The sequence below is a fragment of the Pagrus pagrus genome (assembly GCF_965226575.1).
Source record: "Pagrus pagrus genome assembly, chromosome: 21".
Taxonomy (NCBI): Eukaryota; Metazoa; Chordata; class Actinopteri; order Spariformes; family Sparidae; genus Pagrus; species Pagrus pagrus.
Window position 1 is genome coordinate 17362104 of NC_140208.1, and position 72089 is coordinate 17434192.

The window sequence follows — 72089 nt, forward strand, 5'->3', positions numbered from 1 at the left end:
ATTCCTGTACAAAGTGTTCTGCTTACTGTCACTGGTCACCATGTTTTGAAATGCTAATTTCAAGGGCGCACTGTGTAGTTTGGGGGAAAGATCTTTATTGACTGTTTTCTTTGTTTTGCCTGAACAAACTAAATAAACAAACTCTTTGTTTTCATGATTGAATAAACTGAACAAACAAACTGACCTTAAAGGACAACACAGTTTCATACTGTTTTACTTTGTTTATATGTGGCGGACCCTGCCACCTGTCTAGCTTCAAGCGCTGTTCCGGTGACCTGATTTTCCTCTGAGAGCAGCTTGTTTATTCAGTTATGGAAAACATGTTTGTATTTTACCTCATTAATATTGTAAATATTAAAAAACTACATAGTGCCCCTTTAAGGAAGAGACAGCTCTCCGTTTGGATACAATGTGGGGATGAGGCTGTCCACTCTCTCAGCTGAAGTAAACCTGGCTCAAGCACGTGTCCGTTGTTTTGGAGGTTAACTCATCTTGTTATTTGCTCGTGTCTTTCAGTTGGAGCACATTTAAAGTAAGGGCATTGTCGTCATGAGCACTCCTGCTTTCTGTTGTCTGGAAAGTTCCCACGGATTGAGCGGGCATTACGTCCCGGGGCCACATCTTTGGTGAAGGGCTCTCTCAAAATCCACCCCCCTGCTTTCAGAAGCGCTGCCAGCCGCTGCCTATTGTAGCACATTAAGCTACTTGTGGTTTCAGGATTTCTAAAACAATGGCAACCTACCACTGGAAATGCATAAAGTGGAAGAAAAAATGGGGGAGAATTCTCCCACGCCTTTCCTCGACGGCAAAACAGAATAGTGATGTGCGTATTCCGGGGCTTTTATCAGAATATTCAACAATAAAGGCTCTCTCTCTCTCTCTCTCTCTCTCTCCCCCTCCCTCGCTCCTCTCAGCCCTCGCACCGTCTCTCTCCCTCCCCATGTTTTTCCTCCTCCTCCTCCTCCTCTCCTTTTCTTGCGCACCAGGCTCTCCCACCCTCGCCTCCTCTCCTCTCCTCGCTCACTGCGCTCTCGTCCTCGGCGCGGCTTGTGTCTCTGCCTACTCCCCGTGCGTAAGAGCGCACCGATGGATGTATGTAAAGCGATGCACGCCCGCAAAACGCCAAACCTGAGCCTGCGGACGCCTCCGTGAGAAGACAGATGCGCAGAGCAGAGAGCGCGTTGGAGAGCAGTTGGTTCGATTAAAGTCGATTTTTTTCTCTCTCTCTCTTTTTTCTGATTCTGCGCGTTTATGTTTTTCTTTTTCATTTTCTTTTTCTGTTTTTTTGGATTATGATATGCCGATAAAGATGTTCATCCGCGCGGATGACGGTGCGTTGCTGTTTGGATGTGCGTTCCTGGACTTTTCAGCGTATCATGACCGCGCGCCTTCCCCCCTCTCTCCAAGTCTTTTCGTTTCTGCGTGAAGTTGCCCGGCGGAGAGGAGAGCACCATGAGAGGGAAATACTTTCTCCTCGGCTTCTTGTTGCTCAAACTTATGGCTCTGGTGTGCAAGGCTGACGGGGAGCCGGGACTGCTCGGAGGCTTCGTCATGATCGCCACCTCCAACGGCTCCCGGGAGGAGGAGAGCGTGTCCGAGGAGACCCCGCACACTGAGGACAAGTGTCGGGGTTACTACGACGTGATGGGCCAGTGGGACCCGCCGTTCATCTGCAAGACGGGCAATTATCTGTACTGCTGCGGCACCTGTGGCTTCCGCTTCTGCTGCTCCTACAAGCACTCGCGGCTGGACCAGAGCACTTGTAAAAATTATGACACCCCGGTGTGGATGAAGACCGGGCAGACACCCTACAAAAAAATGAACAAGCTGCACGACAGCACCAAAGACAAGACGAACTTAATCGTTTACATCATATGTGGAGTAGTGGCCATCATGGCTCTTGTGGGGATTTTCACCAAACTGGGGCTGGAGAAGGCGCACCGGCCTCAGAGGGAGAACATGTCCAGGTAAGTGTCTCTGCGCGCATGTTTACAAAGAGGCTTGCAGTAGTAGCCTGCGCACGCACAGACCTGGAGCGCGTCTCCTTCCCTCCAGCAGTGAAACATTACTTAAACGCACCAGGCGCATTCAATTTCAGCCAGAGCAACTCTTCACTCCGCTCTCCACCGTGGCACAGCGCGACATTACGCGAGCTGTACTCTCCTCTCATCAGGCGGGGGCGGCTGCTTTTCACATTGCGCCCCATTGTGCTCCATTGTGTGTCTGTCTGAGTGCAGACCGGAGAGAACGCTCCCATGCACCTCCACAGTGTAATCTAATGGGCAGGAGTGTGCGGCATAAGAGGACAAATGGAACCAAATCTTTCTCCATTCATCTGGGAGTCCCACTCTCTTCCACTCAGCTGCACCTTCCAGTTTCATGAAAAGATGCTGTGCAGCAGTGCAGCCCAAGTGAATAATCAAATTAACCATGTTGTGCACAGTTCCTCATCCATCCCCGCCTCTTTCTCCCCTCTCCTCTGTGTCTGTCTGACAGGGCCGTCGCCAGCGTGCTGCAGGGCGGGTGTCCGGGTGAGCAGTATCGGGGGGAGGAGGCCCTTGGGATGCATTCCCAACATTTTGTTTCCAGGGCCACGAACCTCCGTGAGTTTAAGTTTCTGTTTTTTTGCTGTTGTTTTGTTGTCACGTTCTGGGAGCTTTTGGACAGCTGCTGTGTATAACTTCGAGCAGCACAAGGAGGCGTGGGTGTGTCAGCGAAAACAAAGATCTCCAAGCGTGCACAGGTTGATGTCGGAGAGGTCCGCGGGAAGTCATCTGGAGCGATGATGTAAGCGCGTGCGAGTTTGGGATCAGCCTCAGCTGGACTGGCTGATGGTGCGTATAGTCAGAAAAATCCTCGGAGATACAGTACAAGCCGAGGGAGAACACACACATCCCTGCAGGCGTGTTCCTATTTTGTCTGAAATGACAGCGCTGGGTTTTTTGTTTTATCTCGCAGCGGCCAGATATCCATCCATTTCATAACACGCTCGAAAGAGAAGATCTGCCTGCCTTTTCAGCTGCTTTTCAAATCCGACCGTTATTCACTGCTTTATTTTGGTTCGTGCCCACATGATATAATGAGAGAGAGAAAAGGGGAAGTGGGAGTGTGTGAGTCGGTGAGGATGTGGTGCTGGTGGTGGTGGTGGTAGTGAGTTTTTGTGTGTGTGTGTGTGTGTGTGTGTGTGTAGGGGGATTGGGGGGGCTGGGAGTTTGAAGGGTGGTGTTGGTGAGCGTATGAATGCCATCTATTTCTGTTGCGTCCCGTGGGCTGCTACAGCACCGAGCTTCTTTGTGTTTTAACAGCGAAGATCAAACAGATGAATCGCACATGAAAACACACACTCAAATATGTGCGGACCAGAGCGTACAGTACACACACATACACACAGAGAGAGACATCGCGAACACATGGAGTACGCAGCATTCAGATTCCTCTCAAAGTTGCATCACCGATTTCTGCATCAACAAAGAGCAGATCCCTGTGAATAATGTGTTTGAGACACACAGTGAAGCACTCACACTCTGCAGTCGAAAACCTCCGTGCATCTCGCCTTTGTTAAGTTTTACACTCCGACTTTTTGAATGAGAGAAAAGATTTGCCAGTTGGATGAGATTTTGATTGTATTTTTATCAATCGTCCAATGCGCACAAAGCGGCATCATGAATTTTCGTTCCTATCGGCGCCTCGCTTTGTGGTTAAAGGCATGTGACGCAGGGTTTATTGGCTGCTGTTTGTATACATCATTCAAAGTTAATTTGTTCTGTCTCGCTCCCTGGTTGTCAAAGTTTGACGATTTCTGGTTGGTGAGCCACCAACCCAAGTCAATGGCCTGGGAATGAGACTCGAAGGGAGATTCTTGTATTTTTAAACCCTGGCCCTGTGTTCACATGGCTCAGCTGGCTGCAGTGTAATCCTTTGGGGCAACTGTGACTGTCAAAGTTACGTCCACTAACTGTGTGTGTTTTTGCCACTGACAGGCTGAGGTTGTTACTGTAAGTGTCTGACAACATTACAAAAATGATTCTTACAGAGAGCTTTTTTTGTTAAATAATAAGATTCTGGACGCAGGAACACAAGTCTCTGCAGAAATACAACAGTAAAAAGAGGTGGAGAGAGGAGTTTGGAGTTTACTTAAAGAAACCAGCAAGAATTTGCTTCCAGTCATGGCTGAATATTAACTGATTTTGACAATCTCTAACAACTGTAACAAGTTCTCGCGAGATTTCAGAGTGAGACTTCTCTTTGAACGAGACTTGTGTCTCTTCTGATTTGACAAAAAGGTTTATCTACATAGGTATTGTGTCCGTAATGTTGTCAATAGCAACCTCAGCATGTCAGCGGCAAAAACAAGCACTTTTAGTGGATGTAACTTTGACAATCGCAGTTGCCCCAAAGGATTACATTGATACTGTCTCACGGCTGCTGGCTGAGGCAACAGCTGGACCGATTCCAAAACTTTTGTTAGGTATGAATCATGTATACACCAAAACATGAAGATACAGAGCCCGGCCTTAAAAATACCATCATTCCCCTTGATCAGTCAACTATCTTTCTCCAGATTTGCACCCAGAAATGTCACAAACACTAAAATAATAAGAAGATCGGAAAATGCAGGCAGAGGGCACGGTCGCTACAGATACAGACACCACCACAATCATTTTATTAAAGCACCAGTAGTGTTCCCAAATCCCCCCTTTCTTTCCTCCAGATCTGTTTGGAAACTTTGCACACAGTGAACAGTCGAGTTCAAACCATCAACCGTGAGCGGGCGGGAAATTCTGGGACAGGAACCGACAGGAAGTGCACATGTAAGGAAGTGCTGGGGGGGTTGAGTAACTACTTGTGTTTGTGAGAATGAGATAAATATGTAATCCCACAACAGCTCCCCTGGCTAACGACCAGGTGACATAACCCTACTCAGCATGAAGCACTACGCCCACAGACACCATCAACATCATGATGAGAGCACAGCTCATGGTGGTGGGGGGGGTGGGAGGAAAGGTTGCATTCATTGAAATGGTTTGGTTTCGGATGAGGAGGGGGGTATCAGTCGCAAAAAAACTGCTACCGTGAAGAGATGAATAACGCTTTTAGTAGGTGTAGGGGTCTGCTCGAGTCTTTTTTTCTCCGCTCACTGAGGGAGAGAGATGAGATAACGGGGTGGCCTATCACCCGAGTGGCCGGGAGGACACTGCTGTGAAATAGCGATTATTATTTGCAATGTGTAACCTCCTCCGCTGAACCCTCTAATCCCGGAGCTTGTGGGTGATCATGTGGAATGTTATTAACCTCTGTGATCTGGCGAGATCCTTCTTCAACGGCCACCTGATTGGCGAGGGAGACGATTCATTGGGGGCATGGGGAGGGTATGGTCGGAGAGGAGAGCCATTAAATATGGATTTGCACAATGTGGACATGTTATTCTTGTTTTAAATGATTAACAGAAGATAAATAGACTGAAAAGGTCAAGATGATTCTTCATCAGGGACGAGGAAGGGAACGAAGATATGTGAAGAGGGTTGCAATCGCAATGTAAAGATAAGTAGTGGAAAATCTATTTTTAGTGCAAACCACATATTGATTATAGCTTATGGCCAGATTGCCCCTAATGCTGGCATCGAATTAATCTGGTCTGGCAGGTCTCAACTGCTTGTATAGGAGGAGGAAATTCCTCCGGGCTGTGTGCTACTGTCAAAGAATGCTATTTGTTCGTAAAGGAATGATGACCACCTCCACTTTGTCATTTATATTCCCCCGCGAGCGTTTTATTTAATGTATTTGTCAATAGAGGCTTAAAGGGGCACCATGTAGTTTTGGAGAAGAAATTCAAACTTCAGCTTTAATACTTACGATATTAATTAGGCAATAAATACAAGCTCAAAAATATTTCATAAGTGAGTAAACAAGCTGTTCTCAGAGGAAAATAAGGTCCCCAAAGCTCTGTTTGAGGCTAGAAAGGTGGCAGGGTCCGCCACATATAAACAAAGTAAATTGTGTTGTCCTTTAAGGTCAGTTTGTTAATTCAGTCAGAAAAAGGAAGAGAGTTTGTTTATTTAGTTTGTTTAGGCATAAAAAATATTAATTAATGATTAAAATGTCTGCCCCAAAACTACATAGTGCACCTTTAAAGGAAACATGCTCACTTTCAGGTTCATCATTTTTTGGGGGGTTACTACTATAATAGGTTTACATACTTTCCTGCTCAAAAAACACATCAGTTTTCTCATACCGCCCAGTGCAGCAGCTCTGTATCCCCCTCTGTCTGAAACGCTCTGTTTTAGCTCCTGTCTCTTTAAGGCCGAACCCTGAATACCCAGTATGCTCTGATTGGTCAGCTCACACACACATGAGCCAGTGCTGCTAACAACAACAGAGCAGGTTGCTAAATCAATTCTTAAATAAATTCAATTATGCAAGTGTGTGACTCTGCGAGGTAGTGTGATGTCACAGAATTAAGGGCGGGACTGCAAACGAGACGTTTCAGGAGCGGTGCCTTCTGTGGGAATGAGGAGCTTCTGTTGGTGCGGACTTTGACCTTTTTAACTTTCAAGACCTTTTACATGCACAAGAACATATCTATATATGTATATATTCATTAATATTTCCTTTACACTGTATATCAAATATATAAAGAAAAAAACACGATAGGCGGAACCCCTATTCCCAATTCTTGCTTTGCTGCGCTTCGATAAGTCGTAATCATTACCACACAAGCGAGAAACACAGCATCAATTAGCAAAACAAAGCCGGAGGTTTGTGTTTGTCATGTCTCGGGCTTCTGTGCGTAATCAGCCAGGGGCCCCCGCAAACCTTCTGCATATTAAAAATGGACACTTTAGTTGCTTTGTGAACCAGAACCAGCCGGCCCGCCGATCCCCAGGTGGGCTGGCTGGCAGACTTTCATGTCATCTCGCAAACCCGGAGACTTTGTTTGAATCCTTAAAAGGCTGAAAATCCCGCGCCTCTTCTTCGCTTGCGGCATCAAAGAGACAAAGAAGGGCGGGATGGAGGAAGAGGGGAGAGCGAGAACAGTAGAATGTGAGGAGGCAAAAGAGCTCAGTGGCAACACCCAGACTGATCCACCACTGCCGCAGCACTGAAGGACGGGGCTTTGTGTCTGTCACATCCTCTGTATTAAGACCACACTCTTGCTCGGATGGCCTTGAACAAGCCTCTCCACTCAGGGTGACTTTCACCACAGCATTTGGCACAAGAAACTGGAAGTCTTGAGACTTCCTTAAGTGTAATTGACGAGCAGCGGCAGCTAATCTCATTGTTGCTACACTCACTATAATCAAATGAGGAAGCAAGACGTGGAATTTAATTGGAAAACAATGTTTGTCCTTGTGAGTTATTACACTGAACACTTCCTCCGGACAAATATTGTACTTCTTAGTCCTGTAAATGTCATTTTGGGTATCACGCTAGAGAGCTTTTAGGTGGGCAGCGCTATTAGTTTTATCAAGACAAAACACACACGGCTACACACACGCGCGCACGTATGCGGCACTCTGTATTCACAACTCAATTCACCATTCGCAGGCTTAATTACCTCCCCAGCAGTTATAATCTTTTCCTAAACATTCCGAGATGGGAAGGATGAAATTTTAATAGGTAATTGCTTCTGAGATTGCACAGGCACGAGAAAAAGGCCCTGTCTGCAAAACACTCCTGCTCCGCCTTGTGACTATGTGTGTACAAGCATGTGTGTGTGTGTGTGAGGGGAAAATGTATGCCTGTGCACGTTGCGTGTTCGTGCACGGTGCAGGCCTGTCAAAAGGAGCTGTGCATATCCTTCGTTAAAAGTAGGTGACTGTGTGACCTTGTCTTCGCAGCTGTCATCTGAGCCTTCAGTGTGTCACATCTGATTGCTGAGTGTCAGAGCGGAAAGAGGAGCTCCAGCTAGTGAACCTACACACCGCAGCGCAGGCCGTAGAAACAAGCGAGGAGGCGCTGTGAAAGGGAAAATGACAGAGCTGGAGGTAGTTATCTGTGAGGCGTCACTCCAGCTCCAGCTCCGTTTGAAGCTCAGCTTCTGTCCTCTTGTTCAAACAGGCAAGAAATCAGGTGAAGCTGAGGTTCCATCCCTGAGTTTGTCTTTCAGGCTCGCAGCTCGTCGGAGCGGCAGTAAAGCTTCTGCTATATCTACAGCTGGTTTTCTTTCATGCAAACCGTTGAGTTTAATGTTTGTTTTGTTCCCTTTGTTTATTGATTTAGTCAACGTTCATGCTGTCTATAAGTCACACAATCTAGTAACAAATCCACTGATCATTTTCATACATATTCTTACAGGAATAGTTTGACATTTTGGGAAATACGCTCTTAGTCTGCAGCGCTCTATTTGTACCCTCAATATGAAGCTACACCCAGGTTAGCTCAGCCTAAAGACTGGAAGCAGGGGGGAAACAGCTAGCCTGGCTCTTTTACAGGCCCGTCTTAAGCCCACTAATTAACATGTTATGCTATCTTGTTACTTTAATCAGTACAAAAATGGAAGCTAACTAGCTAACAGAATATTTGCATAACTAAGAGACTAAACTAATCAGATTACAGTCCACATATTGTGACTTAAGCAACGACTTGTCTGCACAATTAATCTTTTCTGCCAGCCGTCAGACATCAACATCTCCTCCTCCCACTTGGTGCCACACAAGCTCTTGCAGGGGTTTTACCATGAAGGCGTAAATCAGGGCACAGTAAGCAACAAGCCAACAGACAGTAAGTCAAAGGCTCAGATTCTCAGAAAGTGCAAAAGTGTCGCCTCCTCCTCTCCAGGGCCTCATTCCTGCACCCTCTCCCTGCCTAATTATCTTAATGTGAGACCCCTCAGCAGCCCAGGGACGCCATTAGACTCCTGTTTATTGGGGCTCTGGGGCCGCACAGCCTGCGAGCATCGACCAACGGCAGACATCCACTCAATTTAGGCACAGAGGGAGACCAGCCAGCGAGGTGTCGACACAGCCTGGAGAGGGAGGGAGACTTGGACTGGAGACTAGAAGGAGAGAAGAAGCAGAAAAGATTTTGGAAAATGAGATGAGAGAAAAAGAAAAACTCGAGAAGACTGTGTGATATTCTTCTTTGCCTCCTTTCCAAAAATCCTAAAGAAGTAGCAGGCGATCCCCGGCTGCGTCACACTCCTGTTAGGGAGCATTAGCTTCATTGTGAAAGGTAATGTAAATTGGAGCAAGCACTCATTCTGCGGACATTTAAAGGAATCAAACGGTATTTTGATGGGCAGAGAGAGCGGCCTAATGAATGCGGCCCCATCCTTGTCTGTCCTTACTGTTTTGCATCACCCAGTGTGTAATTTCCCATCTTGTCATTGTGGTGTTTTAATAAAAGAAGCAATAGGGACAGTGAATATCTTAACTTCTCATCAGCCAGCCGCCCCCCCCCTCCCCTCCTCGCCCTCCTCACGAATATTAATCAGTTCATTTACTCCCAGGAAGTCACATCTCGCATTTGACAGGTAATTACGTCTGTGACTGCGCGTGTGTTTGCGGGTGCGCACTCGTCCGAGTCTACGTTTCGCCGGCGCTCATCATATGCGCCCGTATGGGCGAGCGCATGCATGTCAAGCACGTGACCTGTGGTGCGCTTCAGTCAAATCCTGAGCACGATGCAATAATACGTCCATCTATCTTCATCTCTTTCAGTCTCATTTACATTCGACTATCTGTATAATACGGCACTCGCAAGCAGTCATGGGATAAGCAGACAGACTTCCCATCTGTATGTTTGAACAGGTGGTTATCACCACTGGTTTCTAATTAACTGCTACACTGACTCTCCTTAATCGACTATTGAAATTAATGAGTCAAGCCTTTTGCAAATATTAGGATTATTTTCTGTCACATGAATTCAGCCAAGAATTTAATTATTAAGGACGATAACTTTAAACACAGTTTTCAAGTCCAGGCTTTTGTTTGCAATCCTGGCTGTGTTGAAATATCGAGAGGCACTTGGCTCGCTGCATACATCCTTATATTTGTCATTGCACAAGGGGAGCTATTGAGAAAACTGCTATGTTCCTTTTAGCAGTAACAAGCTCACTGTCTGTCAGACACAGAGTGAAGCAAGCCGAATCTCATAGTGGCATTATAAGTCTATTTAGGCTGTGTTACGCTGTGTGAAATCCTCTGTAATCTGCAGCTATTGTCACACAGTTTCCCATTTATGCACTTTCTAATAGGAGAATAGAGCGCTAAGCTTCTGCATTGCTGACAACAATAGTATATATTCCTGCCACTTCCCAACAGTGTTCCAGCTGTGTTGTAACAGTGTTCGCAGTGGAGGCTCTCGTGGAGGATGTCAGTGATTCCCAACCAGGGGTACTTGTAGCCCAGTGGGTGTACCTCTGCAGTTGCAAAAGGCTACGTGGAAAGATTGTGGAGCGAGCTCAGCTCGACTAATTTGTGAAAAAAACAAAGAAAAGAAAAATTCTGACATTACACAACAGTTAGTAGGCCAAGCAGGCAGAGGCCTACAACAGTTGGTTTAAAGTAATGGCTAAATGGTTGCACTATTTAGCTACAAGTAATGGATAAACTGTTGAAATAAATGTGAAATATTAATTTAACAAATAATGGATCAATTGTTTAATTGGTTTGCTATGAGTAATAGATAAACAGTTTGGATAGCCTAGTTAGCTGAAAGCAATGGATAAGTAGTTGAAAACGTTAGCTAAAAGTGATATCCTAGACAAACATTTGAAACTGTTAGCGAACATAATGGATACACTGTTGAAATATTAAACATATAAAGTTAACAAATAATGGATAAATGGTTGAAATCGTTTGCTATGAAAAAGCGTAGTTGGCTAACAGCAACGGATGAATAGCTGAAACAGTAAGCTAAAAGTTATATCCTAGATAAACAGTTCAAATGTTTCGCTAAAAGTAATGGATAAACATTTGAAACAGCTAAAAGTGATGGATAGCCTACATAGGCCTAGTTGAAATAGTTGGATAAAGTAGCTAATAGCCTAGATAATGAGTAAACAGTTTTAATACCTAAAAGTAGAAGAAAAACAGTTGGAACACTAAGCTTAATGTGATGGATAATTAGAAAAAATAGTTAACTGAAAGTAATAAGATAAACAGTTAATAATCGTTTAAAAGTAGAGTACTGGGTAAATGGTTTAGCGTCTAGCTTCAGCCTACGCCAATAGCAGTAGACCTAACTTAACCAAAGCCAAACGTAAACATTGACAGTCCAAAATATAGTAAATATTACAATATATATATAACAACAATATTCACCTTCTAAATCAAGCCTCATAGTGTTAAATAGCCCATAAGGGTAGAGTTTAAAATCATCGCAATTTCACAGATATTTGACTGGTTTGAATCATATTAGTGGTTCTTGAGTTCATCTGACTGTGATGTGGTACATCTGAAAAAGGTGGAGAACATTTCATCCTATTACACCTACAGCATTACAGGAGCTAAGCTTGTGCTGTCACTTCTCCATGTGTGTGAAAGTCTTGGCTTCGAAAAGCGAACAGTCTGTTTTGGATGCACTGGCCAAAGCAACAGATCAATTCCCATGTCCCTAAGGTGCTGGAGGCTCTTTTTTTCTTTGCTCTTCCTTATGCACACACGTACATATGGACACCAAAAGGCACCCACACGTGTACAACCAACTCCATATACACACATGTATTCTGTTCCAGGCCCGTGTATCACACGGCCCGGGGGCAGGCAGCAGATTTGCTTGGCTTGCTGACTGATGCCACCAGCGATGTTAAGTCGCAGGCAGCTCATACTGGGCGCACATTTGTGAAAACCCTACCATCCCCGTGCACCATCCGTGCCACCCCTCCCCGCACACCCATCACCAGGCTCAGGTTGGTGGTCTTGGGAGAGCAAGCTCCACCTCTCGCTCTCTCTTTCGCCTGCGGGCGTCAGTATGGTCTGGCTCGCTCATCGCCCTGCCCTGAGGAGGTAGGGACACATTGGCAGCCTTCCCGCCGCTCACCCTCCCATCCTCGTACTTGCATATGGAGACACACAAACACCGAAACACACAAACTTGTGGACAGGCTTACAGCCCCCGCCCGCACCACCCCCCATCCTGCTGGGCGCTGGCCCATGGATAGGGGACATGTGGCTAGGCGAAATGCGTCACGATGCTGGGCTCTCACTCCGACAGATCTTGTGCCTGTCTGCCTGCCTGCAAATTACCAGCCTGGAACGGCTCACAAAAACAGGGAAGGAGTTTTGTTTTCACCCTTCTGATTGCAGCAATCGCCCCGCTCCCAGCTCCTCTCAGCTTCTGGCCACTGTTGCCTTTTCTCTTGGCATTTCTTGTCTCCTATGGCAGGAGTCGGTTACAGAATTTGTTAGTCTTTCTACTCCTGGTGCTGTTTTTGTTGCGGTTTCTAGATGACCTTCTCACCATTTTCTCCTGAGAGAGGAGGAGGTGTTTCTCCATCTGCAGCCCTTTACAGTATTCGTATGCAACAGGCTAAGAAAGCACTGATAAACATGATTAGATTGAGACATTGCATGTATTTTTTACTGTGAGATTTGGAATGAGTAGAATCTACAGATGAACAACAAATCTCTTTCCTCAGAGGAGATCGGACTGTGTCTTTTTTTCCAGGCACTTTTCTTTCAGCAAAGGTCAGATGTTGTCTTTATTTATTTTCCTCACATATAACTTGACACTGTTTGTAAAAGCTCCTCACAGCCAGAACCGCCTCAGTGTCAAAGAAAAAGAGTCAAGGAGAACACGCTGATTGAATATATAAGACATCCACTGAGTGTAAAAGGTGGCCCTGAAAAGTCTGCATCTTTCACCTTGACGAGGCAGGGAGACAGCTGTGCTCAACTTGAATTAACAGCAGTTACAATGGATTGCAATGGTGACCCAGTTTCAAACGGGAGCATTAAAGGAATAGCTTGACATTTTGCAAAATATGCGTATTGCTCTACTGCCGAGAGATATGAAAAAATAAATAAAAAATAAATAAAAACCTTTGATGTCTTCTATTAAATATGAAACTAAGGCCAGCAGCCGGTAAGCTAAGCTCGACAGAAAGACCTTAAAGAGGGGGACAAAAAAAAAATCTGCACTCCCGGCCAATAATTAGTCCCGAGTTAGACAAATGAGATATACTTTGTTAATTAGAGAGCTTTACAAATGCTGGTAGGTGGAGAGTTTACCACCTGTTACCTTCAGACAGAGCTAGGCTAGCTGTTCCCCCTGGATCCAGTCTTTATGCTAAGCTAACCTAACCAGCTGGTGGCTGTAGCCTCATATTTAATGTACTGCGTGAGAATGGCATCAATCTTCTCATCTAACTCTCTGCAACAAAGTAAGTACTGATGATTCCCAAAAGATCTACAAAATGTCAGTCCTGCAGTATAATCGACCTGTCCTCTGTCCCACTGTGTGGGCACTTTTAGTTTCACCATGACATGCATAAATATGAGCATCGGTGATAACGGTTAGGTGAGGTGCTGGCACAGAGCTCAAAGAATGCTTAAAGACACACCTACCCCAGCCAAAGTCTGTGCACCCTACTGCAATTGGGCAAGAGATACAGAAGTATCCACTGGGGAAAGGTAATGCAAAAAACACAATGTGTGTGTTTTGGAGCTCCACTATAAAAAAATCAAGCACAATGTTGTTAAAAAAAAATGCCATCCTTCCTGAATAAATAAACCAAGATTTATGTAAATGGGCATTTTAAAAGCCACAAGTCTACTCTTGTTGGTTTGGTGATGCTGTTGACTCAAATGAAGAAATTTGGATTGTTTTCCTGCCCTTTCATTGGCCGCCGTGTTGAGACTCATGCATTTATGCAAATGCACCATTTCGGTATCTTCTCATCAGATCACAGGCAGCAGCGTGGCACTGTGTCAGCGCACAAAGCAACTTAATGAGCTTCCTGATCCCAACGGGCCTTACCTTATTGGAAAATCAGAGAGCACGTTAATTTAGTTGGATGCCCAGTAATATATAATATGCAGTACTGTGCCTATGATGATGCATTCAACTTTAATTTAGCCCTATTATTATGTGCAGAGCTCCTGCACGCAGTTAATACTTTCCTTGAGTGACTACCCACGGTCTATTATCGTACAACTCTGTACGTCTTTGCACATATGATTACTGTCTCCAACCACACAAGAAAGATGCTTTATCACTATAGAGAGACGCTGCTGCAGTGGGTTGAGGAATACGAATTCTAGAGAAGCATAAGAGACAGGCATCCAGAGGGAGGGGTACCTTTAGATGTCACTGTCAACCCCACCGGCAGGCAGCGATTGAATCAGTCCCCCTCAGGAATCTTGGGAAATGGAAGCAGAGGGGATCTGAAAGTGCCTTTATTTCTCCTCCTTTTCTGATATACGGAGCCTGACGGCGAGTAGTCGTACATGCCAAGTCTGAAAGATAGAGACAGCGAGCGAGAGGAAAGAAGTAAAGTGAGGGAACAAAAAAATGAGACGGGTAGAGTGCAAGCGGAGGGCGAGAGATGAGAAAAGAAAGATTGCGGGAAAGAAAGGAAGGAAGGAGCCGACAGAGGGGAGAGTGTTTGAAGAAAGACTATATGGAGACCATCGATCTCTCAGGCCTTTTCCTGATACGAGAGTGAGAAGATGCAGAGCAGATAGATTCAGACAGAGCTCCCCGTCGAGTTTCGGCTCGGAGCACACAATGGCAACATTCCACTGTTGTGGCAATGTCGCTTCTGCGCTTTCACATTCATTTAGTCCTGAATTGGTGAAAAGCGCCTCTGTGTACAAAGGCCCCATTTGCTGTGGCACTGACGAGACTGTTACATGTCAAGTGTGAACAAACAGTATCGATGTGAGTGTGGCAGGTGCATCACTCTCACATAGTTCACTTGTAGAAGATGAGAGATATTGATCTGTTGCTTTTGTCGGTGGACAATGAGAAGGAAGTACAGTGGTAGTGGAAATAAAGTCAGCAGAGAAAATGGGAAAGTTTGTATAGATGTGTGTACGCACCGGCATTTGGTACAAACATGCTCGTACTGTAAGCAATTTTAAATCCAATTCTCAGCTTGTTTTGGGGATAATTCTGGTTTATTACTTTATAGGTGGTATTTTTAAGCTTCATCCATCACTGTTGATGGCATGAGTAACACTATTCTAACCAAGCTAATTGCCGATATATTGAAATTCTTATCCACATGTGAAAAAAACTCATTCAAATGGAAAAATGTGAGTTAACCATGTGGACATTTTCATTTCTGTGTGGAAAAAAGCAAATCACTTGCAAAAATGCAGTACTTCTTTTTACATGTTAAAAATTTTGTTCACATGAGAAAATAGTAATTACATGAAAATGTGGAATTCACACGTGAAGAAGCAGATGATATCGTTTGCCATGTTTCTGTTTCCAATCCCAATCCACAAAGCCAATCACGTTTGAATGGACAGAATTCAAATGTGGAAATTTTCATTCAAATGCAAAAAAAAGCAAATCGCTCCTGAAAATGTTGAATTCACATGTGACAGTATTTAATTTTCAAATGTTCAGATTTTAGTTCACATGAGAAAATAGCCAATCACGTGAAAATGTGTGAAAAAAGTAAATTTCACATGAGAAAATTTTCACTCACGTGAAAAAAGCCTGTCAGTTGTGAGAATGTCTCATTAATATGTGACATTTTTTGTCAGGGAATTTGGCAACTTTACTATATAATAACAAAGGGGGGAGAATCACAAGCAGTCAGACGATCAGACAGGATTTAAACAAACATTCAGGTTGACTAAACGTATTTAATTCTAGATCCATATTACATAATCTTCTAAGCAGGTCTTGAATATAAGTAAAGTCAGTATGCATCTGTAAAAAAAATAAAGAAAATAATAATAATAGTTTTTGAGGAGCTGCTCATAGCTGAAAAAAAAACTATGAATCGTAGATGGCGATGAAACAGCCTGAGCAACACCTCAGAACAAAAGAAACACTTTGGAAAAACATTTTTGCAGTCATTCTTAAGTTGTCAAGTTTGCTTGACAACTAGATGTCCTATTAGTTTAAAAGGACGATGGTAACTTGTATTCAGTACAATTAGCAAAAAAAAAAAAAAAAAACCTGCAGTACTTCCACGCCTCACATTCAGCTTTACCTTCAAATAAAGTGGTTTACATAATCTAGCTTTACTGGTGGTTTATGACATGTCTGGTGCCACTGGAGTTTAAGATGCAATCTTATTGTACGCATTTGAAAAGTTCAAGTCTCAAGTCTTCACTTCAAGAAGCCAAAGAAAGAAAGAAAGAAAGAAAGAAAGAATCAAGTGTGTCAGATCTCTAAATGCTAACCATTAACAATACACAGAACTACTGAACACATTTTCTTTCAAAGCTTTTATAGTGTTTTATACATTACTGAGACATGAACAGGCCTAATGATGAAATATTCAAGCTTGGTGGCTGTTCAAAGCCTGCCTGACACTGTAATATAAATGTTTTATTGCTGTGGGATTTTGAGAGGTCAAAACTTGACTTAAGTTAAGTCTGCAGGCAGTCGAGTCTCAAGTTTTCAGTCTTGAAACTAAATCCAACTGGAATACAAGTCTTCTTTATTCTGACCGTCCCATTGGTTCAAGTGCATGCTTGTATACACGATATATTTATGGATTATATGTGTGTGCATGGCCTGGTTGTAGCTGCCTTTCTGCTCCTAATGTTATTTCAGCATCATTTTTGAATCGTCTGGATGTACCTGAGTCTGTATTGATTTTTCCCAACCGTCACCCACTTCCCCTTCGCCCATCCCGTACTTCTTCCCCTCCTCCTCTCTGATTGTGTACATTGTTCCACCAGGCTCTGCTTCGCCCTGAGATCAACAGTTAAAAGCCATAAATGATGTATAACTCATTCCACGCAGCACTGCCCGCGCAACAGATTAGATTTATGTATGACTGCCTGCCCTGACCCACAATATCCATCTCCAGGTACCGTGCTAAATCATAATGCATCTCACACCGATCAAGGTTCTTGTGTGAATGTGAAAACAAGGTAGTTTTTTCTCTGTAATTTATGGGAGAAAAATGTACAGTTAGGTCTGTGAGCAGCCCGGTCTGGTTTAGGAATTCATAGTGTGTGCTTAAGGGCGCAGAATGTAAGAATCGGTCTATTGTGGCTACTGTTAGCTAGTTAGCTCAGTTTGCCGTGCAGCTAGCGGTCCGGACTGAGCGTGCGGGGCACCATTTTATGATGGCATAAGCCCAGCACAGGAGTTTTGGACTAAGATGAGCCAGAGCTAGCTGGTTAGCATACTAACTTCAGATTGACGTCGTAATGTCATAACTGTTATTTCGTCACATTCTGTTGATGATTCTGTCACATTCAGTCCGCGTCTATAAAATCTTTTCTTCGGGCAGAAAAGTGCTTTATTTGACATCGGGACATCACAGCGAGGAGGATGTGGGTGCATGACATGATCTGTAGGAGGCAAAAATACGGTGGATATTATCCCCTAGGACAGGAAGAAGAGAAAGAACAATGGTGACGTCACAGGAGCCTTTCTGAAAACTTGACAGACTTTCAGCTCGAAGCGCTCGGAGCAGCCGCACAAGTCAGAACGCTTGGCGCTGCGCCTTTTGTATGGGCGGCCACCTGCTGCAGCAGTCACTCACTCCTCATTGGGAACAATTGAAAACAACTCTATGTGGACACCAGACACATCTTCATGCATTTCTCTTGTAATGCTAAAAGTGAAAATATGGCTTGAACATATATACCACATGTGTAAACTAAGCAGCCAGACAGGATTATGTCTCATCTTACATTTTTGCTTGTCATACTTTGAATATTTTAGCTATCCAGATCTACACTGCAAAACAAGGACTCTTTGCCTAAAACCCTTGAGGCGGTTAGCATCATACATATTTAAGACTGTTTTACAATATTCCTATTTTATTCCACTTGAAACATTAAAAAGTCAGGGAGTGGGGGGTGTTTTCAAACAACTTATGGAGCTAACTCAATTAGCTGGCAACACCTGATTAAATCTGCCAGCAACAGCCTGCCACATGAATGGTTTCAGACCAGTGAAACCATTCAAGGAACCATTTTTTTTAAAATTTACTAGGAACGCTGGGTGCACTGTAAAACATAATGTGGAATCAACCTTTTCTCATTAAACTTAAAAGTTGTAGTTTTTATTTTCAGACTACTTCAGAACTTATCAACGTGCATTCTTCTAACTTCTTCAAGCATAATTTTGACTTAAATGAGTTGGATGAATGTATTTTACAGAGTTCAAACAACTCATTGAAATAATTCTCTAAAGAAACACGAGTTCAGCATACTAGCAGGCTTCCCAGCATGCATTGTATGAGAGTTCAAACTCTCCTGAGATCCTTCTTTTTTACAGTTTGAAGAAAACATATGTGATGGAAAATATCCAGGGAAACTAGATCTTTTATTTAGACTGAATTGTAGGTTAAGATTGTAGCTTAGGAACTGAATTATTAAATTACACAGAGCAAAGATTTAAGTACATCTGGTTTGATATCATGTTTATGACTAGACACGTTTGTTTTGGATCTTTTTCTTTTTTTACAGTGTGGTAAATCTGCCTTATTGTAAACTGCATATGAGCCATGCTGGAATGGAAAGATTGACAGTCATAGCAACACTTAAGGGAACAGGTCCTAGCATTTTAGTTGAGGTCATGTCAAAGACACTGTTAATGTTTCTAAATACAACCATGTTTTCTAAAAATCTTGACTTTGACTTGACTTGACTTGAAAAAAAATGTAATTTCCTGTTGGACTTCCACTCCTTCTACATTTTCAGCGTTGCTATAAAAGCCACTGTGTTGTAAAGGAATCTTCCGCTGCCATAAATTGCTACCGCTAAATCCATAGCAGCAGCAAATGAAGCACCACGCAGAGTGCCTCCATACAGAGGCTGCTAATCTTCTAAATAATAATCTGTTTGTTTATGTCGTGGTGCTTTAATGGTTTATTGATGCCAAAATGCAACACCTGTAATAGCTTAATCCATTTGCCTGATAATGAACAATTTGCCGATTTCATACAAGCCAGTGTTCGAAAAGAAGATTATCATCATTATCTTCAGATACACCTGTGTTTACAGTGCACAACATGTTTAAATATCACTTCTGAGGAGAAAACCAAGCACGGGCTGAAGTACTCTCTATTGGTCTCTACCCTACAGCTGCTGCAACCCCGGTGCGAAGGTTTTAATATCAAGTGGTCGACTTGATTAAAATTGCAACACATGCCTTAAAAAATTTATAGAATACTATTATTTTGAATATCAAAACACCGTCACGAAACTGTAGCACAAGCTTGCTTTGTCCGCCGCCACTCTTGCCAGAACCACCATCCCAGCATCCACTCAGTCCTACATTATTTATTGTTTTCCGATCGGGTTTGCTTACTGACATCTCAGGTTTTCTCCATCGCCACGTCCACACTCCTACACTGTCTACCCATCTGTGATGGAGGGAAGTCCAAGACTGCTTTCTTCCACGAACACGGCCATCGCTGCAACATTTGTTTATAGCAGTAGCGCTTTATTTATTTTCTGGGATGATTTGCTAACAGCAGGCGCAGGGCACGCAGGTTGATAAGCAGGGGAGAGAGAACGGAAGGAGGAAACGAGAGACAGACAGAGAGTGATGCTAGCTAAACTGTGTTTTTGTGGAGGATAATTTTCCTCCCCAGAAGGCAGTGATTGGCATTAATTACCTAACAGGTGCTAACAGCGATGAATCTCATAATTAACCAGTTTAGATTTAGTTCATTTGGGAAGACATGAGTATGAGACAGTGGGTGCACAAGCGTGTGTGACCATGTTTGTGTGTGTGCATGTAAAAGGGAACAGAGGTGAGAGCCAAAGTAAAAGATAATGTCAGCGAGAGGCTCTATACAGCGTGTACAGTAAGTAGAGTATGCATGCAAATGTGTTTCTGTGTTGCACTTGCATCCTATTAGAAACAGTTTCAGGCATCAATCTCCAGACTCAGATCATTTTCTTAACAATGAGCCCTCTATCTGTCTCACAGGCTGTGCAAAGTTATTAGAGCTCAGAGTTTGTACATGACTAGAATGTGTGTGAAGAAGAGTTGGACTTATTAAAGCAGGTTTGCCATCAGATGTGATCATTTCAAAGCAGATATCTGTGCCGTACTTCTCCTCTAGTACTTCGCGGTTAAGTGGATCATCCATCTGACGCTCGAAGAATTTGATTTCAGTGTTAGGGTGTTTTTAGATTAGGTAGGATGGTTTCTTACCATGCCAGAGTACGATGGTAAAATGATGACAAAAATATAACAAAAACTACATGCAATTTCCAGCTAGACTTTCAAAATAAAGCCTGCTATTTTACATATTAGGACTTATTGTGACTTTTTCACTGTTAGTGGTTAGTTTTAGGCACCAAGCTACTTGGTTAGGTTTAGGAAAACATCCCGCTGTGTGTTAAAATAATATTCAGCAAGTGTCAAGCCAATTTCTCTGTGTAAACATATCTGTGGGGAGTGATGAGGTTGGTGCCTCGACGTCAAACTAACAATGTTTTGTTACTATAATGAACATTCCAAACGTGAGTTGTTTGACTGAACTTAGGTAACGTGATTTACGTAAGTTAACCTCCTTATGCAACGTAGCTTAAAAACAAATCAGTTGTCACTTGGAGGTAAACACCCGAGGGGAAAGTCTTCTGACTCTAACTTTTCTTGCTCTTACCACTACTCTCCAGGGGTAAACTTAGAAGCGTAGGGGAAAGTACCAAGCTGCTATATTTGACATGTTAAGATTGAGAACTTGCTTCTGAGGGAAAATCTGTTGTCAGCTGAAGCCCTAATGGGAGGACAGGTGTGCTGCATCTGATCTACACTGAGTTTATGAAGTGCAACTAACTACTGATGTGTTGCACCTCATTACACCATCAGAATTCATCATCGCAAAATCCCTAAAAACCCCGTTTGTATGAATGTTATTCTGTGTATAAATGGACCTCTCTACATCATCCTCAAAATGCTGCAGCGGGTTGATACCTGGGCTCTGTGGGGGCCAGTGAAGCAGCAGGAAAGCCCTCCTGGAGCCATTTGGTGACAATACAAGTTCTATTCCATGGTCTATTATCATACCTGAGGAGTCCATCCAAGTGTGTGTCGCGAAGGACGAATACAATTGTATAGAGTATTCTGTTCAGACCTTTGTTCATCCGATTCAGGTTCTCTTCTCCACCAGTTTGAGGATTTTCTTTGGCCGAGAAACTTTTTTCCACTCCTCCATGGTCCACATTTGAAGCTTCTGTGCGCCCTGGAGATACATGTTCTCCCTCTTTTCGCAAATTTTGAGTGTGGATGTGATTTTTCAGGATTCTTGACAGTCTCTTTTGATCCCTCTGATCCACAGAACTGTGATCTGTAGTTTTCGCTCTCACCAGTCTTGCTAGATTATTTGAAACATCCCAAAACATCAATCATTCCAGTGATGGCAGAATCAGCAGATCTGTCGAGAAATTCTTGCCATATTTATGACAAATTCAATATTTAGTTGCGCTAAGTGATTCAATTACAGTGACTAAAACTAACTCGCGCAAGAAGACGCAAACGCAGACACGTGACACATGACTTGTTAGATTGTACGATCTGTGTCGTGGCAGGGATTGATCCTCATTGTATATGTGGCCAAGCTTCTGTCCCCTCCGTGCCTCTCGCTCTGGGCTCTGGGTTAGTTTTGGAGGGCTGCTGGCAGCGCAGGCAGTGCCCAGCAGGGTATAAGGGTGTAGGGTGGGGGTGGTCCATATGGGGATTTCCTTATGACCCACTTCTTACCCCCATGCTGTTGCACAGAAGCCATCTCTCGCCTGCCTGCCTCCTCGCTCTGCAGCATTCGACAGGCAGACGGAGGTGTCTTTGTCTGCTCGCACTGGTTCCCTCACACTCCCTGTTGCCAAGACACGGAGCGGCGCAGAAGAGCCGACAGTTACATTTGCACTCTGCAGGACCATTGCCTTGCACGGACCCTCGAATAGCACGTATATGCCTGAAACCGAGGCGCATGGAAAAACACATGAATTCATGCGTGAAGCAGCGCTAAACTGTTGCACAAATGGAAACTCGTGCATGTGCACCACGCTGCGTTTGGAGCATGTGCACTCATACAGCACATCTGCTCACATGCATGCAATATATACTACCGTGTCTGTTGTTCTTTGCACAATTCTTTCAGCCACTGCCTTTCACACGGGCGCATTCACACACATATAAAACACAATGGCACACACTCTCTCACTGTACACTTTGCACCCTGCCAATGCCTGTGTTCTCCTGCTTACAAATGGAGCGAGGCAGCCGGTCTTTCTTCACTAACCTACTTTTTTTCTCCCCCCCCTCCTCCACTTGCATCCTTAACTCTCCGAGGGAGTATAGATGTCTTGCTCGAGTCGATTCCTGCAGCGCTGGCCATCAATAAGCGCCGCGTTTAGTTTATATCGCTAATAATAGAACGTCACCGAGGCGTCTTTGTGGATGAATGGACAGGTCTTGCGGTAGAGTGTCACAGGCTAATCTGTCCCTGTTAGTGTGGAGATCCCTCGGGGGCCACTCCGAGGTTCCTGAAAGACACCCCCGTCCTTCAAAATTTACATCTTTCATAGCTGTAGGAAGGTATCGGATTCTGATTCTTCTGGATATGTGTTCGCAGGGGAAGTGCACTGACCCACTCCCCTCCCTCTTTGAGCAGCAGCTAGACAAGAAGGCAGAGAGACAGGTAGATAAATACTCCGGATGCTTTTGACAACAGATGGACTGAGGGGAGCAGGGGATTGAGAGGGAGAGGAGGCACGGGGAGAAAGAAAAGGCAGATAAACAGGTACACGGATAAGAGCGCGTTGCCTACCATGTGCTGATATCAGACAGGCATATGGCAGCAACGCCGAAGCAGAGACAGAGGGAGAGGATGGATCACTCCAAACACCAAGCCTCTCAATCTGGCCCCGCAGAAGCCTTGTCTCCCTATTAGTAAACCTGTGTCGCATCTACAAAAAAAGCCCCCGATCACGTTCAATTAAAGCAAATTATACTTCAGGACACATACCAGAACACAACAAAGCAACACAGGCTGATATTGAAGACTAACAGCTTTTGTGGAGGCAAGAAAACCTCCCGTCTGATTACCCCCAGCGAGCGAACAGAAGGCAAAATCCCACTGTTTTTAGCTGAAGGAAGAGAGGAGCATGAGACAGATTACAGATGGAGCGATGTGCAGGAAGCAAGGCTCTTCGGCAGCTTTTGACTCGCTTCGTCTTTGATGTGTTGTCTCGTGGCTTTTAGGAGGAAGGCGGCGAGGGAGGAGAACATGAGAGAGGAGAAAAGAGGTGGTTAGAATGTTGAGGAAACTTCTAAATGTCATGTAGTTTTGAGTCGGCCGGCAAAACAAATTACGTCTGCGGATGATTATAAAGCATCATGTGATCAAGCTGCTGTGCTCGGAGCCAATTCCAGAAAGTGTGTAACGAGAGGTTATTTGTACCGCAGCTCTCCAGACATACACCTAGAAGCCTTTTTCTTTGTTCGACAAACACAGAAAGCCTGTTATTTGCAGTCTGGGATTGATTAGATTGTTCTGATGCCGTGTGAGCGGCACGCAGCTTAAGCTGTTGCCACAATTAAATCCAAGGTTCGCCTGAATTCAGCAATTATTGTCATGCATTTCTCTTCCTGCTGCTGGCTGGCTGGCTGGCTGCTGAGGGGATGAGCGAGGGGAAATCTGCCTACTGCCCTGTCTTGTCTTCGCAGGCCAAGAAAAGACCCTCACAGCTGTGCTCCGACGCTTAAACCTGCCAGGGATTCAGCCCAAGGGCCAGGTGCAGCAGACTAAAGCTTTTAAACATAAAGCTTCTCTTCAGCGGAGCCAGAGGAGCAGACTGTGGGTCAAAGACTGCAGGGGAATACATTCTGAGGTTACAACTAATTAAACACTATCAGCAATCAGATTCCTGCCTTCAGCATGTCGACTTTGTTATAATAGAGAATGCTGGATTAAGGTTAGACTAATATATCAGTTAAACCTCATATATTATGGAGTTAATGTCTGGTTAGGTTTGGGCAAGATAAGCCACTTCGTTAGGGTTAGGAAAAGATTACGTTTTGGCTTTAAATACCTTGTTTTGTTGACACGAAGAGGGCTGGGAAATGCCCCCACTTCTCATTAAAAATATCTGCTTTTGTTGACACGGACACGGCTGCTAAATGTTCTCATTTCTCATTAAAAATATCTTGTGGTTTCGCGCTTACAAATGTTGAAATGCCATCTCGAATGGAGTCTCGCCGTCACGCCTCGCCTTAATGCCACCACCATCCCCTCCTCATCAGAAAGGTCAGCTCACATGCATGTAATCTGGACATGCAATGGCACGTATTGTAGAAATGTTGATTTGATTAATATGAAATGTACAGATTATCATATCCATGGTTTGCAGGAATGTAAGATGGCGACATTTCATTCCAACGACTGGGCTGTTTGCAGGCATTTGCTCGGAAACCAAAGTATCGGACAAACAGAAAATTTGACCTGACGTTGGTGATAAGAAAACATCTAAGTAGTGACAGTGTACTAATATGACAATCCCATCTAAAGTCTGAGACAGTTCACTCAAATTATCAATCTCATGGTGGCATCAAGGGAAAAAGTCAGAGGATCACCAAAGTCACAGGATACACCGTCCAACTGACCGATCTCGACACTTAAGAGCCATAATCGTTCAGTTTAGCTATTGAAAATGTAAACCGGATCATTGCAGCTTAATGAGGTGCTAATTCTCACAATACTGTATACTTTACAAAAACACAGTTTCCTAATTTTTCCTGTGCCCATTAGAAAAACGACCATGACGTCAACATCTTCAGTGAAGTAGTACAAAGAGCGACAGGTCCCCATAGGGAGGAGGTCAGGGGTGGTTCCTCGCGTCAAATAAGCACAGAACTTTCAACCAGGAGACCGGTGTTCGTGTCCAGCGTGTAACCAAAAGTCAACTGCGAGTTATTTTAACTTACTAACGCATTACAGTGAAGTCACTTAAATAATGCAACTGCAGTTATGTAGCTATTATATTATGATGTAGTTATTATAACTCAAACAAGGATGATTTCCTAAACCTATCCAAGTACTTTCAGTGCCTAAACCTAACCAAGTAGTTTTAGTGCAACCAAACTGATTGTGAAGAAAGCTTACGACGAAGGTTCGGTAAATCTGTATCCGGTACGCTTCAGTGGTCATCTGGCTTTGGAAACGGTTGTTTTGGGAATTACTGGCAATCGAAAGTGTTATCCGTTTAACATTGCATTGCTTAAGTTTAAATCCCATTTTGATTTATTTCGTGATCATAGCTACCTCTCTACCTTGCTCTCACAAGCAACCACTGGAGAGCAATGTCCTTCCTGCCTCTCTCCGGTGGTATCTGGGTCGGTGCTGCTGACATGTTGTCAGAGGTGTCAACCCCCCGTGGAGACACACATCATTATCATCACCATCTCCCACTGCCTCCCTCCCTATCTGTCTGTCTCGCTTTGTCTCTAGCAGCATGTTGCCCTCAGTTGATGGAGCGGCAGTCCCACTGCTGACTCATAACACAGGATGAGGGGGGAAACAGTATAGCCCAGTAAGTCAAGGTGGCACTGCAGTGGTAGCATCCTGCCAATCAGGGCGCTCAGAAGCACCCAAGGGAGCTCTTGAAAGCAGAGACAAAGGGAAAAAGTTAGAAGGCGACAAACATAAAGTAGACAATAACTTTTAAATTGGCCCCTTTTTCTGGTAGAAAATCATAAACAATCAGGCCCTGACTTAAAATGGAACATTGTTCTGTGAGAGAGACAGAAGATCATTGAGAAAAACAATAGGCCCAGATGTTATTGCGGATGCTCTGTTTCCTTGAGTGGTGCTCCATCATCATGATGAATGAGGGCTCCTCTTTGTCAATCATGTGCTTTAGTGGAGCAGGTATTTATTTCTCTGTTTTCGCTGTCTGCCTGTCTCGCTCTCTGTGGCCCGATGACTGATGAGCCCTGTCACAGGGAGGAACACCTAGTCTGTAGCCACTGGAGATGACCGCCCAAGGCACTTACGAGACACAATCATGTCACAGAAATCTGAATTCATATATTTAGAAATACAGAGGAGAGGAAATTTCCTTGAAACCTTTTGGGGGTCTGGTGAGTGTGTGAAGAAAAACATTCGCAGTCACTTACTTTGTATCACCCTGTGCATTGGACCCATTATCACACTGTGCAGAGATGCACTGAGACAACTTTCTCTCTACTGATAACTCAACTCCTGGTAGCCACAGATACCGAGTTATTAATGTGATGTCCCCTTTCAAAACTTTAAAATGTGCTTACCTCATTACATGGAACTAAGTAAGGTAGCGTGCAGCCAAAGATTGGTGTGGCACTAGAAACAATTAACAGTTAAAGATCTACCGTGACTTAATAAATGTAAAGAAAAAAGTTTTTAATAGATTGACTGATACCTGATAAGCTCAGTGATGACAGTATCAGGGCAGATACTGATCGAATTGGTGTGCCTCTTACTGTTTGTACTCACCCATGCCTTCTCTTACACTAACTGTAAGTTGCAACTTCCAAGGGGTCTGAAATGCCAGATTGGCACTGAGGGCGGTTTGGTCTTTGGCCAGGTTTTTTTGCCGGTGTCCTTTGATCAATCTGTTCCATCCATTAAAGGTTTAAAGAATTGGCCTCATTCAAAAAGCAAATAGGAGGCACAGTATATCACCAGAGTGATTGCTAACTGCTGCTAACTGTAGTTGCTATTAGAAGTGTTGGTGCTTACATCACTTGCGCAGGAGCGTTGGGCCAGGACGGGCTGGGGCTAGCAGGTTAGCATGCCAACTTCAGTAGATGTCGCATTTTAGTTAGCCTCATTTTTTGATATGTTCAAGCAAAATTCTTACATGTTGCACTCTTAAGTCAAAGTTTTTAACAGCATAGCCTCATGTTAACTGACATAAAGGCCAAATCCCAGTACAACCCTAGGTTACATTGCCTGAGCTGATTTATGCATGACAATCCCACATTTTGATCTCCTTGATGGCATATGATGGCCGAAATTTAACTATAGTCCAAGTATCAGTGCAGACTGGCAGGGTAGGAGTACGGATAGATAATGTTGGTCTATTAAGCACTTATGGCCACGTCACTGAAGCAGTGTTGACTAAGGTGATAGCGTGAAGTTGTGAAGCGTCCATGCTTTTCTATCTCCATCAGATAAATGGCCTTGTGATAATACCAGGATTGCCACAGTAACGCAAGAGAAATCACCACAGCTGAAGTCACCAGTACTGGCCCAGGAATCAGTACTCTGAGATGAAGTATCTGGTAACTGGTAAGAAATCCAGTCAGATCAATTATTCAATAGATCCTGATTCTATTCTGAGCATTTAGTTCTTCAGTGGTCAATCTTGGATCACATTTAGAGTAAGGAGTAGAGCATGGCTCGGACCTTACATTGGTTGTCTGCCATGCTACTCATCTATTAATTAAAGTTTATTCGACTGTTAACCTCTTCACAATGAGAGACGAGACCAGTGATGTGTTTGACGTCTTGCTGATAACACATTGCAGTTATTAGACAGCATTCCACAGCTTTTCTTTTCAAACAACTTTCAGCACGATCTGTTCCCTACCTGGTTGCTCTCCCACACAGCTGTCAGCGGCACAGAGGACTTATGGTTTTTTAGCGTCTGATAAACAGGCCTTGTTATCCGGAGGAGTTATTTTGCATTTCATTTTGCTCAAACGCCCTTCACGTGCGAGTTGTTTTCCATCCACTCGTGCAGCGGAGATGCCACGAGGTAGATTCCTTTCCGTCTAAATGCGAGTGTGAAGTCAGTTGTAATGACACATTATAAATGCCGTTACAAATGGCTGCCCCCATCTGCCACGGTTTAGGAGTTGGATGCGGATGAAAATCGAAGACAACTGTCCTACTATACGCTATGTGTCAGAAGCAGTGGGAAGAGAAAATAATGGAACGTGTTCAAAGGAAGTGTCTTATGGGACAGTGATGGTCATCAGCAGAACCGCTTTGACACTGATACTGTATTTGTTTTTTTTTATTCCCACACACTTTAATTCCCTTGGACTGAGATATTTCTCGTTTAAACCGGTCTTTATTGATATCAAAGTGATATCTTACTATTGATTCAGTGACTGGCTTTAACAATGTCCTGTGAGACTCAAGTCAGTGCTTTGTCCTGTGCCAAGACAACGCAAAAGGAAATGCTCCGCTGTGAATATGAGAGGAGAAAAAAGGAAGGAACAATAGAAATCGATAGCACTTCAGAATGAAGAAGGTATGACGGAAGGCTCTAATCATAAAAGGGTGCAGCGGAAGTCATTGTGCTTTCAACGGCTCAGGGAGGAACAATTAAGGGTAGATAAGCTATTCTCCTTGCTATCATTTCCAGCCACCATTTTCCATGACAGACTTTTCAATAATACGGGTTCTCTGCATCACATCCCTATCTGTTTACTGGTCAGCCTTCGTGAGCATCACTGAAAGATGTGTGATTGGGTTTGGGATAGAGTTGGCTGCACACGTTTCTCTGCATCTACGAGCATTTCATGAGACCCTCTCTCACCGTGCCCCCCCGAGCTCTCCTTCACTATCTCGCTCTAAACGGGAGTGTGCTGATGCGCTAATGAGCGAAGACAAAGCTAGCAACATATGGTGATGATAATGAGATGAACAGTGTTTGGAAAACAAGGCCATATATAAGGCTGAGGATGTGACACATTACACAGGCAGTTTTGTGCACTGAATGCTATACAGAAGCCTTAAGGCTAAGCTACACGAGATAAATTATTCATGGCCATGTACACCCAAGTCCTTAAGGCAGTGTTCCTGGGCAAATAAATGAACGCTGGTGCCTGTGACATGCCTTTAATATAGCAAGATCCTTTTATCATATCGCACTAGCTCTTGCCCCCAAGTGTTCTTGCAAGTTCTCAATTTGTGGCACAATTTAAGTGTGTTGCTAAATAGCGAAGTCCTGCGATCTAAAGCGGCGGTTCCCACCGTTCTCTTCCATCGCCCGTGTATGTGCTGCCACATGAAGTCAAGTACCCACTGATGTCGTCTGTCAATGGTCCAAATGTGTTCAAAACGGGATGTTGTCGAACACTTTTAATATAAAGGTAGATGTTGTTTAAATGTGTTTTTAATATAACTGAACTGTCAGTGTTTTTAGCTTAATGTAAGTCATTTATCCATTACTTTTAGCTTCACCAGCTTTTAGCCACCATCAGCTATTTATGCATTACTATAGCTAACTAGCCCCATTTCAGTTGCGTATCTGTTACTTTTTAAACAGCTGCAGTCAACTTTAACCATTAGCTGAGTTACATAATTTGCCTGTTACCTTTAGCCAACTGTTGAGACTTCTGTTCCTGCTAGCCAGCTAGTTTTTCCACATTCTTAGTCACAACTTACAGTGTTCAGGTGTAATAGCTAACGTCTTCTAATCAAATTGTATTTTTTTTATTTCAACCAAAATATTTAAGGTACTCCACAGACTTTCCACATACCCATTTGTTACTGCAGAAGTACTCCCTGGGGTACACGTCAGAATCACTTTTCTAAAGTAGGCTACTCAGTGACTTTTGAAGCACCTCTAAAAGCTGTTTGCAGTTTACTTTGCAGTTTCAAAGCTGGCCCACGTTCAAACAGTAAGCACCAGTGTCAAATAGTTTCTGTGTGTGAGCTTTCTGGCCCTTGGACTTCAAACTTGCCTCCCACTGCTGACAGTGCCAGCAGGTAGGAAGACCCATGCAGCCCCGGACATCTGTTCTTCTCTCGCTGTCTGTCTCTCTCTCAGTTTGGCAAACTTTCTTGTCATTTATACACAAGGCTTCATTGATTTTTCTTCCCCATGACCACTGATCACGTATGTCTGACCCATTCACCTCGGGCCCCAAAAACACCACCCGTTGCTCAATACTCCAAATGAACTCCCTCACCTCACCGCCCGCCACACAAGGGGGATTTCACACCCAGCTCTCGGCGAAATTCCCGTGAGCTCAGCGGTCGCATAGCGAGTCCTCCGCTCGCTCTGTCATCCTCGCTGCCCTCCGTCCTGCAGGAGAGAGATATGGGCCGAAGGGATGAGGTCAAGATATGCGCGGTCCGTCTTATGTGCTGTAAACAGAGAGGAGGGCAAATAAAGAGGAAGCTCTCCACACCCGCCTCACACAGGCTCACACATAACCTGCTTACAGTTTCCAGTGTGACTAAATATGCATATGCAGAGAAACAGGGTGGACCCCACACACTCCTACACAAGGATGTGTGCACACTAGGGGTGAATGGTTTGGACAAGTCAAGAGAGGAAGCTACACACAGGAGAGAATACTGATTTGTAGTCTCACGATGAATTTCTTGGACACATTCTTCTGAACTGATATCACAAAGATGTTTACTGTCGCTGTCAATCTAAAGGGGAAAAAACAGCACAGGCAGCAGCTTTAGGACAACGGCACACGTCTCATCTTTCATTCCGAGGCTCTGTTTACACAGGTTTTCATCGTCGGTGCAGACTTTTGTGTCAACATCTATTCACCGTCAAAATGCTTTGCTTGGTTATACCCAAAGATGACTCATAAAATTGCCTTTTTTTTACCAAACTGGAGCAAGTCTTTCAATAAAACATGCCTGCTTTTATGACAATGCCTGACAAAGCTGTTAGGATGTGACCTAGAACAAGCTCCGAGGAGGCATGAAGACACGTGAAGAGTAAGTGGAGAGAGATGAACAGACAGACCGACAGAGCAGCAGGCAGCATAACATAGGTTGCATAACAATGACTTTTTCAGTACAGTACAGCCGGCCTGCCTGTTGATATGTGGGCGCGGGTGACTGCGGGACAATGCGAACTCGCCGTGTGCTGCAGAGCAAATACTACACGAGAGAATACTGTTGCCATGACAAGGAGGAGAGGAAGAGCGAGATGGAGAGGGTTGAGTAATGACAGAGAAGCAGTTTTGCAGCTGAAGAAAAGAAGAGGGTTTATCCGTTTGCAGAGTGAGGAGAAAGAGGGAATAATAGATGAGTCAGCTGCTTACAGTTTTCAACGGCGAATCAAACAAGCAGTGAAATTACACTGTACAGCCGGTAGCAATGGAGTCAGGCCAAGCATGAGATAGAAGCACTCCTACATGCATGTGCTGCAGCTCCCTTTTGATGTCTCTCCACGTTTTTTCCTTCTTCATTTTCTCTTGCACACACGCAGCCATACAGTACACATCAAGGCGCACGGCTGAACGCGTTGTCTACCATTTCTGACAGAATATATTCTTGTCTGGGACATGAGAAAAGCACAGATACCATTCCTGCCCCGGGAGGATTGCCTCTCGGCTCCACGCTGGATGTCTGGCTTCCCACGAGGGAGGCGGCGCGGCTTTGAAATCACTCTGTGTTTTGGTGCCGTATGACTCTGCCTCTGCAGTGTTATGTAGTGCACACTCATGTTGCGCGTCGCTGACTGCACTGTCTGTTACCTGGCGGTCATAAGCTCATCATCCACGCGCTGCCTCATCAGTGCAGTCACACTTACTGTAATCCTGACGTCCCTGCGCCCCTCGCCCCGCGGGGCGATTTCAAGCAAATTTCTTCTCCTTTAACATTAAAGATAAACGGCGGCATGCTTTTGAACCAAGATGCGTGAACTGTTTTTTACCCACAATTCTTTAAGTTGTACACAGCAATGATTCAATCATGAGTCAATTTTTAGCCACTATTACGACGTACCCTTACAAACAGCAAGCAGATCTTAAAGGTGCACTATGCAGTTTTTGGGAAGAAATTTTAATCAGAAGAGAAAGAAAGAAAAAAGCAAACTCTCTTTGTTTTTGGCGGACCCTGCCACCTTTCTAGCATCAAACAGTGTTCTGGGGACCTTATTTTCCTCTAAGAACAGCTGTTTTTTCAGTTATGGAGTAAAGAAATAATCCTGAATTTGTAGTACTACCTCACTTATATTGTAAATATTAAAATTTGAATTTCTTCTCCAAAACTACACAGCGTCCCTTGAAGAAAAACGGTACTCAGAAGATGATAAATCTTTTATAACGGGCAGCAGTAATCTTGACAAGCCGGGCGTCCATCTTGTCAAGCTCACGGAGGTCTGAAGAAAATCACAATAGCTGACCTTTAGAAATCTTCTGGCAGCCGTTCAACTGCCTGCGAGGTGGAAAACACCTACCTATAGAGACGGCGTACCTGGATGGAGTCAATTACAAGTCAGACCTGCGGATTCCCTCCTGCGGTGGCAAAAATACGATAAAATTGTTCCTGCATGAATCTTTCACAAGTTTTCTCACAACTGACATGATTGAATGCGGCTCCTACATAGGTAGCAGCAAATATTACTTTTTCAAGTGTAACACTAACACATCTGAAGCAGGATTTCAGCATTGCAGTGTTTTGAAAATGAATCGGTTCATCCTGTAACTGAACGATTAAGCCTACTTTGATGTAAACACCTGATTTAGCACATTGTTCATGTCTGTTGTAACACTATAGCACTTTAACATGCTCTAGCTCACAAGGTACCCACTTAAATGTTATACCATGTATTTGTGCTTGCACATTTTTGTGGCCAATGCAGAGTGGCAGCCAAGTGGAGCCCCTGCTGCGCCGACGCAGCCTCAGTGAAATGAATGAGGAAGCCAGTGTTATTGCTCTTTTGGTATTGTTAGCGTATGGATGGATGGATCCCCTTATAGGATTACATCCACAGTCGACAATACTGTACATACACTCAATAGCTCACTGAATGGATACTCCAGAGACCACAGACCAGTGTCATATACTGTAGGTGGAAGACTAAATGACAGAGCTAAGTTAGGGGGGAGGATTGACCGCCGCTTTTAAGAATCCCAAGCCCGAATGCGGATGATCACATTTTTATCAGGAATTTGAATTCTTTTGAATATTTTGTTTTTGAAAAATCTTTATACAAATGGAAGGTATGAGTGAGTGAATTCCATCAGTTTGAACGTTACATGAGCTACAGGTTACATGATCACATCTGTCCAGCTGTTTGTCTGTGATGACCATACTGCACACTGTCTACTGTATACTGATCGTTATATTGAGTTTGACCTCAGTAAACAACAAACTCTATCTCTTAGCACCACCCTCAGTGCATCCTTTCATATCTAACTTCCTTTGTCATAACGCATTATTTTCTGTACAACCAGGCTCCAAACAGGACAATGCCTACTGGTTCTGTTGACCTGATGACTCTTCACTCAGCATGGACTGCCATCTGTCAGTTATCTACTGAGAATTTTCCTGAAACTTCCCGTTTTCTTTGTGTGTAGGCAGCGATGGAAAGTAACCAAGTACATTTACTCAAGTACTGTACTTAGGTACAATGTTGATGTACTTTACTTGACTATTTCCATGTTCTGCTCCTTTATACTCACTCCACCACATTTTGGAGGCAAATATTGTACATTTTATGCCGCTACATTTATTTGATAACTTTAGTTACTAGTTACATTGCAGATTACATGTTGCATCAGAGCCTAAGTAGCAGTAGTAAACTGATTAAAAACACTGATTCTGATAATCAGTAGACACAGAGCCATAAACACATGTATCATTTACTTTTACTTGTGCTTTTGTTACTTAAGTACACTTAACATTAGCGTATGACTTTTAGGTTCTTTTTCAGTTTAACAAAAACATTCAACATTAACACATCTGTGGTTTTCATTGGACAGCAATGTAATCCGAAAAGTAACCAGTAACTAGAGCCCTCAGACAAATGTAGTGGAGTAAAAAGTACAATATAAAGTTTCATAAAATGGAAATATTTGGGTAAAGCACTTTGAATATGTAAATATGTACCTGTACAGTACTTCAGTAAATGTATTTAGTTACTCTCCAGGTCAAAAACATTGATATATATATATTAATAACAATGTAGCAGAGAAAAAAACAAAATATAGGCAAAGTGTTTTGTAATCGTCTCAGTTTGATTCTGATCATCAGAAAAATGCTGAATAACAGATCCGATAATTGGCAAGGTCGATGGCGCCAGTGCCAAGTCAACACTAAGCATACAGTTTAAACATACATGTAAATATCTTTACTTTTACTCAAGTATGACTTTTGGGTCTTTTTTACTACACTGCTTGTTACCTAGAAACAAAATGTGCTTGTAATTGCTATTCCAATTTCTTTTCCTTGCTGCTGTAATCTTGGTGAAATACTCCAGTGGGTAAAATGAAAACTGGCCGGCGCTGGAGATAAAACGCTGTGGCGACCCTCAGAGAGTCAGCGTGTTTTGGTTCGGCTCGGTGAGACACTCTGACCACACCAGCAGACTCCCACTGCATCCCCTTTCATCATCCTGACGGGCATCCCGGTGACAGCTGTCAGTCATCCAGCTGAATGGGTTCATAGTGTGATGATGTCGTCAGGGTGGTTTTTATTTTCACTCTGGGCTGTTACGTGTATGTGTGTGTGTTTGTGTGTGTGTGTGTGGTCTTTTTCATTAGGATGAAAATGCAGGGATGAGAGATTTTTGCAAAGATGGACTCTGGAGCGCAGGATAATAAAACAGTAGGATGGAAATAGCTGAACAGTTGGATCTATTTTCTGTTTATCTCTCAAGATTGTGTATGTATTTTGGCTCAAATTGCCATCATCTTTGTCACCCTCATCAACTGCGTGCTTGAAGAGCTAACAGTGTTTCTATGACCCTGAAATAATTATAGCACTCAGCAAGCAGAGAGAGGCGGAGGAGAAGAGATTGTGGATTGTTGTTCACTCAGAAACAGAGGCGTATTTGAGTAAATAGTGGAGGAAACTGTATGTGGAGGAAGCAGTAAACAATTAATTTTTATCTTGGATCTTATGCATCAGCACAACGATGGATTGGCAAAGAATGCCTCTGAAGGGACAATTAGCAGTGCGTGTTTTATAGACTGTACATTGTGATAAACCACAAACAATGCGCTTACCAAAATGGATACAGGACGTCCAATAAATCCTATTGTGACCACAAGTCAGAACCATAAGCACTGCTGCAAATTACTGTATGGATCAGAAATTGTTGACGCTCGTTTTTATGCTGATGTAATCACTTTAATGATTTTTTACACTTCATGGAAAAGATGAATCATCAGGTATCTGAAGTTATAATGGAAGCATAATTAACAGCGTACAGATGCCACTTTTTCACTGAGCTATTGCTCTTACTCACATTTAAAGGAACATTTTGAGAAATGCAATTTCTGATAGATAAGAAGATTTATACCACACGCATGTCTGTATGCTAAATATTGAGCTGCCCAGAGGACTTAGCTTAGCACAAAGTCTGGAAACAGAGTGAAACAGCTGGCCCTGTAGAGAGATGTTAATGAAAGATGCAATATGAACTTGAAAAAAAAAAAAAGAATTAAATTGAAGACAGAATGTAAAGAAACAACAGTGTTGATCTATGTATTGTGCTGCAGAGATAGCTTCTGAAGTTAGCATGCTAACCAGCTAGCCCCGACCCGTCTTGTCTCGTAATACCACTTTGTACATCAAGAGGCGATGGTCCCATAGAAAAGCTCAGGCAGAGTCAGCTAAAAGGACCAATAGCTGCACGACCAACTTAGCCAGCTGACGGCAGCTACAGTTAGCAGCAGTTAGCAGTTGGTTAGGGTTAGGGTTGAATAACTGAGATGGAGCATGTTCACTAGTGGTGCTGGTGGGCTGATTTTGTCACCTTTGGACAGCTCCAGGCTAGCTGCCTCTCCCTGTTTGAGGGGTATAAATTCTGTGCCAGACTGCGAATAAGTGTTCCCAAAGTGTCAAATAGATGCTTTAAGCCAAATGCACCACACTTGTAGCCAGATGTTTATCTGCGGCTCAGTGAGACTGTGTAATTTGATTTGCCAGCTTGTCACGACCTGAACAGTCAGCCAGCTTGGCAGAGCAGACAGAGTCCAGTTTCATACAATTTGTTTGTTGACTCTCTGGTATAAGACTGTTTAAACTTTATCTCACCAGCTTTTATTAACACGATAAAGAATTTTTATAAAATCACAATGTAGTGGAGTCCAAATGCGATGTAGTGGGTAGTTTTGTGTTATCATTTCCTTGACTGTTCAAGGATTCGCTGCAAACCAGTTCAGATTGCCTGAAACGAGTGAGGAGCGCCTGAGCTTAGATGAGATATAGAATTTCACAATTGTGACAAAATGAATTATGAAACGAGAAAATGAGCGACCTTGTGTCAGCCATTTTGGCCCGCTACGAAAGACAAAGCAGTGGATCGGCTTTCATCGTGACCAGAGTGAATTTTGTTTTTTTAGAAATTCTATTAGATGCATGAAAGAGACGGGCTTCATCTCCAGCTCTACACACAGCGCCTGTTTCAATTACATTCACGCAACCTTCAGTGAACCAGTTGTCCATATAGACTTAAACCACTTCATCTGTTTCTTTGGACGTTTCCCCTCATTGACGAGTCTTTTATTCTTTCTTCTGCACAGCCTCACTCTCTCTTTCACTCTGATGCTCTTTTTAATTGTCTCCACTCTCTACCTTGTCAGTCAGTGTGTGTATGTGCGAGTGTGTGTCTCTGTGGTTTGAGTCAGTGCCAGGGCTAAGTGATTAATTAGTAACAACACAACATGCTTTGCCTTGACAGTCAGACTGTGCAGGTTTAAGGCCTTTGAGCGCACCTCGTGGCACAACAATGCACCGCTGTGATGAAACAGCGAGAAGATGGTGGAGGAAATCAATATTGTCGGGTTGCGGCGACACAACTTCCCCTTCTGTTTGCTATGGAGCGACAAAAGGCCATCCGTATGAGCACCAATAACAGGGCTGAGAGGGAGAGTGTTATTTATAGGCCTGTGTTGGGATCATCCATCTCTTAGTGTCTATGTCTACAGTCATTTTGTGCGCTTTCTGCCTAAATGATTTTGTCTCGCTCACTCCGTGCCTCACACACCTCCTTTGTCTCTCTGCCAGACATCTTTTGAAACTTTTTACTCACTCTCTTCATTCTTTATGCATCCTCATCTGTCTCCCGTTCTCCTATTTCACTTTTCTCCCTTTCGTGCTCCCCGCCTCTCAACTTTTTCTTACTTACCAAATTATCAAGTGGCAGTTTTTTGGGGCTTTTAACACAATGTGTTCACTTAGCAAGGATACCTTCGCCTTCAGTAACAGGAATTTGCAATTATCTGTCAGGCTCGGCGCAGCGAGGGACTAATGTGAAGAGAGCGTCCTCTGAATTCCCACACTTATTTTAACATTCAGCTAAAAGTCAGACTGTGTAGTTCTGCTACACTCTGGTACAACTCTGTCCCTTCGTATCCATCTGTACATCCGTGGATGTGTTGTCCTGCCATCTGGTTTTTCTGAGTCTGAGCTTTAGGGTGCAACTGTGGAGGAGGGCTGATCCATTGTGTTGACTAATCAATTATGTCCATGGTTGAGAAGGATATTGTTACTGTAAAATGTGGTTGGGTGCGGAGGACTGATTGCTTGCTAATCACAATCGGAACAGAAAGCCTACTGGATTTCCTATAAATCATCAACATACGTCTTACTGATTTTCATGTTAGTTGTTAAGAGGCAGCAATTATAAGTAACTGGATTATTTCCTGCTGGATGCGCTGCAATGAATTTGGAGACAAGACTCACACATTCAACACACCTTTTGAAATCTAATTATCACTTATTAAATTATGGAAATGGATACATTAGGCCTGCAGTTAAATTGTATAATCAGGAAAATGTAATTATTTTAACCGGTTGTTACTTCCCATTTCCGAAGACAGGTGGCAAATATGTATTCCCTTTAGCCACAACATGCCACTTCACATGCTAATAGATAGTAATAGCATGTGGAAACGTGGAAAGATTGTGGAGTAGCTCAACTCATTTTGAAAAATAAGGCTTGGTGGCAAAATATATCCGGTATTTATTTGATATATATAATTATATATCAAAAAATATGTAAATAAAGGTAATGGACAAGTAGCTAAACTTAATAATAAGTGTTTCTAAATGATGTATTGTTGGCAGCTGGACTTGTTTCAGTTTCTTGAAGATGTTTCAGCTCTCATCCAAGAGGCTTCTTCAGTTCTAACTAACTGGAGGGGAGTTGCAGGCTTTTAAACTCTGTGTGGGAGTGTCCTTACAGAGCTGTTAAGGACACATGTGGGCTCTGAGTTTCAGAGGCGTAAGGGCCACTTCTGGGACTTTGACCCAACTGGCCTTCATGTGGGTTGTTAGGGCTAGGTGAGCCCAGGTGTGAATGGTTGTTAAGCTGTCTGGGGAGGGAACTCAGTACTGCATTGTAGGTGGGTGATAAGTAGTGTCGTAGGCCACCTCCTCTGTTCAAAGACGGTTGTTCCTGTTTGACATAGATGGATTATTTTACTCCTCTTTCAAACCATCTGCCTTCTCTGGCCAAGATGTGAACATTGTTGTTGTCAAAGGAATGATTTTTTCTCCTTCAGATGTAAGTGGACAGCAGAGTCTTGACCTAGGGCGTTCAGATATGCAGACTTTCATCCTGCAGACCAGTACGGTAGACTGCTTTTAAGATTTAAGAGCATTTAAGATTGACAGAAATGTCCAAACTACAACTACGTCCAAGAACAATGGTCGTGTTCCACAAAATGCCAAAACAATGCAGTGAAATGGCTGAATGTGATTGATTTTTCCTTCCTGCCACAGCAGCAAACTTATCCTCAGGTCAGCATTATAAAGATGGTCATACAGTCCCATAGAACAACTCAGAAAAAAAAGAGGATCAAATGACCCATTTTGAGATCACACATTACCACGTTATTCAAAGTCACTGGACATTTCTTCAACCCAACACAGAGGGCTCACTGACGCAGTACAGATAAAGTAATCAGTAATCAACTAAAACTTGAGTATTGTAGCTCTACCACTGACGTAAATGTATTGGCATGCAAAGTCCAATTACCAGTAAAATCTCATATAATAGAAAGCAGATGTATCTTATCAGTGTACATACACTCTGGTTTCTGTCCAAATGTGTATCAGGCAGCATGATATACAATAAGCTGCAGCTGTAGAATGATGGCAGGAGTCCACAAGCTGATGGTGCTGGCATGAATGGATGTTAATGTGTCCTGAGAATTGTGAAGCATTGACTTTATTTCTAAAGCATCAGATCATTGAGTATCTAAAATGGGTGGTTGTGTAAGTGGACGCTGGAATATGTATGAGATCCTTCCTGTCAAGATGCTGAAGATGCTTCCTTGTACCTGTCCTAAACCTGATTGTAACCCTGTCCTGCCATGTGTCCACAGAGGGTGGTCAGATCAACAACAACGTTGGACCGGGCTCAAACATGGGCCAGCAGCACCCTTACCCTGCTCTCAGCCAGCTGGCTCACGTCTACGAACAGCAGCAACAGCAGCAGCAACAGCAGCAGCAGCAGAACAAGGATATCAACAAGTACGCCTCCCTGAAGGCTGTGGGTGAGTGTCTGTCAAGTTCTCTTATTATCTTTAAATTATAAGACAAAGTAAAGAACAGAGGAGTGTTTTATTGTTTGATATAGGCAGTGTGCTCCATGGATCTATTAAGGGGAAATCTGTACAGCGTAGGAGGCGGGGCCCCGTTCATTTCTCTGAAAACTGTTCAGTGAAGCATGAAACTAAAAACAAATCACCTGGATCTTCTGCATAGCTTCAGAGCATGCACATTAGAGCGACTAACTGGTTCTGTCCTCCGCTTACTTGAATGGTGATTAAAATATTTAATCGTGTGTAGGGTTGAGTGGGTTTCTGATTTTGTCGGTCCAGTCAGGTGTACTAGCTTCAACCAGTTTCATTTTGTGTCAACCGACTGAGCCGGTACTTGTCAAGTGAAGAGCGGAGAGAACCAGCAGCATGTGGCTAGTTGAGCAGGAGCCCCAGGATAGCATGTTAGCTCAGCTTAGTGGTGCGGTGCTTATGTGCTATTATGTTGTACTAACACTGAGAGCTCCGCATACAGTGCCACTATGCTTCTCTGGCCGACCACAAGAGGAAACGCTCATCAGTAAGGAGTTGGTGCAGGTTATGCTGCAGCTTATTAGCTTTCCATGCTGTTTTTGTAGCCTGCAGTACGAGGCCTTGTTTTAATCTGCTGCTCCTGTTTGCCCTGTTAAAGTTACTGCATTACGCTGTTAATATAAACTCAACACTTCCTGTGTCTGCTTCAAATGAAGTCCTTTCAAATAATCTTTTAGTGGACAGAAACCCTTCATCTCTTAACCAGGCTTTTATTGTGAAACAATAACACAGCAGTGTGTTGTGGAAAACTCATTGACTTTCAGGGGTCATATATGAAATTACTTTGCTGAAGGCTTATTTTATACATAAATGATAAACTTCAGAAGAAGACAAGTTAAGTTGAATTGTTGTGGTAAATGAAGACACGTGTTGCAGTTGCCCTGATGGACTGTAGTGCGGCTACAATCTTACTCATGGGTTCTCATTATGTTCCTCTTGGGAGGGGCGGCGTCCTGTGCAACTTCTAGTGTAGTAGTAAGCTCAGTAACAGTGGTCCGGTCTTAGACCTTATATCAAGTTCAGTCTGAATATTTTTAAATTGGCCCAACCCTAATCATATGTCTATTCTAAACATAGAAAAAAATCTAGTTTTTACCATAAGTCCAATGCTGAATTTCTTCCCCAGTACACTGCTCACTGGTTATAAAAAATAAAAAACAGTGTTTGATTTTACTGTAGCAGCTTTTGGACAGGGGGGTATCATCATCACAATGAATCTTGGGAATTCCTGTAAGCGCAGTCACCATCTGATACATCCTGAGCTGGCAGAGAACATTTCGTGATGCACACACAAAGGGCAGCACATGATTTCTTTTCTTTTTTCTTTTTTTTCTGGAGGTGTCCAGGGACGATGTGACTAAACTATCGCGTTCCTGCAGGCAGCCTTGACAGGTGTTATTGATCGTGCTACCAAACCGGCCACGCTGTAAAACACAAACAGCCTGCTTATCAAGCTGTTTGACAGCTTAATGCATCCCACCAAATTCAATGAGCTCAGTCGCCAGTGCAGCTGGTTTTGAATTCGCCTCACCGTGCCCAGATGTTATTGGCAGTGGCATCACTATTTCGTAACATGAATTCATTTGAGATTGACTTGCGAATTTCTTCAGCGTGTCTGAATCAAAATTCAGATCACTCATGCCAGTTATTATCTATAAACACATCTATATATCTGTAGGAACAGCTACCAGATGTTATTTGTCTGCATTTGAACCCTTTATTAGAAAACAACCAGACAGATTTTGTCTCTGAAAAGCCTCTTCCTGCATGCCAAGCAGCAGAAAGCAAAATATTTGATTCAGATCCTACCTCACGCTGCATGTGGCGGGCCCTGACTCATCCCCAGACATGTTACTGTAATAGATTATCATGATTGTTTACGCTGAGTGCTGCTTTTTTGCCCTGATGGCAAGAAGATGTTGTGTAATTACAGTAGCAGTTTAGATATTTGCCAGCGAAACTGCAAACAGAGAAACAGATGAATAATAAGTGACACATCGTGTTTGAGCTTAAAGGAAAGCCAGCGTACGGGAACATCAGTGAAGATGCTGATTAACGCTGTCATCATAAGTCCTGGACCCTGGCTTCTTTATCGTTTGATGCTGTATTTTTAAAACTCCCGTATGACTTGCTAAACATAGACATCAGGCGGTAGATATTTTCAGCACAGCTACAACTGTGTTTGATTGCATAAAGCTGTTCAGTTATCTGAAATGCCGAATAGAAGACGTCTTGGTGTCAGTCCCTGAGGTTCAAAGAACAAAATGATTCTTTCTCGACCAATATTCAAGAGAGAGGGGAAGGATCAGAGGGGATCTATCGTAGGAGAGGCTGAGATGCCAGTTTCTCCACAGACAGGAGCTTCACTAGATCAGAGTGCAGTGCAGCCACAAGACTCTGCAGTTTGAGGAAAGGGAAGTAACCTCACTGTTTCTCAACTGGAAGACCTTACTTTCTGATGTCAGGCTGAAAGCTTTCCTTTCATCTCACCACACTTTACACCAACACATGGATGCAGCACATGCTCCGAGGATAGAGGAAGGCACTCGGACATGGGAAATGTAGGAAATCTCTACCTGTAGGAGTATTAGCGGAGGTAGGTTGATTGAAAAATGGTACATGGAAAAAGCAAAGCCACAAGCAGGCCATAGAGAGCTGGGCCAAATCTGAGCCACGCTTCATTTCTATTCTGGTGGGCTGGATCTGGCCCAGCTCTGGTTTATTTGGTTCGCTCTTGGCTGACATGTGGCCAGGGTATAGCCTGCTAGTGGACCGCCCTGGTGCCAGCATCCCACGAGGTATGTGGGCCCAGTGAATGTGTCTGGTGTCAGCCAGATCTGGGCCACAAGAATCTTGCTATCTGGAGAGGTCATGGTCTGGTGCATGCCGCCACAGTCACACTGATCGATGCACATAATTCAATTCCGCCTGGGAACTTTTAGCTTTGCACCTTCAGCAACATATGATAACACAACAAGCTGATTAGCATGCGAGGCAGTCATACTATGATGCCGCAAGTGAAATGCCATAGCTGAAAGACCCACATGCCTTCTTTAAATTATGGAGTTGTTGATGAGACATGAACAGATTGTTGCCGTTGCTCCACCATTGTAGGGTATGTGAATACACATATACTGTGTTGTTGTTGTTCCTGGAACATCATAATTAATGTTTCTGGGAAATCATTAAAACTGATGAATCACATCTCTGTAATGCCATCAGTTAGTGACTAGGAGGAAAATATGCACGTGGGAGAAGCTATCCATTCAAACACATGTTTAATGTCGTGAACAAGTCTATTTTAATCCAAACCATGTTTTTCTAATCGTAACCGAGTCTTTTTGTTGTCTAAACCTACCCAAAAAGCAAAAGAAAACTAAAAAGTAACTCAAAATAATACGTATAATTAGTATGAAAGTAAGAAGTGAACAGTATAAGGATATGTTTGAAGCAGTATGCAAACCCTGGTCTCCTGCGAGAGAGTGCTACCCACTCAGCCATGATGGTGGTTTTAGTTGTGGTTTGTTTGGTAAGTTGAAATTGTGGTCCAGCAGTAACATTAATCATACTGTTCCTGGAACAACACCAACACGAGTTTGGTTAGTTGCGGTGATGGTCCTGGAACAACATAAATTATGATGTTCTGGGAACATCAGATACAACATGTTAATACAGCACGTACTCATCTCAGGTCGTCAAATACTGATGCAGCTTTGTAGCTTCCCTCAGCGTCTCATGTCGACAAAGTACACAAGGTAACCTTTGGCTTCTGTGTGTGACACGCATTGCCTTCTTGTCAGAAAGCCTTGTGAAATCATTGTTAAGGTCAAATGACAGTTTGGTTAGGTGTAGGCACAGAAACAACTTGGTAAGGTTTAGGAAAAGATCTATGACTCGACTTATTTATACTATCATGGGTTGAGCAATTGCTCTGGTTGTGACATATTGCTATGGAGGGGTTCTACGACTGTATGAGATTCAAAGGGAAGTTACCAACATTGATATTGGACTCCCTAGGAATGAGTCACGAGGAATAGAAACCCATTGAGCATGCTAATGCACACACTACAGCATCAACCAGATGGAAAGAAAACATTCTTTCGTAAAGTTATGATGATTGAACGAAAAGAGGAGTTATCCTACAGTTCACAGTTCAACTCCAAAGAAGCGTTTGCAAGTATTTGCTAGTGGAGTGCACCACATTTCCCCCTCTTACTCCAAAAAACGTAATCTTCTGTGTTACAAAAGATATTTAGATCAGTGACTTTGGTCAGTAAATTACACTTTGATTTCATTATTCTCACACAGGCAGAACACAGCAACATGTGATCCTTTTAAAATAAAAAAGCTGCTAACTCCCACACACTTTTCTGGTGTAAGAGCTGGAAACTTGTGCAGCCCTTTTCTTATTACTGAAAGAGGAAACCATTTTGAATCATGAATGAATTCTGAATCAAGGTGAATTGTGAGATTTCCAAGTGGAGGTGAGCCATTCGAAATTCAAATGTTTTATTGTTCATTTTCATGGACATCAAGGACATCATTTCTCAGAAAAGTCTTACTGCATAACTGCAAAACTTTGACAAAAATGTACCAGACTGAAAGTTCACTGTGACTGATTACTATTCTGAGGCACTTACAATGTGCTGTTCTGAACAGCAGCGACTGCCTGGAGGGAGTAAAATCAATCTAAGAAGCTGTGGTGGGCTCTCAGAATTATGTTGGAGCTACTGTAAAGTGTACACTTTTCAAGTTAATGGGATAAAAATTGCAAAGCTACCAGTGGAGTTCATTTAGATTGAGGCAGATTTGTACATACGGGCCTATTTATGAAGACTGAATTGACTCCCGGCATCAATATAGAAATTACATTCAAACCTTTTAGCACATGTGGTAAGAAAATTGCTAAGAGATGCTAATTCTCTGAAGAATTACAGACTTGGCTTGATGAAGACCCCAGCAGAATGTTCTCTCTGGACTTTCAGATTGTCTTCATGTATATATGTCAGGCAACAACAGGACAACAGATGCAGACCTCATGACAAGTGTTAATCATGCCTTCCCCAGGGCAATGACTCTTTGAGACAATGACTGTCAGCAAATCTGACTTCCTGACAACACCTGAGGCAAAGAAATTCGCCACTCATCTGACTTCCTGACAAGTCCCAAAACCTCAGGCAAAGAGATTCACCCCACATATGACTTCTTGACAGCTCATCACACCTCAGGTGAAGAGAATCGCCACTCATCTGAAATCCTGACACGTTCTAATCCATAAATTGATTTCTGAATCTAAAATAATTTCACTCCCACACGTCTGTCAACATTTTATTCTCAAGCGCCATTCAACCTCACTTCTTCCTCTCTGCTTCTTTACATCTAAAATGGCCCTTCACCACTTATCCGAGACCATTTTCCCTCCTCGCTTCTGCTCCTCTTACCTTTAATGTCTTGGCTGGGTTTTCTCCCCCACATCCTCCTCCTCCCTCCCTCCCTCCCTCCCCCCTTCATTTCCTCTCACCTTTCCTCCTGCTCCGTCCCTCCCACCTCTCCCCATTTCCCATCATGTCGACTTCCTTGCTTTTATCTTCTGCCTCCTGCTTTCTCCTATGCATTTTCCCTCACCTTTTCTTTTTGCTTCTTTTGTCTCCCACACGCACCATTGCCTCTTCACCCCCCGACTCCTACCTCAATCCATTATGCTCCATATCACTCCTTAAAGAATCACTGGGCTGCTAATCTCGATCCTCCCTTATAGCGGCTCATATCTGATTCCATTTCTGTAATTGAAGGGAGCCAGAACACCCCCCCAACCCCCTCCCCTCGGGCTCACACTTGACTGACAGATTTCCATTCCACAAGTGGTATTCAAGGAGGCTCCTATGAAATGATTGGAAACCTGTTCAGAGATATACAGCACAGGAACCCTGAATTTCCGGAGGCTGAACTGCCATTACTGGAAGTCAAATGATAGGAACGCCACACACAAGCTGGGAAAATGTGTGTGTGTGTGTGTGAAGTAAGAGAGGGAGAGGGACTAAGTGACAGCAAACAAAACTAAAATGCCAGCGGTGGCTCTTTTTGAAGTCACCTTTGTGAGAGCTCCGCTAATCTTGAGCAACACAAACGGGCTTTTATTTTCTCCTCCTCTACGACACAGTCTGGTGTTTTCGCTGCCGTCTGACCCCCTGAGAAATAGAACCGAGTCTAAGATCAACAACATTTCCCCAATTGCCTTCTTTTCCTTTTCTTTAATTGGTTCTGCCACTTTCCCAATGGTCTACCGTCCAGCTGATAAGCCACACTCCTGTCAATCAATAGCCATCTCCACTGTCCCCCTGCGCATCTATATAAGGTCACTTTATCGAACTCTAACTGCAACCAAGGCTAAAACCAACTAATAACGGTCCCTGGATGCAGACCTGTAGCTCAACCCGGAGGAGGACACAATCTTCTACGTGTACAAATGACAAATTATGGCCCAAGTTTGATGCGAAATCTGAAAACTGCCACGAACTCTTAACAGATGACCGTGTTCTCACAGGAGCGTTAATAAGTTAGTGTTTCACGGGTAGTCTGCAAAGTGCATATAAATCCTCAGTTTTTAAAATCATGCCTGCTCCTGTCCTGCATCCTCTGAAACTGGAAGCTGCCCGACACAACCAGTCTATGGCTGCTGTCTTAGGGTTTACAACCCTGCTTTTATAGACTTCAATCTTCCACACGCCCCACCTGCTGCTGTAGAATATGTCGGAGTGTATGAAGTAAAATTGAACTGTCCAAAAAGATTTTTATCAGAATGAGAATGATTTATCATTATGTTCTTCTAACCATTCATCCTTACAACTCAGCTTTTATTTGATCTATGCTAATTGCTGTAACATAGGTGAGAGGTGTCTTAATTCAGCTTAGGACAAAATATTGATACAGCGATGTATCGTATCACCTTCTCTTGTGATACGATAACCGATACAATAGCACCAAATATTCATATTTTCATTGACAGATGCAGTTTGCTAAACAGATTACTCCGGAGTCACTACTTCATATCTAAAAGAATAATAGTAAGCTCTAAAAGTGTACAGCCACAGCTCTGTGAGGTGGTAATTACACACAACAGTGCTTTGAGCTAAATGTTAATGCTAACATGGCAACACACTGACAATGACAGTGTTAACAAGTTTTTCATTGCTAACAGTGCTAACATTTGCTAACTAACACTAAACAACAAATACAGCTCAGGCTAATTGGAGTGTCATTAGTTTTGGAGGTATTTTGGTCATAAACCAAAGTCAAAAGTCAAACGTTGACCTGCTAGTGGCACGAGAATGAAGAAGACAAAGGGCCACCAAAGTCTTAAGGTTCGAGGTTCATTTATATATCATTTTTATCAACACCAAAACAAACTCTTTTAAAGGGCGGAGTAGAGGATGAATTGAGGAGTCTCACAGCTTGAGGAAAGAAGCTGCTCTGTAGTCTGGTGGTACGGCAGTGGGTACTTCTGTATCTTTTCCCAGATGGCAGAAGGGTGAACAGACTGAACGAACACCATTTGGATATTTGCAGCAAATTTCATGGCAACCCCTCCTTAGCTCCCAATATATTTTAATAAATACCTAAATTCTCAACCTCATTGTGACACTAAAGGAAAAGTCTGAGGATCACAAAGGTCATCGAATGAATCCTTTGGGCACTGTTAATGTACATACCATATTTCATGGCAACCAATACAATGACTGTTGAGATATGTCAGGGTAGATCAAAGTTGTGGGCTGAACTATGATGGCGGCATTATCATTCCTCTAGCCACGCTGATAAGTCGACTAAAATGTCTGTGACCATTAGATGTCAGGTTCTCTAGGATTTTATAACAGCACACAAGCAGTTTGTACCTGTTTGTCTAATAGCCCATTTTATGTGAAACTGCTGCCACTAGGTCGGCCCCTTTGCCTGACATTACTGTATTTCCACGACAGAGATAATAGCTGATCCATTATAGAGAGGAGGTTTAGATTAAATAGCACACCCTGTGCCAACATCAGATAACTTTATATCTGAACATTTCACTGCCAAAGAAGACTTTGCTTTTTGGAGTAAAGCCTCACAGATAGCATTCACTTCAAAATAAGACAATAAAACTTTTGGGAGACAATTAAAAAAATCTCAGGAAAAGATTAGGCCTTTGAATTTGAGAAACATAATGTCAAATTTAAAAAGAAATGTATCGCAGGTTTTAAAGACCTTTGGCAGTAGACAAGTTGATTGGTTAATAAAAAGCAGATTGACATACTGGTCTAATCCTGATAATGTTTTTATGTTAGTGGCCCTGGGGGATTTCAGAGAGGCAGTGCTTGACTTTTTTTTGTGATGCATAATGTGTGCGAGTCTCTGTGGGGTGCTGGCCTTTCTCAGGCAGAGGCATGCAGAGCCCACACTGCGAAACAGCAGTGTTTTCCGTTTCCACTCACGTACACCGCTGGATGTGTGCACCGTTGAGCCGACTGCCGCCGGATTGATTCACCTGTCGCCTGAGCAAGTTTGATCCCTGGGGGCGGTCTAGCGGCGACTCGGCGGGTGAGACGCCGCTCTCCCTCCACCCCCCCTCCTCAACCACAAGCCTCTCTGCTACTCCCTCACTCGTTTCTCTTCCCGTTCAAAGAGCGATAAACCAGATTTATAGTTACAGCGGCAAAGCAAACTCGCTGAGTGTGTTAACTTTATCTTCAAGGACGTGGAGCAACAAGGGCTAAAGAGTAATGACTCGACCGTGAACGTGAATTTGACAGAAAAGAAGGTCACATTTGGCAGCGATAAGAGAGACTGTAGCTTGGATGACAGTGACTGACAGAGGGAGGAAATGTGAGGCGTTAAACCTGACTGCTCAAAGGCTGGAGAAACACACACACACAAACACACACAGGTATACAGAAGATACGGGAAGATGCTTACACCAACACAAAGTGAGGCTGACTTGTTTGTGTGTGTGTGTGTGTGCGTGTGTGTTGATTCAGCTGCGTATAAGTAGATAGATACATGTGAATTTCTGTAAGGTTTGACTTTGAATGTGCAGACATTCAACCTAAAGTATGTATTCATTTTATTTTAATTGAAATGACTCTGATTCTTTCTTTTTTTTCTGTGTAATAAGCCCACTAATTTCAGGCCACTAATGACTGGAGTCCTCCACAAGGCTAGGCAGACATATTGCTAAAGCTAATTTCACAAAAACAAATCCACATCTTTGTATCCAAAAGAACATTCTGCCTCAGGAAAAACTCCACCTTTAGTTTAAGTAGTCTACAAAATCTTCTAGAAACCTTTCCTTTATTTTCTGTGGAATAGGAAATTACATCCTGTTTCTGCAACATGTATAATGCTGTGTATACAAACCTAGATCCACAACTTTCTATCAGAATGCGTTATAGCTCAGGAACTGCACTACCCACAGTTAGTTGTTCACCATAGAAGGAACAGTTGACACAGTTTTCTTGAAATCTTCTCTTTATTATGTGTCAAAAACATATGCCATGTTGAAAAATGACCACCATGTTGTAATGGTCTCACATCTTTCTCCCAGATATTCTTCCTCTTTCTATCAAAGTGAACACCTTCGCACCACACAGAAATGAGATGTTTTCTTGGCTTTATAAGAAAGGAAGAGGCGAGCTGGAGGAGACATTCTGGGCTATCCTTTTGATTTAACTCCTCCGGTGGCACGACAGGCCTCAATATGCAGGCGTTTACAGAAGCCCTGACACCTGCTTGGTCAGTTACAGTGGATGAGAATAGGCTGACTAACAAAGTTAAAATATATGGGGGTCTTTTATACGACCTTTTCAGATTGTGGGAGTCAAAATGGATGGGATGTTTTCTATCCAAACTTCTTCCAGTGTGTGTGTGTGTGTGTGTGCACTCACATGTGCATGTCTTAGTTTGCAGCTGATCCACAAACTGCTGAAAGTCTTATTTTATGAGTCACTCCATATAACAGGTTTTATTCTTTCTGTAGCACAGTAGCAAAACAGTGGAGCTGAGGACATTGTTTTCTCATAACTGACAGTCCTGAAAGAGCAAACTGGGGAAACAATTTTGTTTCGTTTTTAGAAACATTTGGCCCAAGATTTCAGCTGTGCTCTTTCATGTCCACTTAAACTAGGGACAGACACATTTTTTTTGCTTTAACTTATGATTATGAAGTAAATGTTGATTGCACAATGTAATGGGTTTAGAATAATGACACCATCTGCGTTTAGATTGGTTCCCTATAAACCCCGCTTTCACAATGCAATGTTGTCTGCCACTGACTGTCTGCTGAAATATCCAGGGGAAAATGGAGGTTGACTGGTGAGCCAGTTAGGCTTGCAGCCTGGCACCATTTCTATCTTCTTTCATTATTGCCTAAATTAATGTATAAACTCATGTCTTGCCCTTATGGTATTTAACAACTGTTGGTAGTTGCTACTCTGAAGAAAACAGATGTCTTTGCCAATACTAATACCATTTAGGACTGCTAGCTAGGGAGATAAAAGTCGTCTGTTTGCACTTTGACATTTTCACTAGCTCTGTTTATCTCTCTTCTCCCACTTCTGTCAGCTGCCAAGTACAACGGTGAAATCTACAAGCGCCGACTTATGGTGGAGCTGCCAACGAAAGGCGGGCTTCCTCTCCAGCCCATGGGCAACTCCAGACCATCCATGGGCAACATGTCGTCGATGACCCCTCCGATGACTACCAACCCCATGGCTTCTAACCCAATGACCTCCAATCCCATTAACCCCGCCATCACCCAGATGACCTCCATGACTCCAATGACGTCTATGATACCAATGACTTCTATGACACCCATGACCTCTTTGACGCCCATGACCTCTATGACACCCATGACCTCTATGACACCCATGACTTCCCTCACTGCAATGTCCTCCATGACCCCCATGACCTCCCTGGGTCCGCTGACTCCAGAACCAGTGGCCACCTATGTCACTGAGATGCCCAGAGTCTCCTCTGTTTCAACCCTCCCAACAGAACGGCACTTAGCCGGCGGCGGAGTAGGAGGGGGACTCAAGCCGAATGGCCACAAACCCAAAGGCAGCCATGGTCACATTGCCCACACCTCTCACACCTTACACTCCTCTCACACCTCTCACACCTTACACACCACTCATAGCTCTCATAGCTCTCACCCTCATGCTCACAGCCACAGTAGCAAGCCGCCAGGACTTGGGGCTACCTCCCTGGCACACATGGCGGGGACAATGCCAGGTGGCACGTCCCTGGGCATCTCTAGGGCTGCACAGACCGTCATTGGCCCAAGCTCAGCTACAATGGGCCGCCCATTGGCATACAGTTCCAACACAATCGCGGCTGGGCATGCAATGGGGCTTGGGCTGAAGGGCTGGGATGGGACTGAGACCGTGGGCCGGAGGAAGACCTATGGGCACAAGCGGCCTCAGTGTACCGTTCTGGAGCCCAACCAGCTCCACAGCACCAGAGGCCAAAGCCACAGCCAACACTTCCTCCCCACACAGCCCTACTTTGTGACCAACAGCAAGACAGAGGTGACTGTGTGAGAGAGGAAGAAAAGGGGGTAAAGGATGCATGTGGAGTGGTGGCACAAGTAATGTCATGAGTTGAGACACCAACTCCTGGGGTGGTCGAAGGTGCAGATCTATGTGTGTGTTCTTGTGGCTCGTTGGTATACTGGTGAATGTGCTGGGACAGTGACACTGTGTCTGAGTGGTCCTCGTTTCACAAACAGAGTTCACCGATCAAATCACTGAATAGACCCTTGTTGTCAAGAGGATGGCGTCCAAGTTGGTGGCATCTGTAACCATAACTTCAAACAGCCTACAGAGCAGGGATGTCTGTACACTTGAGTGTTGTCTCACAGCTAATATTTGCTCGGTAATGATAACAATATCTGAGTATTACACACAGATGATAAAGTGGGAGACTGCTGATGATAAAATGGATTGGCTTTATAAACCAAACCTGAGAAGCAATATAAGGGATCAAGTGTAAAGCACCTAAGCGTCTTGGGAAGGAAATACAGCAAGTTTACCAACAAACCTTGCAACAAGAGTTCTGCTCATCTGGTTTGGAAGGAATGACATTCCCTCATGATTCACCCCCAAATCTCCTGAGGGCTTTGAAACAGACACACACGATGAGGGCGCGGGGCTTTGGACTGCAGACATACAGGGCTTTGTACTGTGGCTATTCAGAAGCGCCTTCATGAGCTCTGCAGCTGAAGGTCGCCCTTTTCCGCAAGGCTCCAGGACAGAGAATGGAGGCTGTCACACTGGCATTGTTCTCGTCTGATCTCGTCTGTGTGGTGACAGCTGGCCCAGAGGAGGGATAAGGAGGCAGCATCTGGATGATGCTGCAGCTAGCAGAGGCTCCTCGGAGCAGGATTCTCGCACACACAAATCAGCACATTCATGCACATGCAGACACATGTTTCAACACACACACACACACACACACACACACAAACATATACTGTAGAAATACACCAGGGTTTGACCAATATGAGATTTTAAAGAGAGATACCAAGCATTTATTTATAGATGGGTGATATTTTGTTTATTTTTACATATTTTTTATCTTTAGTCAGTTAAGTCAGAATGACCCACCGTAACCATTAAATAACAGGGTACAGTATGAAATACATAATTACTTTTAAATTAGAAAAAAGGTTGCACATTTAAAGGAATAGTTTGACGTTTTTTGCTTGCTTGCCAAGACTTAAATGATAAGATTAATACATTTTTTTATTGTCTGCATGTTAAAGGGTAACTCCACCAATTTCACACATTAATGTGTTTTTACAGGTCTTGAGGAGTACTACTGCATATGTGAACAAAGTAGTTTAAAGCCTTTTGTGGCTCCAGAGGAAGCTGCATGTAATCGGATGAATTGCCCCCAGTGATGTCATTCAGTTGCTAGGTTGCATTGTGGGTAATGTAGGCACAGTATAGTCAGTTTATAAACAAACAATCAGAATTGATGCAGCAGAACCAGAGATAACACCTTTTATATTCCACGCAATCTTCTTTTTTCAAAACCTGCCACCTACATTACCCATAATGCAACTTAGCCACTGAGTGACATCACTGGAGGCAATTTATCAGAATATATGCAGCTTCCTCTGGAGCTACAAAAGGTTTGATACTACTTTTTTTTACTATGCAGTAGTACTCCCCAAGACCTGTAAACACACTTTAATGTGTAAAATTGGTGGAGTTACCCTTTAAATATGCAGCTACCACCAGCAGTCGGTTAGCTTAGCTTAGCACAAAGACTGGAAACAGGGGAAACAGATAGCAAATTCTGCCTAAAAGCACCTCAAAAGCTCACTAATTAATATATTATATCTAGTTTGTGGCTGTCAGGAAGTTTCATGCCAGACTATTTCTTACTCACAGTAACTTCCTGGAGGCTTAACAAAATGCCAAGCTATATTTTTTAAAGAATAAATAAATTATGCTGAAGTAGAGCTGTTTCAATGTAGCTATCATCACACTGGATGCAGATAAAATGACTGAATTAACTGAAAAATATGTTTTATGTATATATTAATACTACAGATAGTACACATAAAATATGAGTCAAAAGTACAACAATATGCCTAACTTATTTCATTAGGTGCTTTGGCTTCCCAGCATTTTATTTCTTCACAGACTTTTGCATAGGATGTTCCACTCCTCCAGTTTTAGACAAAAGCAAGAACCCACTGAGAAAAGTGGGTCTAACCGGAATAAAAATACCACATTTTCTTGCTCGTAAAAAAAGACACAAGAAACTAGGCTTGATCAGATCACTCACTGTACTCAGGCTCTAGCTGGAAAAAAAAACATCACAACCAGAAAAAGTAGAAAGAAAAAAAAAAACTATCTGGGTTACTTGACTCAAACATAAAAATAAATCCTTAAATCTGACAAATAGGCCAAATCTTCTAAGGGCTTCTCCGAGCCAATTTGCTTGTTTTGTAATGATGTGTGACTTTTGAGCAGCTGCAGCCACATTTTTATCATTTTAACCTTGTTATCTAAAAGTGCTGCTTCCACCTCCGAGACCCACCTCTATACACTCCATTAAGATGCATTTTTGATCAGAGAATGCTTATCCACATTAAAATGTGAATGCACTGGAGACACAATGAGGGCGGTGTGATTGGATTGCTTAAAACCATCTCTGGAGGTGTCTTGGATATTTGTGTGCAGATCCAACCGAAGCACAAGCAAAACCGGGCAGTATCACACTAGCAAAGACAGATTGTGAGGACAGAGAACAAGCAAAAAAAAGCATGTAAATACAAGAAAGAGGAAGAGGTGCACATTGAAATCTGATGAGACAAAAAAGACATTGGATTTCATTTTCATTGGAAGCTCCAGCAGAGCTACGCTCAGTTTGGGTACACTGTGTATCCAGACTGCATGTAGATCTGAGGTGCAAAGAGAGGGTGGGGGGTGCTAATACTACAGCTTCTAAATCAAAAGCCAGATGAAACAACTAAGCCAGTTGAGCGGTGAGATAAGGGGGTCCACGTTCTCGCCTCACGCTGTGGAACCCCCTGCTGCCTCGAGGGTCACATGACTAGAAACGTGGGACTAAATTGAAGGCTCGGAACAGGATTTGAGAAGTCATCGGAGCGTTAAAAATGTGCCACCGCGGCTACACCCACACCTAACACACGCACGCACACAGACACACGCATGGAAAACATTACAGGGTGGACTCTGCTTTTCCCTCTGCTCCCACAGTGCCGAGCGGCAGGCGACATCGCAGCAGGGAGACAAAGAGTCAGTACTGTTACTGCGCCTGTTGTACATGAAAGACTGTGAAACTCCAGACCTTGGCCCTTTGTAGCGATAACTGATATTATGCTTTTTATATATAAAGATATACATAGCCTCTCTCTCTTTATCTTTCTTTTCATCTTTTCTTCTCCTTCACTTCTTTTTCTTCTTCTTTGCTCCCCACTCCATGTCCTTCAGAGCAGAAAAAAATACCTGCGAGAAACAAAAATGTGATGAATCCTTTCTGTGATAGTGGAGTGCAGTCTTGATAAGACAGTGAATAATGATAATTCAGCCCCACCTTGAAAGGCATGATTGGTTTCCCCCCCTGTGCATTGTTCTAGCAGGAAATGTAAGTGATTGATTCTGTGTGCCAAAAAATGTAATTCAGTTTGCAATTTTGTACCATTGTGTGTCCTCTTGAACACTGCGCACATTTCTCACTTTATAACTTTTTGTTTGTGTGTGTGTGAATCCAACTTTGGCACATGAACATCGTCTCTGAAGGAGTCAAAACTCAAACAAACAAACCAAACAAAGTGAATCATATATAAATGGAGTTCACAATCCCATAAAGCTGTCTGCGTCCGATGGGAATCCTTTGCAAATTTTGATGTTTTTTCCCCCCTCCTCCTCGTATTTATTTCGTCCTTTTCTCTGCAGCTGGTGGTTTTGTTTGTGACAGAGTTGAGAAGCAGGTCAATGTTTGCTCAGGATGTGCATTATCAGACCCAATTGACTTAATCCAGCAAGGCAGAGAAGTGGAAATATGAACCCTCCTTGCCCCCTCCCGCCCCGTACCGCTGCATCCTTAAAGCTCATTCAGCTCTGGAAAAGCAGCCACTGGAACAATTGTAAGCAGGCAGGCCAGTGGAAACAGTTGGTAAACAAAAACCCCTCTCTTCGCTCACCGTAACAGCCAAAATAAACCTGATAGAAAGCGGGGAATTGGTTGCGCGGGCTGTGTCACGGTTGATAGGGTCAGGACCACAGATGAGTGAGTTCAGGAGGCAGTCATGTCTGACATTTTTCATCAGACGAGTCAGTCGGACAAAAAATGCCACAGCAGAGACAAAAGGACGCAGGTAGTCTGCAGGCTCAAAAACAGCCGGCTCAGTAACAGAGCCAGCAGGGGCTCTGGAACACTGCGTGTTCATCGTTTATTGAACATATAATCTGCGAGATTCTTGTCTTGACAACACAATTTGGTGATAAAATGTCATGTTTGTACTTGTAAAGACATTTGGTACATCGAGTGGCTCATAAACAACTATAAGAACGACCAATTCCAAAGAAAAACAGGTCACTGTGCATTAATCCTCATTATTCCCTGAGATTTAAGATGCTCTCATAAATTGAAGGACAATTTTACAGATCACAGATGGTTGCTTTCCCTCCAGAGCAATCAGCTTTACCTCTTCGGATTCCCTCTTGACAGAGCTTGAGGTCGTCTAGCTTCTGTTTTTCTCCTCTCGTTGCTGATGCCAGCTCCCCACTTTTTCCCACTATTATTTTCGAGCAGCACACCCTCATTTCCAAGGAGGAAAACAGCATTTATTTATTTTATGGTTTTATTTTGCAATGACACAAGAGCACAATTAAAAGTAACTGCACCAGAGTTTGCTAGTAGCTAATTAGTATCTGTTGTCCCTGGGAAGCTGGACAAAAAAACAGAAAATATAACACATAAAACAAAAGCCCATGAATATAGAAAAATAAACTACCATGAACAGGGTATTGAATTAATTTGAATTTCGAGAATCAGTGGATTTGCTCATAGAGACAAGTAAATTCACACTTTTTTTTGTGTTGTGCAACTTTGGTGAACGTTGCAATGGTAAATTGAGCTGTAGACCATTAACAAGCCCTTAAAGCTAAGCTATTAGCACTTATTAGCTTAGTAGTGCTTTTCACTTTTATTTAACTCCCTCTGTTGGACTACAAACTGCTCCAACGTAGATGCATGGATTGCAAATAAGACTTTATTATCCCTTTAGCGAACAAGCTAGCAAGCTTGCTAACAAGCTTTTCCCGCCTCAAGTAACTATTATAATGTTGTACAAATCCTGAGAGCAAAAAGCCATGTAAGAGCAAATTGCCTAGTACAGACAATGCAAAAAGAAGCCTGGGGAGCTATAGTAGACGTGGTGGCACGTCATGATCAGGGTGGGATGCTCAAATGTCGTGCAATGGTGTGCCAGGTTAGGAGTCATAAATGTAGGGAATCTGTCAAATTGTTAGCATTTCACTGCTTCCTGATTGAACAGCAACATAAAAAGACAATGCATAGTAAAAATCTGGGGCAACAGAAGGCCATATTCAACAACAATTCGCTTCCGTTCCGACAAAAGCTAATATTAGCATTCAACCACTTGGCTAATGTTACTGTTTGATAGTGTTTTATGATGCGAAAGAAAAGGCGTAAATTAGTAAAACATCACATTGGACACATTTTTAAGCTTGGAAGTAAAAGGCAGTGCATGTAATCAAACGGTAATGTTATCTAGGAAGTGGTTGAATACAAACTTTAGCCAATGGTTTATCAAATATGTTATTTTACTTTGAAATATGGCCCAATGTACTTCCGGATTTTCTCTATCCATTGTCTTTCAGTTGCTGATTAATCAGAAAGCGGTGAAATGATTGTCAGATTCCCAATGTTTATACAACTACTGACTTTCTAATGTGACCAGGCCTTCAGTCAATCAGACCAACTAACTTACCCAGTTGGCCATTCTCTAGTAACTGACCTCTTGCAGCATAGCATCAGGGATTACCTTCACCTTTTTGTCTCTTACTGCCTCCTATGACCCTGCCAAATGAGTCCCACATACAGAGAGGACCACCACTCAGTGCGAACTCATTGCTCCAAACCGTTCAGGTCCTGATTGCCCTGTAGGTGCACTGCCTTCCACAGCTCAGAGGTTTTTCATTATTATTCTTTTTTCCCCTTTCCGTCTGAATGGAAGTCAAATGAAGAGTGGAGGTGCAATTGGCCTAATTATAGGAATCCGACCCGAGTCAGAGGGTGCAGCGGTTCACCGGCACACTGATCAGCAACGGAGGCAGGAGCAAGAATCAGGCCAGTCGAGCATGAAGCCTCGAGTTTTGTGATGTTAATTCAACTGAATACGCTTTGGCCTTGTGACCTGTAGTTAATAACTAATATATTACCTGTTTTGACTGAATTTACACCCATCTTTTCAATATAAATTACCACGAGGGGCCTCATTAGAAACAAGTGAGACTTATTACCTATTATTATATTGATTATACTGAAGTCAAACTTCTCTGATTATTGATCCCCCAGGTTCCACCCTACTTTGTACAGGAGCCAAAACCAACCGCTCATTGGTGCAATGATCCCTGATTGGCTTCCCACCAGCAAAACACTGCCAATTGTGCTCTACTGTGGGTCACACCCTCAGAACTCTTTAACCCTGCATCATCTGAGCTATTATGCTACAATACCCATGCCCGGTCCGCACATCCCGTGGCACGTGTGCGTGGTGCAATATCTTGCTTTTCATTTCGACACCCATGTAAAACAGTTAGATCAGCCAAGCTGCATGGCTCACACGGCGTGGCTCATGCAAGGCTGCAGTTGCGCGTCATCTAAATAGTCTCGCCAATTTTTTCCGCACGACACGCACAATTCTCAGCCAAAATAGACCGGATAACAATCTGTGGATGATCTGCATTGCTTAAGCAGCATAGCTCCAGCAGCTTCGCTCAAGCAGCTTCGCTCACACGAGGCTGCAGCTGTACATCATTTGGAGACTCCAAGTCTTGCCTATTTTTTCCACGTCACATTACCAGTTCTCAGCCAAAATAGACCTGAAAACACTCTGTAGGCAGTCATATCGACATTATAGCAGTGTTTTACCACAGTTTCAATCGCTCTCTTTCACTCTCTCTCTCTCTCTCTCTCTAAATGAGGGTAAAGGAAAATTACGTCATCATCTTTATTAATCATTGTCAAAGGCAAAGTCCATTTAGCGAGGTAGGTAGTTAGTTCAGCAACGCAGCCATCACGTGCCGCTCAGCCAGGCAACGTGGCCCACGCGTCACCTCTCGCAGCCATGTAACCACCACTGTGCTCATTTTTTTATGCTCTAGCTGTAGTGTTTTGTGTCTTGCTCTTAGAGGTAAATATGTGTTGAGCTAATGTTGAGTTAGCTGGTGGGCCAGCACGGTGGCGGAGTCTTGTACTGTGTCATAACAAGGGCACAAATGAAAGCAAACAGCGAGAGTGGCAGATGAGCGAGAGAGATTTTGAATTTAATGAAATGTCTCCAAACAGGACTGGAGGGCAAACACCTAACAAACTCGCCCACCTAGCCACTCACAAAATACACATTGACAAGTACTAGAAATGAGAAAAAACACAGAGAAACACAAAAGCTTACACTGCCACGAGCCCACACAAGCTTCACTGAGAGACCGAGAGAGGCAGGTGACAGAGAGGGAGAGGCAGTTATAGGAGGTGTGAATGGGATATGAAAAATGGGCATTGTGATCCAACTTCTCTCTCGGTTTCGCTGAGAGAAAAAGAGAGTGCGAGAGAGAGAGAGAGAGAGAGAGAGAGAGAGAGAGGCGTATTAATACAACAAAAAAAAAACAACCCCATTAGACGCGTTGTGCTGAAATCAAGCTCTCTTGTTCAGCAGAGCAGCGAGCCGCCGGGAGAAAAACACACAGTGGAGTATCTACGAGGAATATTCAATAAGAGAAGGAAAAGGAACTGTACTGGGACCAGTGGCCAGGGGGGCTTTATGAGTTCTCACTGTGGTCTTTAATCACTGAAAACTCAGACAAATGTGAGGGAAAGCTTCTGTGCTGCGACAGGGACTCGGCCCACAGTGGCACAGAAAGACGGAAAAAGGGACCTAATGTCAACACTTGATCGGGAGGAAGCTTTGAATTATTGATACTGTAAAATGTTGGCGGCGCAGCACGTGAGCGTTAACAGCTCCGTTTGGCAAAAAACTGTGAATCAGAGATGACTGTTGGCTCACACACACACACACACACACACACACAAACTCCACTGTCCAGTGATTTCATGTTGTTACAGACATGTAGACGCACAGACTTGTATTGATCATTAATGCAGCAGCTCAATGGTTTCCCAAATCAATCATTGATTCCTTCAGACAAATTGGCCGTTACTAACACACAGGAACATGTCAGCTCCTGTTGGGGTTGACGATTTCTTTACACTCTGTATTTAAGCTAAAGATGTGAAGCATGGATTGTTCATGTCAATGCAGCAGTCTGTAAATATTCATTTCTTGGTGGGGCGTTAGTGAAGAAAGTCTCTTTTTCCCCCCTGAATTACCACAGATAAAATGCAGTATCCTCTTTGGTACACTCTTTTCATTAAAGAGCAGAAAGAGCATCATGATCAAAACGGGGGATATGTACAGTACATCGGGGATGACACTAAAGGGCTCAAACACAAGCTACATTTTTTTTTTACCAGATTTTCCGCCATTCTTTTCTTTTCTTATCCTTTACCGTTTGCTGGATCGGATAGCGTTGTAAAACATTACAGCCTATGATGTGCAGCATCTGTATGATCAAAAGAAAATCTATATATCACTATATTATCAAAGGGGTTCTCGTCAGCTATGTTTACGACTTTGTATAGCATCAGTCTTAATGCGCAACTGTTCTCACCGATCCGGAGCTGTCTACTTATGCACACAGAGACAGAGGAGACGCAGTGTTTGTCGTCCAGTAACGCTCAACATCTGTTTTCAAGGGGGTCTGCTCCTATGGTGTGCTTTGTTTGTATGATTTTTATCATGAGCCTATATGAAATATATTTGCTGTTAGAATTAACGGAAGGATATCAATCACAGTGGATGTGAAAAATACTGTTAGACCTCTGAGCCGAGGGATTTTCCATTACCTTTGAAGAATCAATAAGCTATTTGCGATATGTCTACTATCCATTAGCAATCGTATCCTTTTATAGAGTAACTCATTGATTAACTCATTTTGGTGTTAATCATGCATAACATACGAAATTATATCAGAATCAATTTTCTATTTTTGATGTCCAGACCAGTTGTGGTATTTATGCATATGTGTATATGGATACATATGGCCCCAACACTGCATTTATGCGTGACTAGTAAAGCATATTTTCTATGGTAGAGCCCATCTCCCGCTATTGTTTGCACAGTAGCTTATAATATGCACCGTGATGCCCCATCGTCCTTTTACTGTTTACTGACTTTATAATTTGTGAAATTAAGTTATGAAAAAGCTGTATTTTGGTACTATTCAAATATTGTTAGAAAAAGAGATATAGCAGACGTTTTGTCCAGGAAATATATTACCATAGTGTTGCTATGAATCTGTCCGTTTACCTTATTTTGGGGAGGGATGACAGGGATATTTTTGTTCTTCCTTTGTTGTTGATTTGCCATCTGACAGTATATCACCATTGTTCTATATACAACTTTCTTACGTGGCAATAAAAGATGACTTCTGTAAAAACGCGCCTCTCTTTTGACTTACTTTCGTGTCTGTTGTTATTCTCTTTTGTGTCTTTGTCCCTTTTGAGATACGGCACTCAGATCTTCTTTATTCCTCCTCCTTCTTCTCTTCATATCTCCCCTCCCACTGTCCTCCTCTCTGTTTCCCTCGGCTCCCTGCTTCCCAGCAAACATTTGATGTTAAGTAGATGTTGATGGAATAGATTGGGCTAACTTTGGAAACACATTTATATATAGCAGCAAAGTCAAATTTGAAGTGAGGCTCACACACGGCTGCTTCCTGCTTTGTCTTTTGAGGTTGACAATTCACACAAATTCCAAACCTGTTCTTCCTTTTGCTGTACATTAAATGCTGCTTAATTACAGGAGCATCTATTTTTCTTCCCAGGAGGCATTTGATAGATAGCAGTGTGCACAAGGTGACCAAGAAAGACATCAGTTAAAATCCTTAAAGATATAATATATAACATTTCTGGACCTTTGTTATAAACTATCCCAGATTTTTCCAACAATGTTCAAACACAGGTAATGGTGCGTTTCATGGGGTTACCTGTCGATATATCTTTCGAGAGAGAATGTGTCGTGAATTTAACAATGAGGTCAAAAACAACTCCCATGATCCCACTCTCCTTATATCTTTAGTTTTGTATTGATTGAAAGACCCTTAAAGGCAGAAATTACATACTGTGCATTTAAAATAACCATGAAATGAAATGCCTTTTTATTGCTACTCGTTGTCTATGATTCCTCATAAACAGCCATTCAACATATTTATGTTCAGTAACTCTATGCTGTAGTTTTCACTCGTAGTGGCGGGGTCCGCCAGACCCACACAGAATCCAAATAACTGATAGAACACAGGTGAGGAGCGAAAGGGCAGGAAAGCGGACAAAGGGAGGAAGTAGAAAGTTAGACATAACACAGGGATAAAACTTCAAAATAAAACAGGAAATAACAGAACCACAACTTTAACCATGACAGATATCAAATTGAAGCTACTGTTAATGCTAACCCAACCTCTACTGCTGCTGCCACTTCAATAAAAGCTTTGGCAAAACATGGGGTGGCTTTTATTGTGAAGCAGTAATGCAATATTTTTGTTATTAATTGACTCTTTTCTACATTGAAAAATTATATTGCTAATTGTTGGCCAGCACTGTGAAACCAATTAAACCAGTTCTTTTGTTGTTTCACACAAAGTACGAGCTCGAGGAGTGTTTTTTGCACCTGGAATTGTGGGACCTGTAGTATTAAACCACACTGTTACCATTAGTAATGATGGGTATCTCCAGATTAACCACAACTGAAATCTTTTTAAGGATTTGGGATTATAATTTAAGTTAAAATAACATTGTTTGTCTCCCACAAACAAGTTACATAACGACAAATATTGACTCAACTTTATTTTAGCGCTCAATTGAAACTGCCTTTATACTTGTTGGCACGTAGTTCTATCAACATCACCTCTTGGAGCTTTAAGAAATATTTTTGGCAACATGCCTTTCATTATAATAACTTTAAAGATAAAAGCTTGTAGCCTACATGAAATGTGCCTCAGTCTACAAAGTCTCTATTTTGAATCAACATGTACTCAAAATCAAAATATTTTCTGGGTCCTTTCCGTTCCTCTCCTCTCATACCTCTTTCCCCTGCATGCATGCAGAGCTGAAGCCAAAGAGTCAATGTCCTTGGGCTCCAAACAGAAGATCACGGCCAGACAAAATCAAACCTACTGTGCTGGTTGTAAATATTTTTTTTTTTAATTCTTTTTACCTTCAAATGAACCGTGCACGCAAGGTAAAAAACAAACAAACAAACAAACAAGAAACCACCTTTTAACTGCGCACAAATGTTGCCTTCACACCCGTCCTCATACACACCACACAGACACACGCGTTTTTTTCACAATGTGAGTTTACACTAATTACTCAGGCTGCCAGTGTTATTGGCAGCAGGAAACAGTCCTGGGAATTTAACTAAAAACAAAGCAAACCTGCTTTTCCTCCCACTCCCCTGCCAATCCCTCTTTACTGTCCTGAATCCTGCTCAGCAGAGCGGAGCGGCACAACGAGAGCTTTCTGTGTGTTTTTAAGCCATCTGGCACTGATCTCCACTTCAGTAGTCAGGGGCATCATCATCATCATCATCATCATCATCATCACAATCATCATCACCATCGTCACAATCATCATCACTTTTTGGTTGTTTTGTTGTTGTTGTTGTTGTTGTTGTTGTTGTTGTCTCTGGTCTTTTTCATCAATCTTGCCAACAACACCATCATCAACATATTATAATCAACACTGTCATCGTCATCCTCCGATCACTGTCACCTCCCAAAAAAGTTATACAAAATGAATGTTACAAATGTAGTGATGCTAAATGTAGACCGATATGTTCTCTTCCTCTGCTTCAAGTTAAAAGGTTAGTAACTACAGTTGTACTAGTCGGAGCCTGTTGAAAGATCAGTGAAGGGTCCAGTTGTGAGAAAACAAACAGTTTGTAGGACAAAGTCTGCTTAATGAAACTGTGTTGATGGGATTTCTGAAGCAAGCAACATCAACATTTGGTCCTGAATCAAAAAGTATACCCAAGTTTTTCGCCTAAACCTGATGTTGTTAGCAACCGCACAAAGATGTAACTTTATAACTAAATTTGTGCATGCAGATGTTGTCAACCTCAATAAACTTGGCCCTTTAAACCAAATAACTTGCCCTTAGGTGTGTCCCAGTAGTCCTTCAAAGATTTAGTAGGGTTTGGTGATACGCTAGGTTGGTGTTTTGAGTTTTCCTCCCATTTTTTTATTAATTCAAGTCAAAGTCTGATGATTTCAGAGCCAAACTGGTCAACGTTGGTTTGGTTTCAGTGCAGACCAGGATTCAATCAGTCAGAGTGCACCTTCTATGAGTTTGTCCAAGCTGGTTGCACTCAAGGTTGTTGGCACAATCTTACCACAGATGTTCATTTGGCTGTTCCAGGGCAACAAGTTCTTTCCCCCAAGCTTGGTCAGTGGCATGAAGCTTTGAAGTGACCAAGTAAAGTAGACGTATCATTTTAAGTTTTTAGCTTGTACAGCTTAAATTTAATAGTCTAATTTACTGAGTTAATCTGAGGTAATCAGTTTCCTAACTTTCTAAACGTAAAATCAACTTTTAAAATGTACAGTGTAGCATCATTGTCAAGTCAGCAATAATACATAATATGCAACATATGGTTAGACTTTCAAAATAAAGCTTGCTGACAAACAGTTCACATAGTGAGACATATAATGACTTGGGCTGTTACTTAAGTTGTGCTTTGGGTTAAGTTTAGGCACAAAAATAATTGGCTAGGTTTAGGAAAAGATCATACTTTGGGATAATATGACTATGTTCAGTCTCTTAACTTAAGTAACATAATTTACGTAAGTAACGTAACTCGTGTCACGTAATGTAAGTGACGTAAGTACCTTATTTACGTAAAGTAAATAAAGTAACAAAACTTCAGCAAATCACTCTTTATTCTTGGTCACAAACTGGATGCAGACCTGGTCTATGGGGGTAAGTTCACTGCATTAACCATCCAACCATCCAACCAACCACCTCCTGATTTGGACTTACTTGCTCTTCATACCATTTGACTCGAGGGGTGTTTCAACAAGTAATGCTGGAGGGGTAATTACTGTCAAACTTAGAGGGGGCCACTGACCAGGGTACTGTTTTTGATGCATTAGGAGTGATCAAGCTCGCAATAGACTGCGTTGAACCTTTGGGTTGTTTAACGTAATATTACACAACCGATTCTTTTACTTTTACCACTCAAATGTTTTGGATGTTAATCTTCATCTGGAAATGATTATGTATTACATTTATTATTATACTCAAAGTGATCAAGTCTGTAATGTTGGATTAAAAAAATTTGTTTTATTCTTTATTTGTCAGATACAGTATATCTAAAGTGTATATATACCGTATTATACTAGTTTAGTGTGTAAGGTTTTTCTAACTCTTTGATTTCTAATTCTAAAGTTATTGTGTGTGTGGTCTCTTTGGTGGATGACTATGAGATTTCTTTTTAACCCCACCGTACTGTTTTTGCGGTCTCCCAGAGAAATTTTGGTGGGTTGTTAGAAGAATAATTCATGTCCACTGGTCTGTGTAATTATATTGCAATGTGAAAAATCTACGGAAGATGTGAAGGATTAGGCTCATAAATATTTGCTATGGTCAGATTAAAACTGTTGATAGATGTATTTATGAAACTGAATCTTCCTTCTGGGTCAGTAATGGTGGAGATATGAAATAATGAGACGTTCCAATGAATCAATATGAATACATCTCTTTATATTGAATCAAAAGGGTTTCTTGAGGTGGGCCTGGATTTAATTCATCTAAATGATGAAACATTAGATCCCTTTCAGCTTGATTACCAATCCCATGTGAGGCATTTAAGCAATCGATGGTTAATGGTAAGATGCATCGAGTTCTTCCCTTGAATTGTGTGAGCGTAAAGAATGACTCCTATAGCTAAACATTTTGGTATTTTTTCATAAGTCTGCTGAAGCATTACATTTCACTTTACAGCACATCAATTATGTAGAGAAAACAGCATTCAGCTTTTCAGAAATTGCATATGTTATTCTCATTGCCCAGGGCTGGAGAAATCAGCGTCTGTGAAAATGAGCCATTCCCTCGCAAAGCTTCAGACCAGGAGGAGTCAGACTCTAATCTGTGAAGAGAAAGCGATGTACAGCCTGGAGGGATACCACTGACAGTGACGCTGGGACTCACTTTGTCGTCTTTTACGCTGCTTGTTTGAACTCTGAGATCCAACGGAGCTCCGCTTCATAACGTAGTAATGTTGTCTGTTTGAAATTAGAAATGTGCCCTGATAGTCAGAATATATCATGCTCGATTCTGCTGAGCTTTTTCTTCTTTCTTTTTTCTTTTCTTTTTACATTTTCCATTAAGCTTATTCTTTTATTTTAATTTTTTTTACCCATTTTGGCAGATCATCTTTTATCCTGCACTGCAAGAGGAAAATTGTAGATGTAAGAGAGAATATTATGACCAGAAGGAGGGTTTAAAGAATCCAGATGCTTGTGGTTCTGCAAGCTAAAGAGGTAAACTTGACTTTGTGGAGGAAACAGAAATAGACATACTGTACTGTGACAAAGACAGTTTGCCTTTCAGCAAACTGTGAATGAAAAACAGGGAAAAGGAATATCAAGAAAGAAAATATCATGGCCAAAGAAAAGATTGTTTAAAAGGGGCAATATGTTGTTTTGTAGTTTCAAACTCGGAATTTTAATATTTACAATATTAATGAGGTAATAATACAAACTCAGATATATTCATTTTTTCCATAACTGATTAAACAAGCTGTTCTCAGAGGAAAATAAGGTCCCCAGAACAATGTTTGAAGCCAGAAAGTTGGCAGGGCCCGCCACATATAAACACAGTAAAACGTAATTGTGTTGTCCTTTAAGGTCAGTTTGTTTGTTCAATTTGTTCAGTCATGAAAACAAAGAGAGTTTGTTTATTTAGTTAATTTCAGCATGAAGAAATGTTTTTCTCTTCTGATGCTACATAGTGCACCTTTAAGAATTTAAACCCAGACAGTTGAGCTTCCACTATTAAAAAGTAGATATGCAAAGACGAGAAGAAAAAGGAAAGATCACACAAAGAAAGTGAGATATTGAATTGTGTAGGAAAAAAAATGCAGAAAAAGTTTAAATAACTAGATAAAAACACACACAGACAAGCGACAGTTCATCTCCGGGACATCTGACGCATGCTCCCTGGCACACATTCAACCAAATCACATTTCATGGCAGCTGTGAATCATCACCCCAGCAGTCGAAATAATCCTTGTTACCTTTTCCCCTCTGCTCTGATTTCCCTTTGTGGCATTTTTTCCATCAGACACACACGATCAGATAACCCAGCTCTGACCTTTAACCTCTCACTCTTAGTGGCTTACATTGTTGCTTATGTGGAGACATCAACGTCACACATGTCAACGTAAACGTAAAGCTGAACTTGAGCAGCGGAACCAAAGTCAGAGGCAGGCCTGTCAGGGTGAACATCAAAGTGTTTTCCTCATCTCGCATGACCCTGCTACAGCAAATTATCTCATGCAGAGGGCATTGTATTATGAGACTCGCCTCTACACAAAGTTCAACGAGTCATCTTGTCAAAAGGATTGACCGGCCAATCACCCTGGAGGCTTTTCCTCTCCTTCACACTCTCTCTGTCAAGATAATACAATATTCAAACACACACACACACGCAGAGAGAGAGAGAGAGCGAGAGAGTGAGAGGGCCCTGGGCTCTCAGGGATAAAATGCACTATGCTAAGCTGGGCTCCTCTCCATGCTCTTTTGAAGGCTCTATAATGTGGAGTAGTTGAATAAATAAGCCCTTTTGTTATACCCTCCTTTGTCGGACTCTTCATGTGTTCTGTCAAATGTCTTGCCAGTGTAAATGAGAGGCAGTGTGTGTGTGGGTGTTTTTTTTTTTGTGGAGCCATCCTTGTGGGGGCCATTTTGAATTTTACGTTCTACATTTGGAGTGTCGATATATATATACAGCAAATGGCACATACAGTAAGACAGGAAAGTGACAAAGGAAGTGAAAATGACAGAACGCGCACAAAACAGCTGCATGACATCAAAAAAAGTACTGCTGTGTTGTATGTATAGCATGAAACAGAACAGTGTTTGAAGAATTTTGATTGTATATACGGCTGTGGCATTTTCTCTTTGCTAGTATCTAGTATAAAAAGGAGAGTGACTATTTGGGCGAACATTCATCCAGTGACGAAATATGTTCTCAAACAAAGGCTAAAATCACTTAGTATCTGCTGCTCGTGTAAATAGGTAGCTGTAAGCAAAGCAGCTAATGTGTTAATGTTGTAAACAGCTTGATTCGTTGCTTAAAGTGACCAAATAATCATTAATAATGATTTGAGATGCAATTTTTAGTGTTTTTTTGAAGGTGCCGGTTGCATTTGTTTACAAAATGTAAGTAAAACCAAACCATAAACATGCAAATCATTAGCTTATTTGACCATGACATACCTACAGTATGCTGTAATGAAATCATTGCATGCATCGGGAAGTGACCCCTAACAGACCTCCATGCTATACCATGGACCAACCGTGTAGAATCGATTTACTGTGGAAATGCTGCTGAGCACAGCATCACTCAGAAGAACTACAGGGAACACACAGTCAAACCGCATGTTCCCCAGGTGTAGCGTTCAGATCCACAGGTGAACACAGAGATGTCTTTGTAATGATAATTTGCTTTCATAACCGTGTTGGCAGAATTTGCCTCATCAAAACTGCATCAGCAACAACATCACTCTGATTCTAAAAACAAAGCTGATGCAGTCGTACAAATTAGCCTGCGAGCTAGCACATTCTGCCTATTTTCAGTAAATGAATGGTGCTGTCCAAAACAAAATGGACGGCGGCAACAGCCACACTTAATCATTCCTGCTGATTAGATCGATTCCACGTAGGAGATGGGAGCGAGCTGCCGCCGGGGGTCAAGCAGTGTCCCGGGGGTGAGAGTGAGTGGGACAGACAGACATCCTGCTAACAGGAGACAGAGAGAGAGAATGCTAGTGATGCACCTGGACACCAGATGGTTCATCAGCAGGTCTCTCTTTGTCCTCGCTGACAGGAAATAGATCGCTGAGGGCCAGACTGTTACCTAATTACTACAGGACCGCACACACACACACACACACACACACACACACACAATGCAAACATTCACAGACAGACTTACATTCACACAAACCGACACACGTCTGCAAACACCTTTGATACACACACATAAGCAGAGGAATTTTGCACCTGAGTCCCACCATGCACACGCACGGCAAAAAATACATGCATGATTGCTGCACACACCTGGATGCACACACACACGCACACACGCACCACAGGCAGCGCACCGGCTGTCAAATAGGCCACTCTCTTGCCTTCCTCTTCGCATTTCCCAGAGTGCATTTCAGCACGGAGCTGTCAGATGGCTCTTTATTTCCAACTGTCCCAGCGTGCCCTGCCAGGCCTCCCCACACGCACACTACGACAGCACCGTTTACATACACACACACACACACACCACCACTGTTGTAGCTACACATCATGGTGCACCTGAGGTTCAATGCACAAACACACACAAACGGGGTACTTAGACTTTATATTTTCTTCAATACACACACACACACACACACACACACACACACACACACATACACCTGCCTATATACATAAACACATGCTCATAAACACTTTTTTTTTCTGAACGCTCACACTTGGCTCTCAGTGCCAGTACACACTTCAACATCTCTCCTCGCTTTCAGCACTCTCATCATTTATTCTATCTCTCTCTTACACACTCACAAGCACACAAAACAGCATCGTGCTTCACTAACGTACCCCACCAGTCACTCTGTTGGACACAGTGTCACAGTCACATCTCCATCAGCTACCTGCTGCTCTGCAAAAAGTCTCATCACAGCAGGAAGGCCAGCTGATCAATCCAGTAAATATTACATTGAATAAATGTATATTTTAACACCTGCCATTTCAAAAGTTATAATCAAAGGTCCTGCATTATGTTAGCTTTCAGGTTCATGCTTTTATTCAGGGTGTCTGCTAGAAAATGTTTACTTGCTTTAATGTTTAAAAAACACATACTTTTTGTGATCATCATACTGTCATGGCTGCAGCAACTCTATTCAACCTCTGTCTGAACGCTCCGTTTTTAGTGCCTGTCTCTTTAAGGCCCCCCCTCCCCAAAGCCCAGTCTGCTCTGATTGGTCAGCTCACACAGGCCTGAGCAGGCACCTGCCCATTGTGTTACTACATCAACCGTGGCTTTGCTGGGGGCAGTGACAGTTTAGTTGTGACATCACAACCTTACAGAAGTCCTGTCAGCTCATTTAAAGGCACAGTTTCTGAATATAAAAAGATATGGAAATCTCACTTTCTACAATATGAAATCAAAGAGAGGAAAACTTTTTTTGGATATGTGTAAGTTCTTAAAGGAGCACTATGTAGTTTTTGGGAAGACATTTTATTCAGAAGAGATAGATCTTTATTTTCATTTATATTTCTATGCCTAAACAAACTTAATTAACAAACCATATTTGCTTTCATGCCTGAATCAACTGAATAAATTGAATAAACAAACTAACCTTAAAGGACATCACAATTTCATACTGTTTTACTTTGTTTATATGTGGCGGACCCTGCCACATTTCTAGCTTCAAACAGTTTTCGGGGGAGATATTTTCCTCTGAGAACAGCTTGTTTATTCAGTTACGGAAAAAATTACATTCTGAGCTTGTATTATTACGTCATTAATACTATAAAGATTCTGAGTTTGAATTTCTTCTCCAAATCTACATAGTGCCCCTTTAAGTTTCCAAGTGCTACTTCTGGTTCATGAATTGTTTCATGGTTGGTGTCTTCATGCATTTCCATTATCACCTGTCAACTATTCAGTTTGAAAAAATAAAAATATAACAGTATATTGCATATACAGACAGAAAAGAAGTTATTTTAAATGATTTTGAGCTACAGTAACATCTGTGAGACGTTAAGGTCTCAGCTTCATAAGACAATGCAGGAAGTGGCAGATGTGTGAACTTTTACTTGCTGCTATATATAAACGTTTCTCCAAAGTTAGTGCACGGCATATATCAAACATCTAATGTGTGCTGGAAAGTACAGAGCCAAGGGAAACAGAGAGGGGAGAAGTAAGAGGGGAGAGGAAGACTTTGTATTGTACTGTACATTTCTGGTCTAGGAAGATTAACTGCTGGAGAAGAGACTACAGTATGTTCAACATGCTATGATGGCATCCAGCTGTTCATTCCTTAATAAAGAGCATAAATAAACATGAGATTACAGAAAAAATAATAACACTTATTTAATCATATTTAGTTTCAATTAAAACGGTATCTGTTTGACCTTGGTCAAGCTTCATCCTTCATTTCCCATAATGCAATGTAATAATGTTTTTCATTAGACCTTTTCCTCCTCTTCAATGGCCACTTCTTTTGAACCCAAGAGTTCCAGTTGGTAACACAGGCTTTCTGTTACAAATACTCTCAAGGCCAAGAAAGGGTAACCCTGATGATGTAATTAATACTGTTGTAATGATGTCATCGGGATTATTCTTTTAAACTTTGGAACAACTCCCTGCAGAGACGCACAAAAACAACACAAAACTATTTTTACAGGCTAGTAGCAGGCTACTCTTTGTGACAAGTAAATTGAACTTAATGTGTAAAATCTATGAAGTGCCCTTTAGTCTTTATGACAGACTGGATACACAGTGTCTTTTTTTTCTTTTCATTCTGTGTCTGTGTTGAATTGATTTTGTTGTCATTGTGTCCTGCCAGTCACACAATGAGGATAAGGAGGAGGCTAATCTGTCGAGACGATACCCTGAGAAATCTTTTCAATAGGCCTTGATGTGAAGCACAAAGTCACGCTGTACTTGACAAAAAACTCATTGACACTCAGACAAAAGACTCTAAACAACGGAACAGTGACACTCTTACACAAGCGTAATCAGTTGTGGGAGCGTTGATGCCAGGTTCTGGCCTGGTAAACCCAGAAATTCCCAACCCCTGCCAGAGTCAGCCTGCCAAAACACAATCCCATTAGCTTGACATCTCTAAAGTGCATTTTACTCACTGGCACAATACATTCAAAATGTCAAGTCTCCTGTTGCTGTTGTAATAAGCCTCTCGGTTGCCAACTGGCTGCTGCGCCTCGCGAGTGGCGCACACTTTCAGCACCAACTGTGCAGCATTAGCGTGTGCAGCAATATCTGTGTTTCACCAGCAGGGGTGTAGCAAGCAATTATGAGCCCGTGTGGAGGAAAGTGACTCCCAGACACTTTTCTCTACTCATGAATGTTTATCCTCAAGTCAAACACATGTTCTTTCACCAGTCAGTCATCAGAACCACAAGTTTAAGCCAAACTATGAACCAACTAGCATTCAAGGAAGTACCATTTTGATTTAGTCAGCACAGTGAAACAGTTCATGTCAGATAACATTCAATTAGAAACAACATTATGTAACTTTTTTACCTTAAAATAAGCTTCAAAATCATTTTGATGGTACAATGACTTGTTATATGGAGAATGGTGTCTCTGTCAGCCACTCC

General features: G+C 42.6%; 1 protein-coding gene across 1 annotated transcript; it reads left to right on the forward strand.

The window, feature by feature from the left end:
• The first annotated feature begins 975 nt into the window (after positions 1 to 975).
• shisa9a (shisa family member 9a) lies at positions 976 to 52728 on the forward strand. The gene is made up of 4 exons (XM_084342936.1): positions 976 to 1967; positions 2497 to 2603; positions 39352 to 39522; positions 50194 to 52728. Exons 1-4 carry the CDS (start codon positions 1453 to 1455, stop codon positions 51168 to 51170), a joined length of 1770 nt encoding a protein of 589 aa, XP_084199062.1. The 5' UTR covers positions 976 to 1452; the 3' UTR covers positions 51171 to 52728.
• Positions 52729 to 72089: the final 19361 nt, after the last annotated feature.

Excerpts from the sequence above, each read along its gene's own strand:
- shisa9a (XM_084342936.1), top strand. The coding sequence starts at position 1,453 with ATGAGAGGGAAATACTTTCTCCTCGGCTTCTTGTTGCTCAAACTTATG. Across the intron at positions 2,604-39,351 it reads TTCCAGGGCCACGAACCTCC|AGGGTGGTCAGATCAACAAC; the intron begins GTGAGTTTAAGT and ends ATGTGTCCACAG. Across the intron at positions 39,523-50,193 it reads CGCCTCCCTGAAGGCTGTGG|CTGCCAAGTACAACGGTGAA; the intron begins GTGAGTGTCTGT and ends CACTTCTGTCAG.